We start from the raw sequence: 64,830 nt of genomic DNA, 5'->3' as shown, positions 1-64,830 counted from the left end.
ATCATAGATCCGTCTAAACTCTTTGGACAGGGGTACTTCTTCAATTTTAAACGTGACCCCATGGAAACTTAGTTGACGGGCAATGTACATGCCTCTTAGCTTCATGTCCATGGCCACGATTTCCATGGCACCGACACCTCTGAAAAAAAAAGAAAATTATAACCTCAAACATTTTTTAATTTAAATTCCCTCTCCTACCTCTTCTCCACAGCGGCAATGAAATCATTGAATGTTGGAAATGCTGTACCCTGACCCCACAAACCCAAACGCACCATATATGCCATATTTTTGGGTTCCGAGGCACCAGTAGCCGAGGCATATACCACACGGGCTTTTGGTAATTTATTTTGTAATTCCAATACCGTTTGACCGGTCTTTGTGGGTTTACCCGAACCCACAGGACACAAATTTTTCGCCTTGTGACATTCATCAAAAATTATCAGGCCATCGAAATCTTCACCACACCACTGCAGCAATTGTTTAAGTCTTGATTTATATTTACCAGTCTTGTTATTCGATTCACCAATCAGAGCGGAATACGTACTGAAGATGACACCCTTTTTCACATTGTTATTTATTTCCGAATTGATTTTGGCATATTTGAACTGGGGAAACAAAAAATACCAATTTCAATAAGAATAAAGAACGGAATTTAATATAAATCCGCCTTACCTTATTCAAAGCATAGACCTCAATTTTGGTGGCCCCAATATCACTGAGATCTCTCTCCGCATCATATTTCAAATCATTGGAGACGGAAATCCACAGGGCCTTTTTCCGACCCTTCATATAGTTTTCATAAATGATGCCGGCAATGGTGCGACCCTTACCCACACCAGCACCATCACCAATTAGAAAACCGGCACGACTACCATCGGGCAAGAGATGATCATGGGCCTGTGAGGCATAGGTTATGGACTCCAATTGCAATGCACTCAGCTGGCCACTTTGTATGGTATCCAGGGGTATGGATAATTTATAATACACATCACAGGGTTCCACAGAGGACAAAGAGGCAGTTTCAACCACCGGATCGGGATGTTTTTTACCCAGTTTTACTAAAAAAATCAAAATTAGAATAATTTAAAAAAAAAAAAATCAATTAAAATCCTTACACTTTGCTGGCCAATATTCCGCATAGGTTTCGGCCACACCCATTTCTTCATAGTCCGCCTCATCTTCTTCAGGTTGGGTCATAACTGGGGCAGGTGTGACTTGCTGGAAATGCAAAAAAAAAAAAAAAAATAAAAATTTAAATCCAAGATCATTTTATAACCTGTAAGCCACCACCTACCTTCATGGGCTGCATCAGTAACTGCTGCAGCACATGATTGGGTATACCACTGGTCAAAAATTGTGGATTAGCTGCCACCAAGGCCTTAATTTTTTCCAATACCATATTATTATTCATTTTGGATTGTGGCGATAGGCCTGTACTGGCAGCAGGTGTGGGGGCAGGTTGCAAACTTCCAAGGCCCATGGTCACTAAAGGGGAAGAAGGATAAGACAAACAAAGAACATTAGAAGAAATCAAAAAAGGAATTTGAAAAAAAAAAATAATTATAAAAATTTTACAAATTAAAAATAAATTAAAAAAAAAAAATAATTTTAAATTAAAACATTAATTTAATTCCATCTCAATCCTTTTTCATTTATTTTAATTATAAAAAATTAAAAATAGCCCCATTTTTATTAATTTCCCTATAAAAAAGGTCAGTTTAAACAGCTGTTTAACGGCAATGTCATTCACAGTAATGTGATAACACCAAAGCCCACATTGATTTAACAACACGGCGGGAATGTCAATCAAACGTTAAGAGAAGCTTGGAATACCGTCAAAACAGAACATACCGCCGCCTCAAAATATTAAAAATAAAAAAAAAATAATAATTATAAAAACAAACATTAATTTTATTCTATCACAATCCGTTTTTTTATTTATTTTATTTATAAAAAATCAAAAAATTTCCGATTTTAATTAATTTATACATAAAAAATTCTGTTTAAACAGCTGTAACGGCAATGTCATTCACAGTTGTGTGATAACACCAAAGCCCTGATTGATTTGACACGGCGGCAATGTTAATCAAACGTTAAGTGAAGCTTAATATACCGCAAAAATGAACCGCCAAGAATTTATTAATTAAAAAAATTAAATTAATTAAAAAAATTAAATTAATTAAAAAAATTAGAGACAGGAAAAAATAAATAAAATCTAAATAGTACTTCATATCATACAACCAAGTATTATACGTCTACGACCATTTGTTTTCAAAACCCCATCTCTGTTGATGAATTTTTGAAAAATTGATTTTGACAAATGATCATTGTTTTGGACGGATTCGAAAGAAGGAATACGACAAACATAAATAAAATAAAAATATGAACAAATGCCAAAAATTATATCACCCAAAAATAGATTTTTTTCTGTGGAAAACTAAAGAACAACTAAGAAAATCATCTAACAAAAAAAAAAAAAAAAAAGAGGAGGGGGATTATTTCTAAATAACACAAAAAACTTAAAATTCCATAACAAAAATTTTTCAATTTCAAAAAAATCAAGAGAATCTGCAGCATCAGAAAAAATCTCTATGGTTACCAACATTATACTACACTTACTCTGGGCCAATAAAGAGGCGGCTTTATTAAGGCCCGCTGCTTGATTGGCTTGATAACTAACAGAATTTGTGGATGGAATTTGTCTTGAGGCCGCAGAGGTTGTGGCTGCCTGTAGGCCAGCCAAAACACTTAGGCCACCAGATGCAGTGCCTAAGTTGTTATTATTTTGATTTGAACCTGGTTTGGTTTCACTTGTGGCATTAAACATGGCCGCTGCCAGGGCAGCCATACCCATTAATTGTGAGGTATTTAAGGTGGGCATGCTGCTGCCGGCACCACCACCACCAGCACCAAACAGTGATTCATTATTTTGGCTGGCATTTGAACCACTTGGGGCAGGCATGCCAACTATTTTTTTTTTCAAAAAAATTCCATTCGGAAGCATGTTTTTTGGTTAAATAGATTAAAGTTTTTTATGGAAATTATGATTAGTAATCTATATAAAAATATATATATTTCTTAGTGTTAAAATCCTTACCAGCCGGACTTTGTGTCTTTTTGGGCATTATGCTGCGATTAAATGCTGTCGTCGATCCAGCTCCCGTTTGATTTGATATTAACAATGAATTATTATTAACTGTGCCTTGTTTTTTAATTGTACTCTTTTTGGCATAGGTAACAGCTGTGATTAAATCTTTACCGCCACCTGGAAAATAAGAAAAGAATAAAAATTAATAAATTAATAAAAATTTTATATAAAAATATAAAATACAATATACTTTCTCACGATCGTTGATGATTTTTCAATTTAAAAAATATTTGAAGGCCTTTTCAATACTACTTAATCCCATTATCTATCTCTGCTTTATAAAGAATTTTTTCTATATTTTTTCTCTCTTAAAAATGTATATTTTCACAAAAAATACCTGCAATAATATTAATATTACATTTAAATCATTGTATTTATTTATTTTATTAAGGAAAATTCAAAATTTTCGGCCATGGCAATCAAACGTAAAGAGAAGCTTAAAATATCGCCAAATTAAATTGTAGACGGCAATAAAATTTTAAATGTCCCAGTTTAATCCTTTTTTGCTTATTTTATTTATAAAAAATCAACAATATTCCCATTTTTGTTCATTTTTATATCAGAAGATCAGTTTGAACAACTCTTCTACGACAATATCATTCACAATAGTGTGATGACACCAAAGCCCGCATTGGATTTGACTTGGCCATGGCAATCAAACGTAAAGAGAAGCTTAATATATCGCCAAAATAAATCGTATAAACCTGCAATATTTTTAATATTCAAAAAATTTCTATTTCTTTATTTTATTATTAAAAATCAAAAATTTACCCATTTTTGTCATTTCCATATAAAAAAGACCAGTTTAAACAACTCCTCTACGGCAATATCATTCACAATAGTGCAATGACACTAAAGCCCTCACTAATTTGGCGCGGAAATGGCAACCCCATGTAAAGAGAAGCTTGATATATCGCTAAAATAAATCGTATAAGACTGCAATTTTTATAATATTAATTCTAAATAATTCTATTTCTTTATTTTATTTATAAAAAATCAAAAATTTGCCCATTTTAATCCATTTCCATACAAAAAGACCACTTTAAACGGCTTTTCTACGGCAATATCATTCACAATAGTTCAATGACACTAAAGTCCACATTGATTTGATAACGGCGGCAATGTCAACCAAACGTAAAGAGAAGCTTGATATAACGCCAATATAAATTGTAAAAAGCTTACAAATATTTTTAATATTCCATTTTAATCCTTTTTTGATTATTTTAAGTGGCCCACACACGTCAAACATGTGCGTTCGATCGGTGTGAATCGAAGCAATGTTTGACGTGTGTGGTACGGTGTTCACACCGATTTGCCGGTGCGCACACCGATCGAAAGAAATTAAAAATTTTTAATTTTTCGTTGTGCGACGCGCACATGTTTGACGTCTGTGGGCTGGTGTGTGGATATTTTCTCATTTGTTGCGAAATTTCGTGGAGTGCACATCAGCGGACAATATCAAACATATGCAAAAAAACGTTTTGGAAGATTTTTTGATATTTTTTTACGCATATTCTACAGTCTGGCAAATAAAAATGTTTTTCCCGGAATGAAATAAAAGTATTTAATACATTTAAATTAAATAAAAATGTTTGGCCTTTTTTCCGTCATCGCTATCGCTGTCCATCTTAACGCTTCAAAAATAAATTCGAAATGAAGTTTTGTGGATCCGTTTGACGTGTGTGGGCTAGGAGCTTCACACCGATCGAACGCACATGTTTGACGTGTGTGGCCCACTTTATTTATAAAAAACAAAAAATTGGTCATTTTTATTCATTTCCATATAAAAAGATCAGTTTAAACAATTCTTCTACGGCAATATCATTCACAATAGTGTGATGACACTAAAGCGCCCACATTGATTTGACAACGGCGGCAATGTAAATCAAACGTTAAGAGAAGCTTAATATATCGCTAAAACAGATCGTATAAGACTGCAATATTTTCATTATTCCATTTCAATACTTTTTTATTAATTTTATTTATAAAAAATAAAAAATTCCCATTTTTATTTATTTGCATACAAAAAGACCGCTTTAAACAGCTGTTTAACGGCAATGTCATTCACAGTAGTGTGATGACACTAAAGCCCACATTGATTTGACAACGGCGGCAATGTCAAACGTTAAGTGAAGCTTAATATACCGCAACATTCGTTCGAGAGAAGCCGATGCGCTAACACGTTTAACTGCGTTTAATTTTCTTGAGTGATACGCTTTTGACAGTGGCATTTTTACCGTTACTTCAATTTGGAAAAAACCACTTCTAAATATTAGTTTTTCTGTTAAATTAGTTTAACAAAACAACTTTTTTTCTTGATTTTAAACAACAAAGTGTATTTTGTGCTAGGGGTTTGATATCCCCAAAATGGATGAGCCAGTGGAGCTCCCACCGGCGCAGCCTCCTGATAAAAGGCCAAATAAACCACCTCTAAGGACGTCTAGCAAACGAATTCCTACGGAAAGATCTGACCGGTCAAGGTCTCGATCAAGATCAACATCAAAGGAAAAGAATAGTGATCATATCTTTGCAACACCACCAGCCAAACCTGACCAGCAACATAGCTCTCTGCTTTCATCTACAGTAAAGCTCAACGAAGCCCCCACCGAAGTAACCACCGGAGATGCCATTTTTGCCCCTCGAGTTCCAGCAACCAGTGAGTACTATTATGACAATAATCACCCAGGACCATACATGGTGTACATTGACCAATTATCGGCCAGTGTACAAAGACAACCCATCAGTATTTTTGCATTAGCAAGATACGTGAACTCATTAAATAATGGTGATATTCTAGCTGTAACCAAAATAGGCTATGGTCGTGGAAAAATAACTTTTAAGAATGCCAAAGCAGCCAATGAATTTGTCAAAGACCAGCGCCATGTTGATGCTGGCTATCAACCGCGCATTTTTTCCCATTTTGTATCAAGAATGGGTATAATCTCACCAGTTGATAAGGATATTTCAATTGAAGAGCTGTATAAAAATATTTACTCAGAAATTCCAATTAAAAAAATTTTTAGAGTTTTGCGCAAGGAAAAAGATGAATTTGTACCCACTATGCGAGTAAAAATTCTATTTGAAGGACTAACTGTACCTACGTTTATTAAAATTTATGGTTATGCTGATCTTCGTGTGCGTAACTACATTCCATTCGCACAATGCTATAGTTGTTACAGATTCAACCATGTTAATAAACATTGCAAGCAGAAACAACCGAATTGTAAAAAATGCTACCATGTTCATGAAGATACCGCACCATGCCAGACTCCAATACGTTGCCCTAATTGTAATGGAGACCATGTCCCCACTGATAGGGCATGCAAGGCAAGAACTAAAGCTTTCAACATAAAGAGGGTCACCACCTTAGAAAATTTATCGGTGTCAGAAGCCAAAATAAAATATCCCACAATCTTTTCAAATCGTTATTATTTGCTGGATGATGACACCACCACGAATTTCCCCTCACTACCAATTAAGCCCACGAATAATAAATTGCAGAATTTAAATCAAGCGAGAAATATCCAAGAATCTGCAAGGTGTGTACACGCAAATCAATCTTACTCGAGTGTAACGAAAAATTTTAAAAATCGTGAACGTGAAGCTGAGAACGCTAGGAAGCTGGAAGAACAACGTCGTCTGGCATTAGAGGAAGATGCCGTATACCAGGCCCCTAATGGTAGTGCGCTGCTTCTAGCTGAAAAAAATAAAGTTACTGAACTAGAAAAATTACTAGAAGAAACTTCAAAAACAGTCACTGGTTTTTTATCCGAATCCAACAATCTGTCTGCAGATCATTTCAACTTCTTAAACAATGTACGTATTAACATTGAAAAAAAATTACTCCAAATGGATTACGATAAGATTTTTGATAGTACCTTGGACGCGACAAGGATCAACACATAATTTCAATTTCTTTTATTTTTTACTATGAAAATATTACAATTAAATATACAAAGTTTAAATAATATTCACAATAAAAATTTACTGGAGCTGTTTCTAAATCGCCATAATATTGACATAGCTATCCTTACCGAAACATGGATTAAAGATAACTCTTCTTGCAGCATTCTAAATTATAATTTCGCTTCCAAAAATAGAGCAGATGGTTACGGCGGAGTAGGAGTATACATTAAAAAACATATCAAGTTTTCTCTTCTGAACCTTACTACTGATGCTGAGATTCTGGGACTTACTACAATCAATCTACAACAGAATTATACTTTCATTGTCGCCTATTTTTCTCCTAGCACACCTTCAACATTCTTTGAATCATCTGTCAACAACCTACTTGCTGAAGTATCAAACTTGGCGCTTCCAACTATCATTGGTGGTGACTTTAACGCCAAGTCTACCTTATGGGGCAACCTCTCATCAGATGCTGCTGGAAGGCAACTTGAGGATAGCATGGAGATTCATAATTTTTCTTGTATTAACAATGGAGATCCAACTTTTCGACTTAATGATTATAACTCAGCAATTGATGTCACATTTTGTAAAAATTTTCTCCAAAATCCATCGTGGAAGGTTCTTAATACTAAATTGACCAACAGCAACCACCTTCCAATAATTATTGAACTACATCCGTCTGCCATCAAATTTAAGAAATCGTATCGTATACGTCACAAAAAAGTCTTGGAAGAACTCTCACAATTAAGGATTGGCAATTCAATCGAAAGTTTTAACTCTGATGTTGCATCAATAATTAAGAATAATACAATTCAAATTCAGCCGGAAAATAATTATGCTCCCAAGAAATGGTGGTCTGATGAAATTGAACGGCTTTTTAGGTTACGAAATGCAGCTCGTAGCAAATATTACAGAACACGTCTCCTCACGGATCTCACACTGTTCTATGAGGCAGAAGATAAACTTAAAAAAGCTACTGAGAAACAGAAAAAAGATAATTTCAGCAGTTTTATTGAACAGGTATCTACAGCGCCATCTTCTCGTCAATTTTGGAAACTTACAAAAAATTTAAAAAATTATAAACTGGAAAAAAACATCAATCAATCATGGACCGAAGAAAATCAGGAAAAATACTTAAATATAATTGCCAGCCATACAAATAGTAACAATAACTCTGATAATGAACCTGAACCTTTTTTCTCCAACACGAGTAACAGCAACACCCCAATAAGATCGCCTTCAATTTCTGTACTTGATAGCAGATCAAACACCATTCGCAGCAGCGACCACACACAACATGTACCTAATCTTTCTAACACCAACTCTGACAATAACTCGCCGTCATCATCAGTCTATCTCAGCAATTCTTTAATTACAACATCACCAATCACTACGAATTTCAATAGTAGCTACACAATCATCACCAGCTCAGACAACATCCAATCAACCCCCATTTTTACTTATAGTGACTTCTTGAGATTCCTCAATTCACGAAACCCGGACTCGGCAGCAGGACCAGATAAAATTTCATATCGCCTGATAAACACTCTCTCTGAAGAAAGTAAAAGGAACTTGTTTTATGTTATCGCAGAGATTTTTTCCAAAGGTTCAATTCCCGATTGTTGGAGATATATTAAAATAGCACCAATTCCAAAGAAAGGCAAGGATCCAACTAAATTAGAGAATTATAGACCTATATCTTTGCTATGTGTTCCTCTGAAAATTTTAGAATCTGGAATCAAGACTCATATTCAGAATCATATAGACAGTATCAACTTTTTACCCAGCAGAACCTATGCATACAGGCCTGGCCATTCAACATCAATGTGCATCAACGATCTAATAAATTACGTTCAACTTTTGAAGTCTTCTGGTCATCATGTTCTTGGCTGCTGTCTTGATGTTGAAAAAGCATACGATTGCACAAATGTTAAAGTTTTGGCATGCAAATTGCTTGAGATTGATATCAATGAACATATTGTCGAATGGATTTTTAATTTTCTGAAAAGAAGATTTCTTTGCCTTGGAAGGAAGAAAATTACAATTGTGAATGGTCTGGCTCAGGGTAGTAGTCTTAGCCCTATTCTCTTTAATATATACACTGCAAATCTACACGGAATAAACTCGGAGAACTGCAAACTTTTCCAATTCGCAGATGATTTTTTCATTGTGTGTCATAATAAGGATTTTGAAACAGCTCGAGCAACTCTACAATCAAAAGTTGAGGAATTTCATCAGAAGTGTGCAACTATTCATCTACATTTTAATCCTGAAAAAACCAACGTCATTCATTTTAATAGAAAACCTCGCGATTTCACATTAAATTGTAATGGTACGCATGTAAACCAGGTTCGAAGAATCAAATACTTGGGTTTGTTCGTTGATGCGAACAATTCGGCCAAGCATCACTTCGAAAAAACCCTAGTCGATGTTAACCGTAAATGTCAATTTTTAAGAACGCTCAGTGGATGTAATTATGGCATCGATCCAGTCAAAGCACTGACTTTATACAAAAGTGTGGTAAGATCCAAAATTGAATATGGTTCAGCAGCTCTATCTAATTCAGGAAAAACTTGTTTGAATAAAGTGAAAAAATGCTATAACATTCACTTAAGAAAATCGTTGGGCCTTATTAGGTCAACACCTATACCAATTATTTATCATTTGGCTGCTGAGCTTCCTCCTAGATGGCGGTTTGAACTTTCTGCAGCAAAAGAACTTGTTAAATCTTTCGCATTGGAATTACCTATTAAAAGAATGCTCTTGTCAACCAAGCAGCCTCTATCCACCAGCCTTTACAAAGTTTTTGAAAAATACAAGGATATTTTTACTAATATTCAACCATCGCCCAAGATACTTGACATCAAGAATAACATCACAGTGCGCACGGATTTTTTTTGTGGAGCTGTCAACAAAAAAGCGTCTGCCAATCAAGAAATCATATCATCTTTATTCAACAAAAAACTTTCTGAAGTTGAAAAAAATAATTTTGACGTACTCTTCACTGACGGTTCGGTAATGGACAATTGGACTGGCGCTGCATTCATTCACAAAGGATCTGGAACCGTATTTGCGTTTTATGATGAAAAACCGCTTTCCTCTATGTCCGCGGAACTAATGGCAATTATTAAGGCACTCGAGTTTGCTATAAATAACAACTTTCTTCAAGTGGCTATATTTTCGGATAGTTTAAGTGCTTTACAATCAATATCATCTGGCAATCATCGGAATTATTTAGTACACAGAGTCTGGTCACTGGCTGCGGACTTCGGTGGGCTTGTTGAGCTTCATTATATTCCTGGGCACTCCAACATCAGGCTTAACGAAATGGTCGATCAAGCAGCTAAAAGGGCAAAGGAGATCGGTTCCCGCTGGAGTTTGGCCTGGCCCATAGCTGATGCGATTGCAATGATCAATTCTAATCTTTGGAAAGAATGGGACCGAGAATATCAACATGAAGCAGCCAACAGCAATTCGCTTTACTACAAAATGTTTCCACATGTATTAAGAAAAACTTGGTTTCACATCTTTACTGGCTCACCTACTAAATGCAAACAACTGAACAGAGTTTTAAGCGGCCACTGTTTTTGTCCTGACACATTGGCAAAAATGAATATCAGATCATCTTCACTGTGTGAATTCTGTAACATTGATGAAAATCCATCTCACATCTTATTTGTTTGTTCAAAATACAAAAATGAAAGAGATCAATTCAACGAACTTTCCAATATTACCACAGTTGACGAATTTATCCGTATTCACGGCCTTAACAAGCTATCCATCCTTGGTGAATTTCTTGATTCCATCAACTATCAGCTGTAAAACAAACTAGCATTTGTGTGGCGTTTTGTGGCCAAATAATTCTTCTATCTACAGCAACAAGATAGAAGTAACGAATAAACCGAGAAAAAAAAAAAAAAAAAAGTCTTTGCTCATTTGTTCGAAGAAAAACGCGGTGGAATTGCACATAGAGAATTTATGTTTTTTGAGTATTAGCGCATGTTTTTGTAAAAAACAACATAAGTAGATAGATTAAGAAGAACTCTATAAGCAACATGAAGTTTGTTATTGAAAACTTGAGTAAAAATTCTGGACGGTTGGGTCATTTGGTGCAACAAGAAACCGGTAAACAATTCAAGACACCACTTCTTCTGCAGACCACAAAAGTAAGTGGACTTTTTTGAATAACAAGCTTCCATAGATTCCTGTATTAACATTAAATATTTTATCACATTTTAGGGTGGCAGTATACCTTATCTATCGCGTGAAGTATTCGATCATGTTTCCAGTGATTGTCACGTTTTGCAAATGTCCCTGGCTACCATGGATCACATGAAAGAGGCATTGTCTGTATATAAAGGTGGTGTTAGTAGTTTTGTTGGTTTCAAAGATTATCCCACGGTGCTGACGATACGTGATCCATGTGAGAAAATGCCCAATGGCTCCAATGACAAAGATATTGTTCCACTGTTTACACGACGTGGTAAAGAGACATTAAGTCCAGAGAAATATATTGAATTAGTGGAAACATTTCGACCCGATATTTATCAAGGTCTTAATGATGCCGACACAAATATTGACAGTGCCAAAAAGAGAATACAAAAATCGGTGGATCGTACGGAAATATTTATGCGATTTTGTTATGAACAACATTCAAAATCGGAAATATTAAAAAAGTCTTGTCTCTTCGTTCCGATTGTTGGTGGTTATAATAAATTCAATCGGTCGCAGTCCATTAAAGATGCCAAGGCTAATGGTGCCGAAGTATGTGGTGGTTATATTTTTGAAGGCTTCCATAATTATGGTTTGAGTGCAACGGAGGTGACTTCTGAACAATTACTACCCATAATGACACATTGTCTCAATGAGCTGCAAGCGGATAGTAAACCTGTAATGCTGCCAGGAGCATATACACCGTTATTAGTATTGGAATTAATAAAAATGGGTGTTGATATCTTCGATTCGTCGTATGCTTATTGTGCTGCTGTAAACTTTAAGGCCTTATCGTTTAGCTGGGAAGAGGAGACGTTAAATCGTAGTGAAACACCATTTATTGATGTAACCGATGAGTGGTAAGTGAAGTTATTCGTTTGTACATAATTCATTCATTCTCTATTGTCTCATGCATCTCAGTTTTGGTAGACCGTCATCATCTCAGTGAAAAATGTAGATTTTTGATAAATCAGCAAGAATCTTATAAAATTAAAATTTTTTCGATTTCAAATTTCAAAAGTTTCCCTCTGCGCAATCCATTTATATTTGCGGAACAAGTCTAGTTTAGATGCTCCACTCTGATCGCAATGATATATATTTTATGTGGGAGAAATGCATACCTCCCGAGATATGGGCCTTGAAAGTTCGGAGCATATCTTGGTTAAAACGGCCGTTTTACTAATTTCACAAAGGCAATGTGGGTGGAGCCCCTAAACTTGCCTTAAGCCATATTTGCTATATTAGAGGTAGGAACAATGTGATAAACTTGCAGTCTTTGGAAAATTCGTTAGCGTACATAAACTTATCAAAATCTTATCTAGGATGCTATCGACTTCCCACAATCCAGAACTTATGGAGGAATATTCACAACCTGGAGAGAGAAGTGCGTTTAGATAGAAATATTCGAACATAACAAGATAAAATTTCAGACCTATATTAAATAAGTTCAGCGAATAAGTTTTTTTACCAACAAATAACCTGGAGTACCAAATTACAGAAATTGACTTTAGCCATAAGTCTATGCGAAGTAAATTTGTTGTTGTATGGACAATTAAATAGGTGATGTGTGTCTCGAGGGTTGTGCAATTTAGGATTCCGGGAACCATTCGATTGAGGATTGAGAATATTGCAAAATACGGCCCTTAATTGTTCCAAAATGGAACGGGTTTGCTAAGGAAGAAGGCTCTCACTGAGGATTTAATAAATCTTTAGCCATTTATGGCTTCGGAGACCCCCTATTGATGCATAGATTTCATAGTGTTCTCTATCGACGATCTGATGAAATTGTGTCTTGAATGCCTTTAAAATAGTACCTAAAGTCCTGATGCATGTGTCGTGGAGGTTGATCGGCCTTAACTGAGCGATGTTTGTGATGACACGGCTGATAGTAGGAACTGTCTAGTGAACAACACATTTTGTTTCTTGACCGACATCATTCTGGTCTCCTCATGACGAGGCGATCGATGCTCGTCATCTGCACATTATTTTGTGTTCTTTGCAAGGATATCCATTGTGTATCGCTAAGGAAATAAGTCCAGTCTGGGGCAGCATAATTAAATCGGGCGACCTATGACCTTCTATGTAGTTACTAACATTTCTTTGTGCTTGCCCCAGGAGGTGTCAACCAAAGCTTTCATAACATTATTCCTAGCTTTTACCTTCTAATTGAGGTTAAATAAAGGAGGTTATCGAAGACCATGCGCCTATCTTCAATGAAAATGTCAAGTTCTAAATTGACTTCTAGCGTCCAGTGAAAAGTGACACAGTAGCCTTTGCAGTGGATAATTTTGGATTGCTCTCCGGGAAGAAATTGGTGATGGTGGCTAAATAATTGGAAATGTGCCGTTGACAAGCCAACGCTTGATATCACTCGGAAGTGTGAAATTTGTTATGTCGGAAATCACCCGGGAGCTGATAATTTTTATTGGAGAGGTTTGCTATACATTGATAATCAAAAATACTAAATTGCATCTAATTCGGTTAAAAACCGTGTGCGATAACCCCAAAATACGGAATAATTAAGGGGCTATACCAAAACGTGAACCGATATATCTCATTTTCAATACCAAACATCATAAATGTGCTAGCAGTACCTGTGCAATATCAGGTTTCCATCTTAATTATTGCGATCTTTATCGTCATTCCAACAGGGCTAAATCGACATAGAATTTTATTCTGATCAACAATTTGTATATATTCTAAAGGGTCTGTGACTATTATTTCGGAATGCACTCTATCTTATGATTATGAGTCCAGCATACTCAAATAAAATCTGAAGATACTTTATATGGGGTTGTAGCAAAGCACTAGCTAAAATTTTGGAAGCTCTATTTTTATTTTAACAGACAGATTTATTTTGGTAAATCGATGTAGAATTTTATTCTGTCCAATAATATATACTCTATGGGATATTCGATAAATATTTCGTAGAATGCGTTTCTATAACAAGGGACACAAACTTTTCTAAACACAAGATCGATTTTTATCTCAAATATTTCATTCCATGTCTCATAACAATTCGCATTTTCATTTTCTAATTAACCATAAAAATAAATCATTATATACATATATATGGGTATATTAAACATTCTAAAAATAAAATTACAGCTTAAAAGAAGACTTTACACCTTTACTAAAGGATTGTTTATGTTTGGCTTGCCAAAAACATAATCGTGCCTATATTCATCATTTATATAAAACGTCGGAACTTTTGGGACCCATACTACTAATGATGTAAGTACAATAATTATCTATCATATTTTTTTCCTTTAAATTAATTTTCTTTATTTTTATTTTACAGCCACAATTTACATCATTTAATGCAATTCTTTAAGAAAATACACGAAACCATAGCCGCCGATAGTTTAGATAATTTAATAAAATTGCTGAAATATCAAGGTGGTGACAAGGTGATAGAATATCGTATAACTGCCAATACTAAAGTTATTAGTAAAGCTGGTCTGGGTAAAGGATTTGCCGAAAGTAAATCATAACCACAAGAATGACAAAAAACATCACTAATAATTTTACTATTTTTGTACTTATACTTAAAATAGTATGTATGAATAAATATAACTAATTGACATTTATAAAATAATTATATATTTTACTAAAAACACTGCCTGTTTCTTGATTAATTTTTTGGATTATTTCCTTTTCGTTCAATTGTTCATAGAATTGTTTTGCTAAAAAAAACAGAAAAAAAAAACAATTTATTTTATTTATTGAAATATTATGATTTTACACTTACCGCCCACTGGTACATATCCAGCCAGCTCACAAAATCCTATATTATAGGTATTGAGATTTTTAACAATACAATATTCTTGTCGTACAAAAACAAATATTTTTAAGGGTTTTTCCTTGTGCTGAGGATTTCTTTCCGGTGTTAAAAATAAATTATGTGGCATATTATTTGTACACAACCATTGTAGGAATTTATTTAATTTTTGTACTGTTTTAAGTTTTGCTGAATCGGAATCGCTGGGTTTTATTTGAAAACATATTGCCTCTGTGGGCATATTGGGTGCAAGACGGAATACATCTGGTTGGCTGAGAAGTTCTAGGTTCTGAAAATGAAAATTAAAACAAGCGTAGGTTTAGTATTTTTTCGTTAAATAATGGTGAATTTGACAAAATGGGATTTAACAACCGCTAAATTTGGATGGTTACAAATGTACCACGGTTTTTGAACTACATATCCTTTTTTTGTTATTGAAATTATAAATTCAAATTTCAACTTACCACCCGATCAATATACAAGTCCTTTTCAATGTACATTAAATGCAAGTGCAAATGATTGACCGATGCCAATGCTCCGGGACTATTGTAACCAATACGAAAATTCCTTTCATCGTTTTCCATAAGATCCTCAAGGAAGGCAACACAAAATCGTAGAGCTCTCTCACAAATACGTTGCGGTAAACCCATATGAACATCGGGGCAAATAAGTGTGTGATATAGTGTCAAGGGGCTATTGTTAATAATCATGGAAATCTTACTGCCCTCATACTCCACCTTCATTAGACATTCTTCGGGTTTAATTTTCTTAAAATTGAATTTCTCTTCGTTAAATACCGGATCCAAGGATATAATTGTTTGTGGTGCTCTACGCAAGGCCGTTCGTTCGGGATTAAACTATTATTGAAATTCATTGTTAATTTTTAATATTGGAAGTGTGGTTATTAAGTCCTTCTTACCTCAGAATAAAAACCATATTCTCCTGGGAGAATTTTACTCTCCGTCACATTTAGACGATAGGCAAAGATATTGGGAACCGTTTGTAATTGTTGCCATTTTTCTTTTAATTCATTTAACAAGGATTTTGGGGCAATTTTCCTGGTGGTCATTACTAAGAGGGGTCCTGGGTTTTGTTTTCTTGGTCACAATTCAAACAAATGTTTTTTGTTTATATCCAAGAGAGAAAATCATATGTTTTAGGGATTTATAGGTTGACTTTAGGAGATGTTTTTAACTCATTTAGCGCCACACAGTGGGAAAACACATGCACAGTGGGAAAAACACATGCTGATAACAAAAGTCGATGCTTTTTGTATGTCCATCCACAATTTCGTTTAAATATGTAGCTTCATTATCAAAATATTTAGTAGATTGACAACAGATTATATATCTTAAAAATTAACTGTCTGTTCCAACACTGCGAGAATCTTCTAGATTTTATTATTTTCTTTGACATCATAAAGGAAAATTCGTGTGAGAAAGTGTGCTTCCTTTATTGACTTTCCAGAAGTCTATGGGACGAGGATTAGTCGGTTAGGATGGAGAGCTTTGCTGGCAGGAAGGACATCTATTAAGGATTTTGGTTCAATAAGAATTAAGAAAATTTCTATATGCGGATCTTAGTCGTGTCAGAATGGAACGTGATTGTCTCGGAAGAAGCCTTTTAATAACCTCCTTCATTTCTCCTCGCAGACTAATTATATCAACCACATGCTGAAAAAACTCTGGTTGGTACCTCCTGTGGCAAAGATAATGAAACGTTCGTAACGACATCTAAGTCAATCGGTCGTCCCAATCTTCCTTCCTTTGCGATAAACAGTGGATATCCTTAAAAACACGACACAAAGTAATGGACTCCGAATTGCAGTGGGTTGTGTCCAGGTGAAGAGCATCGATCACCTCATGAGAGGCCAGGATGTTACCTGCAAGCAATATAATGTGTTGGTATCCGCACCGTTGGTCTATTTGACCTAAAAACACCTGAGGTCTTTGAGAAAACAGTGAACGAATTAACACTCTCTCCATTGCGATTTGTTAAGCCTTCGCTTAACTAACACGAGCTGCAATTATAAAAATAAAATTTTACAAAATTGCGATTTGTTAAGCCTTCGCTTAACTAACACGAGCTGCAATTATAAGAATGGACGAAATTCATCGTATATGAAATGACCTATCAAGTCTTAGTGGACCTACACAAAATATCAACTTATTGAAATTCATTTACGAAACAGTTTTTTGCTTCAAAACAATTGTTTGTATATTTGAATTTTTCGGGATTATGACCTATCAAGTCTTAGCCCCCAATGGAAATTTGCCTACACAAAATATAAATAAATTTGACAAGAACATTGCCATTGAAATTGCAGATAAATTCAGTTTGATTTTGTGCATTAACAAAACATAAAAATTTGAACTTTTTGAATTAAGAATTTTATCGTCTGTCTACTATTAGTCTACGTCATATATCTCCTATACTAACTGGACTAGTTGGAGGAGGAGCAAAGCGGTCGAGATGCAGTCGAGCGACAAAACTCAGCTGTCAAGTATTAATGTCACTTGATTTAGATTTTTTGGGCATGTCCGCCATGATAATTTCCCCTGGGCAACATTTTTCGATATTGCAGGAGCTTTTAATGATTAGCGGTTGGATTCTATCCATTCCGCACTCAAATTCACAGGCCCTCGTTAAGTAGCAAAATGTCTTCCTTCAATAGCAGATATACGTAAGGTGTTTTGGAAATTCTATAAAAATTCGTCCTAGAGAATGGTCTTGAGGTCAAATTCCCGAAATGGTATTCTTTACCAAAAAGCCTAAAATCTCAAAAATTTCCTTTGTTTTATCATAAAATACGTCTGATGTTCATATCGCATTAGACATCACTACAGAGTTGCTTTGGCTGACGCCTCCTGGGGCAAGGATAGAGAAACGATGGTAACGACATACAAGGTCATTGGTCGTTCCATCCTTAATTATGCTGTCCCAGTCTGCACTTCTTTCCTTAGCGACACACAATGGCGATCCTTGGAAACTACACAAAATAATTCACTTCGAATTGCAAGCGGCTTTGTCCCGATGACTATCTTCGATTACCACCATGAGGAGACCAGGATCCTATCAGTCAAACAACATGTGTTGCTGACTAGACAGTTCCTGCTGCCATGATATCATTCCAACAATCACACATTGATGGCAGAGCCACCGTGAAGGCATCCAAGACGTCATTCCATCGGACGTCAACAGATTGTCGATAGCGAATGCAATGAAATCTGTGCATCAATTGGCGATCTCCGAAGCCATAAATGGCCACAGATGTATTAAAGTCCTACTCCAACATCCTCCTGCAATTTCGAACAGCGAGCGGCTTCTTCTTAGGCAAACACGTTCGATTCTGGCAAAACTAAGATCCGGGTACAGTAATGTTCTCAATTCGTATCAAGAGATGATTGTCCCCGGAATCTCAATTCGTATCAAGAGATGATTGTCCCCGGAATCTTAAATAGGTGTCTTTCATGTCTGACCATTTATTCAATTGTGCGCCCGAACCTATAAGTCTATTGCCCATAGACTTATGGCTAAAGCCAATAAAAGTGGCACAATTTCTCCGGCTACCCTATTCAAATCCTAATTCCTAACTAATATATTTTCCATTTCCTTGTTCTATTTTTCTATCAATATGTTCAGGAAAGAATTTTCTGAACTTGTTGCAACAACAACAGAGTTGCATTCATCTAATTTTCCTCATCTAATTATATAGTTTATTGTGGGCACCGAACTATAGCCCATATATACATCTTGACACAGCATTTTATGGACGGTGGACTTTGCAGCCGTTTCTTCAAAATTCTGTTATAATGGATATTTGACACAATTTAATTGTTTTCTAATACTTCCTTTATTTTCCAAAAACTATTTACAATAAAATACTTGTATGAATGAAGTGAATTGATTTTCGAAAAAAAAAATATATTTACAGCAAAATGTAATGAATAAGTGAATTGAATTTTGACAATGACATGATGAAACAAAAAATAACAACAATGTAGAGTAGAACAAAATTCAAGAGGATATAGTATATTCCCTCATCTTCATTTCGATTACAGAATTTAAGCATGAATTAGAAAACCATGACCATGATGGGGATCAACGGGTGCCAAATGTTCCTCTTCAATGATTTTCTTTTTTGGTGTATACGGATTGTGTTCAGGATCAGCATTCAAACTGAAAAGAAAAATGACAACAACAAAATCAATTCCAATTCAAAATGATCCAATCCAATGCTTGCAGGCAGACTTACTGATAGTAATTAACAGCCTCTTCACATTTCACGTTGTACCACCAATCGCAGGCAAATTCTTTCTGATTAAAAATGGTACCGTTGGTACACAAAAACGATGCTCCCTGATGTCCTTCGCGACCATCGTGACAGACGTGATAAGCTTGACAGCCAGTCTCAACATTGGCATACATACCGGGTACGGCCGGAACATGGGCACAAGAGAACGAGGTATGGGGTACCTCGTGATAAACGGGATAGTCAACACCTGGCACTCCGGGAATTTTATTCAAATCTTGTTTCTCCTCCTTGTGGTGGGGGGCTTCAGCGGCTGGCGGGTGGAAGAGGTGGCCATAGGTCTACAAAAAAAAAAAAAAAACAAAAGAGGTGTAATACAATTTGTCACAATCATGATGCGGATCTGTGGTTTAAAACGAATTGATCTATTTGGCCTCTTGGTTTTTGTGTTGTTTACCAACAATTCAATTACAAGTCTTTTGATTGAATTGATTGTTGCGGTTTTCAATTTTTTTCGTTGTTGTTTGGGTTACAAACTTGTTGCTATTGTTGTGACTATGGTTGATTGAGTTTTGATTTTTTTTGTTGTTAGTTGATGAAATAATTGAATGTTTTCGAAAATAATAATTTTGTATAATGAAATGTATTTTGTGGCACACTTTTTATGTGAGCAAATATTAACAAATCCTATTTAATTTTTTTATTGGCAGATTTCTTTTTTCTTGAATAGACCTCAAGCAGGCATAGGTCGTTTTATAGAGGATATATTAATAAGGTTGTCATTCCGTTCGTAACACATCGAAACAATCATGTCCGATTCTATGAAATATATAAACGAATTGGATGCAATTTGATATTAGGTTGGGGAAAAATAAATCCATTATATTTTTTATGAAATATGCACCGTTCTGTTGTCATTTTAAAGGTAACTCCATAATGCCTCTCTCATAGAAGTCCTGCTCTCTATTTGTAAAAAAAAACTCTAGTGGTCGATTTTCACAATCCTCCCGAGATACCAATTTTTTTATCATTAAGGGGACCCCCCCATTCTCGGCGTAATTTTTTTTATTTAATTCGAATCTACAATAACCCAAGAATGTCCCTACAAAATTTTAAGTGAAAATCTCAAGAACTCTGACGGCTAAAGGGCTTCTCAAACTTTAAACGCGTTTTTCTCTTTTGCGAATGGCGGGCACGATAACTCAAAAACTAATAACCCAATCGATTCGAAATTTTTACACGTTTCTCTGTGAGTGTATAGCTATCGGATGAACTAGGATAAAGCCAATCGGTGATCTTCTTTATTTTTTAACTTGGTTTTTGGTAAAAAATCTGCGATTTTCCAAAAAAAAATCAAAGGTCCGCCATTTTGTTAATTTTGGAACGAAGTCAATAATCCTAGTTCATACGAGAGCCAGACATGTACTCTTTCTAACACCGTTGGAATTTTTGGATTCCGATGTTCCAGTGAGGAGTTATCATGCCCGCCATCAAAAATAAGGACTTTTCTTTAATTACAAAAAACAACAACAAAACAATAACAAAAAATTTTTGTAAATTATTTTTCTTCTTTTTTAAATCTTCAATTATGTATGTGCAAAGTTACAAACCTTAACAAGCATTGGTATTGATTTACCAGCCCATTGAAAATCTTGAAAAATTAAAATTGAGAATGGGAGGGGTTCCCTTAAAAAAATTTTACAATGCAAGAAAAAGATGAATTTCGTTTGGTGCCAAGTTCGGACTGTATGGCGGATGCATTAAAACTTCCCTACCAAGCTCCCGAAGTTTCTGGCGAGGCACTGTGGCCTAGCGTTGCCCTGGTGAAACACGAAACTTCTCTTGTTGACCAATTCTGGCCGTTTCTGGTCAATTGCTATCTTCAAGTAGAGTTAAGAATATAGCGTTTGGCCATATGGAAGCAAATCATAATAAATAATCCCCTTTCAGTCCCACCAAATGCATAGCAGAACCTTCCAGGCCTTTTGTCCTGGCCACGATCGTTTTCGCTCAGGGTTATCGTATGTGATCCATTTCTCATCTCCAGTCACCATGCGTTTAAGAAATTGGTCTATCTCATTCCGTTTGGCAAAGGTTTCGCAGACGGAAATTCGATTTTTTTTTCGCTCAGGGTTGTAGTATGTGATCCATTTCTCATCTCCAGTCGCCATCCGTTTAAGAAATGGGTCTATCTCATTCCGTTTGGCCAAGGATTCGAAGATGGAAATTCAATTTTTTTTTCGCTCACGGTTATCGTATTTTATATATATTCAATATTTTTCTATTAATTAGTGTGGCACATAAACATCGTGCTTCTTTTTTAATCCAGCTTTGTATAAATGGTTTAAAACAGTTTTATGGGTGATGTTACGACTGCTAACATGCCGGTCAACTTCGATCATTTCTCTGATTTTATCGATATTTTTGACGAAAAAATAATGAATTTCTTTTCCCCAACCAAATATTTCGCAATCACATTGGGTAACAAATATCCCTAACAAAAATTATCAATACTGATACACTTTTCAGGTTCGCCTCCACATACGAGATAGTTTTTTAAATAATCCCTCTCAGTGTATTTTCCAATCCTCATAAATATAAAAATATAAAAATTCCAGCTCTGTCTAATAAGAATTCCAAAAACCTAATTGTACCAGATTTGGTATTATCCTGTACTTTTCGTACCCATATTCCAAACTTATATCAATCCTGCAATTCCACATTGACCTAATTTGCAACTTTCAGGATTCGATTTGTTCCAGTTCACCAAAGTCCAAATTGTACCCAATTTTGTGATTTTCGTACCCATAAGTACGAATTTCCAAAACTACCATGCACTCCAATAATAACCTAAAGTCCACAGTTAAGGATTCCAGCTCTATCCGTTCACCAACATCCAAATTGTACCAAATTTAGTACCATTTATTACATTTTGTAGACGTAAGTAAATTTCTAAAACTTCAATTCCACACTCCAACAGTAATTTTAATAATAAATTTCAGGAAGCTGGTACCACTTAGTAAACATAATTACGTATTTTCAAACCTACCTCCATGTATCAATCCAACACTTCAACAATAATTTTAAATCCAAATTTTAGAATTCACCCTCTGCCCGCTCGAACAAAACAAATTGTACCATATTAGTACCATTTAGTGCTTTTCGTATCCATAAGTACGTAATTTTTAATTTTAATTTCAAATTAAAGTTTTCCATCTCTATCCGCGTTCACTCACATCTAAATTGTACCATATTTAGTACACATAATTACGAATTGTGAAAAGTATCTCAATATCTCAATTCTGCACTCCAACAGTAACTTTAATTCCACAGAAAGAAATTATATTACACTAAAACAAATTTTATAATAGTTAGTACAATTTAGTACCCATAAGTACAAATTTCCAAAATTAATAATTCTACACTCTAAGAGTAACCTAAAATCCAAATTTCAGGATTTTTAATCTGCCAAACGGAAATTGTACCAAATTAAGTTCCATTTCACATCTTTCGTTCCCAATATGTAAAAATTTTCCGTTCACACTAACTAAATCAAATTGTACCAAATTTAGAACCATTGAGTACACGTAAGTGCGATGCCTCCATATACCAGATATCTTCCTTCACACGAATCCATGTTTCGTAACAATAAGTACTAATTTCCTAAACTACCTCAATCCTACACTGTTGGCAGTTTAATTCCCTATTTCAAAGCTCCAGCTCTATCTGTCCACATAAATCCAACTTGCACCAAATTTAGTACCATTTAGCACTTTTCGTACACATAAATACGATTTTTTAAGACTACCTCAATCCTGTACCCCAATAGTAATCAAAAATCCTATTTTCTGGATTCCCTCTCTATACGCTCAATTAAATGCAAATAGTACTAAATTTAGTACCATTTAGTACTTTTCATACACATAAGTACGAATTTCTAAAACCATTTCGATACATCAACACCACTTTCCAACCTGTATTCCATATAAAATGTAAAGATTCTAGCCATATATAAAATTAGAACTAAATTTAGTAAAGTTTAGTACTTTTCGTACACTTATAGGTCGAATTTCCAAAAACCCAAAAACCCTTCTAACTTTCCATAAGTGACCCACATTCCAACTTTCGGAATTCCAGCTCTTCCCGTTTGCCTAATACAAAGGGTACCATATTTAGTACATTTTAGTACTTTTTGTACCCTTCTAGTTCGAATTTCCAATAACCCTTCTAGTTCGAATTTCCAAGTTTCTAGCTTCAGCCGTTTCGTCTTGGCGATGATCTTATCGCTAACTCTTTTATATATTAAGAAAACAAGGCGTGGATTTTTTAAAATATATTTTATAAGGGCTGGTTACCAAACCTAAAAACAAGATCGAAGACCGTTGAACCATCCCTTCTGGCACAGAGTGGAGTTGGTACCAGTAGGCGTAACTTTTTATACCCTACACAACTATGTTGTCAGGGTTTTATAGCTTTGTGCAGCCCCAAAAGTTTGTAACGTGGCGAAATATCGGTCCTAGACCCACCTTTAGGTATACCGATCGTCATATCTCGACTAGCTGAGTCGATCTAGACATGTGTGTCCGTCCGTCCATTATAATTTGTAAACACGATACAGGCCACAGTTATGGACAAATCTTCACGAAATTGTGCATGTAGAAGACCCCTATTATTTTTTGGTAAATATCGGTTAATATTTAGGGGATGAAATGGACCAAAAACTTTATTTTTGTCGGTTTTTCTGGTCGCTGCAGAGGCCGCATTTATGGCCCAAACACCGCGAATTTTTGCATGGAGAAGGGGATCGGGCCAGAGAATAAGTATACCTGTTTTGATTAATATCGGTCAATATTTAGCGGGTCAAATGGAACCTGACTTTTGTGTGAAAAATTTGCCAATTTGTATTCTATAGGGAATATATTTACTCCTGAAACACATAGACCCGAGAAGTTCATAGTATATCCAAGAGGAGTGCTTGACCTTTAAATTGATACCAATTATATGGTATTAAATATTAACAGGTGCTTACGTACTCTGATATTTTTTATTAACCCATTACCAATCTAGAGTGTGGAAATATAGCGCGGATAGCTTTTAGCTTTTTCATGAGGATCCAGTTATGGTCAAGGACAACGCCTATAACTTTCGGTGATGAGCAGATTATAATTATGGGATGAAGTGGACCGAATACATAATTTTTTGTGTTTTTTTCGAGTCGATGCCAATAATAGGCCGAACATCACAACACAACCCACGGTGAAGGGAATCTGGACAATTAATTAGAAAGGCTGTACTGAATATTAGTAATATTCGGAAAATATGTCAGTGCAAGGAAGAGGTCCTGTTGACCTCTAAACGGGCTAGAGGGAGCATATATCACGAAATTTGTCCAGGCTTGGAATAAACATCCGTAGAAAGTTAGAGTTCCATGGTAGTTGTGTAGGGTATCGTATGGTCGATCCCGTCCGACTATACTGCTCCGCTCTCTGGTTGTAAATACGATTTTCATATTTTGAATTTTGAGTAAATTAAAGCACTGCCGATATCTTTTGCATTTGTGTGCATAAAATCTGACATTCAAATCCATATATGGCCACCATACACTTGACAGTTATCGAGCCGAAGACAATCTATAACGGGAAACTAATGAAAATATCCAATTGGAGGCAATGATTAAAAAACTTGCAATTCTTGTAACAAATATGGAATGTCCGATATATGTGGACCAGCACTAGTACATACACATACACATCTATGCTGATATAATTACGCACCTTCAAAAATTGAAACTGTAACAAATGAACCGGTTTCAAAACATGGTTTGTCTGCACAAAACAAAAATTATCAAAGTGCTTAAAAAAACGACACAATAAACCTAACCAGCGATTGTAAATGAATAAAATAATTAAATGGATTGTTAAAAAAAAACATTAAAAAGAAAAAAAAACAACAACAACTACCATACAACACAAAACCAACCAAATTGTAACGAATCGGCAGTACCTTGGCTACGAAAAACTTTTATAGGTCAAAAGAGATTGTTGTGAATGGTAACAAAATCAAAATGTACAAAATCGAAAATATTGGAAAATTATGGGTTTCAAAATTGTTGTATTACAAAAACACATAATAATTTGCAATTTTTGATGAGGAAGTGATTGCAATCGGGTGTTTCAAATTAAATGTCAAAAAATATTTTTTTATAATCTCTTCTTCTTTGCCAACAAAAACCAGAAATATCTTTGAGCATCAAAACAGCAAATTCGCTTACCTGAACTTGAATGGCATAGACCGCATAGGCCGAGACTAAGCTGAGACAAATTGTGGCAAGAAAACGTTGAGATAGCATCTTGAAAACGATGAGAGCTGCAAAAATAGATTATAATTGATAATTATATTTTGAAAAAATTTAAAAAAAAAAACCTTTTTCAACCAACCTTGTTTTAAAAATCTAATTTTAAAATTTTAATTAATTTTTCTCTTATTTGCGTTCACTTTTATTTAACTTCTTTTCCGTTAGACTTGAAAACTTCAACTGATTGGCCTAACTATTAACTAACTATCCGCCAGAGACTTTTTCGTCGAATGCAACCGATGTTGGTGTGTTGAGATGTGTTTTGGATTTTTTCTTCATTTTTTTCATTATTATTCGAAAACAATGCAAAAGCTTTAAATGTTTGTAAATTGTTGTTGTTGTTGTTGTTTTTGTTGACGTTACAGCTCATGTTGTCCAGTGCGGTATGTTGTGTGTGTTTGTAGTACATGGTTCGTGTACCATGCCGTTAATGGTATTATAAACTATGCTGCATTATGGCTGAGTACTTCCCGAGCAAAAATCATGTGTATGCTTTTTTGATCAAGCTTCATTATGCTTTTTGCGGGGCGAGTGCACAGTGTTCGGTAACTTGTTGAAAATTGATAAAATATTGACTCCCACGAATAAGAGAGAAAATAAAACAAGTAAAAATATCCCTAGGTTTTGGTGGGACGAATTTTTTATACTCTCTACCATGTGGTGTGCCCTCAAAAATCCTTAATTTGGTTGAGAGTTTTATAAGTTCCAAGTTACAGACACTCAGGTTGGAAAACTGTGAAAGGAACTTTAGCATATCGACAATTTAACCGGATATTGATATGGGGAATCCGATATTCCAAATTATGGCCACTTCGATGAGAAAATTCTATTTATACCTTTAAAATTCCACGACTGATATCAAAAGTTGTTTTCTCACACTTAATGCGAGGGAGAATTATCGGGTGAAAAGGAGGAAGGGAAACGTGTTTTTAGAAGAATGCTGGGCAACCATGGGAGCTGGTGCCCTCGCTTACATTGTATCAATAAGCTTGGTCTCTGCGTTCTCTTTTTGTAAGACATTTCATAGGGCGGTTTCTCTTTTACTCTCTTCTCTTTTTTACTCCCCTCTCTTTTTGCACACCTCTATTTTAGAAAAAAGAAGAAAAACAAGAAAAACATGAGCGTGAGTAAATCGAGCTGTAAAGTCAGAATAAAGTCCGGAAATTTTATCAACGAGTAAAACACTAAACCGAAGGCACATCCTCCTGTAGAGATAAAAATGGAAACATGGTGACAGATACAGATAGCATGTTGAGGATTTGGAAGGGACATTTTGCAAAGCTTCTGGTATCAAATAGTGGCGGCGAAGAAGAAACCCCCGAACCAGTAAGAAATGACGGTATAGATTGTATACCACCCAGCCAAGATGAGGTCAGAATATCAATTAACCGGCTGAAGAATAATAAAGCAGCAGGAGCCGATGGATTACCAGTCGAACAATTCAAGACAGATGGTCAGATGCTGGTCAGGAGCATGAACCAGCTGATTAGAACAATTTGGCTGGAGGGTTCCCAATGATGGGATCCTAAGCATTCTGAGTTCCATGTAGAGGAATAAGTCTCCTTCTCATCGCATATAAAGTGCTATGCAGCGTGCTGTGTGAACGCTGAATGCAATGGCCAATGATAAAATTGAACCATACCAATACGGATTCAGGCCTGGAAAATCCACCATGCACAAGATTTCCAAATCCTGGAAAAGACCTATGAAAAACACAACGACACATTCTACCGTCGGATATAAAGCCAGTCGAATGTGGCCCTATCCGTTCAGTGGTGTTTAAAGCCATGTCTGTGTTCGGCATTCCTGCAAAAATAATACGTCTATGTACTTTAACTGGCTCAAGGCTAGCAGTTAAAGTCGGAAAGGACCTATCGGAGCTCTTCAATAACGAACGTGGATCCGGACAAGGTGACAGTTTGTCGTGTGACCTGTTTAACATATTGCTGGTTAAGGCCATACGAGAGGCAAAGATGAACAGAAATGGCACCCTGTACACCAAATAACATATGTTACTCGCCTACGCGGATGACATCGATATCGGACATTGAGAGCGGTAATATACACCTTTGAACGAATTCAGAAGAAGTCTGCCAAAGTGGGTCTGGCGAGAAGAGCAAGCTGATGGTATCAACGCGCAAGATGTCCAGTAGCAAGAACTTGAGAACTACAGCTTGGAGGTAGTTAAGGAATTTTTATATCTTGGGACCGCTATAAATAAAACTAATGACATCAGTTTTTAAATTCGGAGGAGTATAGTGTTGGCCAACAGATGGTACTATGGTCTATGTAAGCAATTCAGGAACAAGGTCATCTTTAGCCAGATCAAACTCACACTCTACAATATGCTGATACTAACCGTCCTGTTGTATGGATCAGAAGTATGGGTACTTGCACTAGCAGATGTGGCAGCTCTTGGAGTGTTTGAGAGAAAAATTCTCCGAAAGATCTATAGGCCGATTTGCGTCGACGGTGAATATCTCCGTCGTGAATATCGCCGTGAGTTGTACACTGAGAGAAATTTCTGCATCAATATAATGAATTTCTGCATTGGCCCAATGAAATGTTTCATTAAAAAAAGACCAAAGAAACATTTCATTGGATGAATGATTCGAAAACATTTATTTAATGAAACGTTTCCATCATTGGATGGATGAAATATTGCATTAGATTAATGACAACCATTCATAGATGTATTGAAACAAGTTCATAGAATATATGAAATATCTTCACATATTTAATGTATAGTTGCATTCGTCGAATGAATCATATTCACACATATATTGAAAAAGTTTCATTGGACTAACGACAAAGTCATTAACCCAATGAAACATGTTCATTGATGTAATGAAATAAATCCATTGATTTAATGAAGCTTTCATTTATTCTATGAAACATAATCGTTAAATCAATGCAACATCTTCATAGATATAATGAAATTTATTCATGAATAGAATAAAATGTCTTCATAAATCCAATGAAATGTGTTCATAGATTGAATGAAACATATTCATACAGCAAATGAAACATTAATACAACAAATGAAACCCCTTCATATGCTAAATGAATGATGTACATTTAAATAATGAAAGGGTTTCTTTGATTTTATGAAATTGTTAATTTTTTATGAACGGGTTTCATTTGTTGTGTGAATATGTTCAGGCATTATTTACCATTTAGACAAGAATATATTCACATACTTATTTTTTATTTTTCTTTATTTTGTAAAAACGTATCTTTGTTAATTCATTTACAAACAAAAGAGGTCTTAGATATCTATGTTAAACTCAAAAATAATAAATTCATATTGTGACTTGTTTTGCAAGCGGTTTTTAAAAATTAATTTTGTAAATATTATTTAATCAGTGTTACAAAAGTTCATGTTTCTTCTTACATATCATATTTTGTAAACAATTCTACTTAGTTATAATTCATTTTTCAGTCCATTTTGATTTGTTTTTAACAGTAATATATTTAATATATTTTTAGCATACAAGTTCTTATAAAATACTATAACTTTTTTTACTTATATAGTCTATAAGTCTTTATTTGTAATTACTTGAGGTAATTCAAATACACAGTCAGTTTTTAATCTGCGGAATTTAGGAACGTTTGTTATTTGCATAAATCTAATTTTCGAACTTATTTTTAATTGATATGAAGATATCAATATAAAAATAGCTTAATTATTATTTAATTTAGTGTTTTAAATATCTGAGAATTTATAACTTATTAAATTGAAACCAATTACTCAGATTGTTTCTCTAAATCATCCAAGAGGATGCTTACCTTTGACTTTTTCTTTGAGCATGAACTTATTTCAAAAAAGTAGTTTTCCAAAAAGATCCAAAATGTTTCAGATGCTGTGGGATATTGTAAATTAAATAAATGGAACATTTTAAAACAAATATCCAAAGAGCGAAGAAAATTAGGAAACCGTATGAGGTCACCATCAAAATAAACAAAAATTTCATGTATATCGTCCAGACTTCCGATTCCCAATATAAAAGGCTGAATATGTTCTTTCATCTTTAACAAAAAATCAATATGGTCGTGTAATTCTTGCAAAGTCTTTCCCAAAAACAAAAACGTCTTCTGGGAGTCCTTTATTGTATAGCGAGATATTTCTTTCTTTCCGAGAATTGTTTTTCGAACTTGCCGCCCAGTCGGGAAAAGAACATAATGTAAAATCCACAGGGTTTTCACTGCAAATGTGCCTCGATCTGCAAATAATAACGTTAAATTAGGTTTGATCGATTTGTTGAGCTTGACTTGAAGACTCTTACCCTTTTCCAAATCTTCGTCCTGGAGAGTTTCTAACATTTTTGACTCACCATGACATTTAAGTTGCTTAGATTTTTTCAAAAAGTTAAACAACTTTAGGATTTTTTGGTCCCAGTTGAGCATTTTGTTGTGCGATTTATGCATTATTGAGAAGTCAATATCAATCTGAATTTAAAACAGTTTTTGTAGAATTACGCTAAAATTATCAAATGTTTACAATTTGATATATATATATACTCACCAACTTATAATGTGATTTATATTCAGGCCACTTTTTAAGAATCTCTCGTAGGCTACTGCATTCGTTAAGTACTTGATTAAGTCTATAGTTGGCACAAGAAATCCACTTTGTTTCAAACTCTTCAGCTGAAAGCTTGTCATATTTAAGAACTTGCACCAAATCCTCTCCATTCTCCTCAGGTACTGAAAATACAAATTAATTAAAAACCATTACTAAACCACAAATTCCACATTTCCTACCAAAAGTAATTTTAGCCTTTTTTGACGCCGTAGGTGATTCGTTTTCCAGCATAAAAATCTGCTTGCTTTGTTTTTTAAGATTTTGGGATTTTACATAAATTTTTCCTCTACGTTCTGTTCGATACTCCGTTTTAAGCTTTTCTAAAATTGCAGAATATTTTGATAGTAATATTGATAATTTTGTGGACAAATTATTATCTAAGTCTTTTGCAAAGGCATTTATTACTTCCAAAAACGGGTTAACGACTGCATCAATGACATTACCATAAATAAAAGTAACATCTTTTCTTGAAAAATTATAGTTTGAATGCATACTTGTTAGGAATTTAATAACGTTCTCGCTAACCCTTTCAAATTTCTTTTCTTCCGATTCAGGCTGCAAATAGTTTGAAGGAGTTGGAGAAACGTCAATATTTTGTTCGCATTGATTGTCAAGAATAACCGGAATGTCTGCTTCTATTTCCTCAATTTGTTTCACACTTGTTAAAACCCGCGTCTCTTTTATTTGATTTTTTTGTTCTTGGGGAGAAAAACTGCTGTTATGCCGTTTTGCTATATGTCTTTGAAAAGACCTATATTCATAATTTTGACCACAACACTTGTATAAATCAGTAGATTTCAGAAAATGATCACCCCGAAGGTGTTTGAAGAAATGTTTTTTGTCACAAAACTTTTTTTTACACATAAAGCAAATCATTTTATTTTGTGTTATTTACCACTGTTTTTTATTTTGTTTGAAGAATGTATTTCTTTTATTTTTATTTAATTCACAAACTCACTTTTAAATGTTCTCCGATTGAAAACCACAATGAAATGAATAAGCAATTTTCTATTTCACTTCGCTGAACCAAAAATATGTGACAAACAAAAATATACCGTTATAATTGATCGTTACTCTATTTTGTTAGTGGAGTTGTTCAGACGAAAGAGATATGTGTGTGTGTAGTTGTTGCTTCCATAGTTTGCCAACAAGTTCATGAGTACACATTAAATGTGATGCAAACTTTTCAGAATAAAAAACGCGTCAAAATATAAACTTTTTTTATATAGAACGAGTACCAATCCGCTTTTTCGAAACAAATATAGACGACATTTGTTATTATAAACCAGTAAGGAAAGTAGTAAAGTCGGACGGGGCCGACTCTAAGATACCCTTCACCACTATGGGTACATTAAACAGGACTATTAACATGAAATTGGATGAAATAAAATATGTGATATTTATCTAAATGTGAATCTACCTAGATTTGTCCATAAAGTGTGTAAATCGACTTCAAACAAATATAAATAGGTCATCCGGTTGACTATGTCTGTACTTCTAGAAAACGCAACTACGTAATTCTATGCTCAATTTTGTATGTTGTGCAAAATTTGATGTCAATCTGACTAACATGAGGAGTATGATGCCCAATTTGCTTGATATCGGGCGAAAAAATATATGTAAGCTATATCCACATATTAAGCGATTTCAAACAAACTTGTCACAGGTTAGGTTATACGAACTTTAGAACGTTTTGTTCCTATTGGTTCCTTGGTGCGTCAATTACATAAAATCAATCTATAATAAAATGGAGCTATATCTAAATCTGGACCGATTTTCACGAAACAAGGCAGACATCACTCTAGGCTCAAGTCAGTACGTTATGCCAAATTTCGTGCAAATCGAAAGATATATAGCGACTTTGGTGAACCATTTACATGAAATCGGACGAAACTATATGTGGGAGCTATATAGAAATATGGACCGATTTTATCGAAACTTGGCAGACATAACTCTAGGCTCAATTCAGTACGTTGTGCAAAATTTCGGGCAAATCGAAAGATATATATGGATGTTGGTGCACAATTTACATGAAATCGGACGAAACTATTTATGGGAGCTATATCTAAATCTGGACTGATTTTCACGAAACTTGGCAGACATAACTCTAGGCTCAATTCAGTACGTTATGCCAAATTTCGTGCAAATCGAAAGATATATATGGATTTTGGTCACAATTTACATGAAATCGGACGAAACTATATATGGTAGCTATATCTAAATCTTGACCGATTTTCACGGAGCTTGGCAGACATCATTCTAGACCTAAATGATTAGGCTGTACCAAATTTCGTGCTAATCGAAAGATATATAGGGACTTTGGGGCCCCATTTACATTAAATCGGACGAAACTATATATGTGAGCTATATCTAAATCGGGACCGATTTTCATGAAACTTGGCAGACATCATTCTAGGCTCAATTCAGTACGTTATGCCAAATTTCGTGCAAATCGAAGGATATATAGGGACTTTGGGGCACCATTTACATGAAATCGGACGAAACTATATATGGGAACTATATCTAAATCTGGACCGATTTTCTTGAAACTGGGCAGACACCATTCTAGACTCAATTCAGTACGTTATGCCAAATTTCGTGCAAATCGAAAGATATATAGAGACTTTGGGGCACCATTTACATGAAATCGGACGAAACTATATATGGGAGCTATATCTAAATCTGGACCGATTTTCACGAAACTTGGCAGACATCACTCTAGGCTTAATTCAGTACGTTATGCCAAATTTCGTGCAAATCAAAAGATATATAGGGACTTTGGGGCACCATTTACATGAAATCGGACGAAACTATATATGGGAGCTATATCTAAATCTGGACCGATTTTCACGAAACTTGGCAGACATCATTCTAGACCTAAATGATTAGGCTGTACTAAATTTCGTGCAAATCGAAAGTTATATAGGGACTGTTTACATTAAATCGGTTAAATATATATATGGGAGCTATATCTAAATCTGAACCGATTTTTCCCAATTTCAATAGGGTTCGTCCTTGGGCCAAATAAGTGACCTATGCCAAATTTCATCCAATTCGGATCATAAATGCGACCTGTACTTTGTTTACAATTTAACATGGACAGACGGACGGACGGACGGACGGACGGACGGACGGACGGACGGACAGACGGACATGCATAAATCGACTCAGAAAGTGATTCTATGCATATTCTCAAAAGGAACCATGGGTCTATCTCGATTATTTTTGCCTGTTACAAACATATGCACAAAGACATAATACCCTGTACCACAGTGTGGTGAAGGGTATAAAAATGTTTTGTGTTCTATTAAAAACTAATGGAGTGAAGCTTTATTTAAAACACAAGTATACAATACAATATAGTATACAATTTTTAAGAAACCAGATATAGGTCTGTACACTTAAGTAAACTGTTTGTTTATTTATACTATATTAAAAATAAAATAAAAGCAAATTAAATAAACGAAAAAAAGGACTTCTGCCTAAAGGCAAAATCCGTTGAAAATGTTATTGTTTTGCAAGTTTCGAGGTACGATTCCACAAATATAGTCTCAAACGGCTCAAACGGAAAATGTCAAATGATTTCAATTTATTGATAATTATTTGACATAAAATTGAAAGATTAATTGTTTGGTGAGAAAAGGCCTGTACGATTTGGCTTCAAAACGATAAAACATACGATAAACGATATATCGTGTCCCGTGAAAAAGCCTTAACGCAATATAAAATTCTTAAAATTTCTTTAAATTCTTTACATCAATGTCTCAGAAGTTTGATAAATACAGAACGGAGCAATACATAAATATTAAAAAAACATAAAAAATGGTTAAAGATGCAAACATGTTTATTACTTCGTCTGTAGCTGTCACAAGTTCCGGATCACTTTTCGATTTTATTGCGATTATATTTTTTCTTTTTCAAGTGTACACAAAATATATCAGAGCAACAATAAATATAATTGCTTTACTGAATAACACGCTTTACTGAATAACCAAACTACAGTTGACACTCGAGTATGCGATATTTACAAAATTATATTAAATATAAAATTGTTTGTCTAATACATAAAACATACCCGCCAATATTATTTTGTAAATTAAATAAAATATATTTTTATAAACTGAAAAATTTCATCCATGAAAGGCTTTCCATTATTCATTATAAATCAAACAGGAACTATTTCAGATAATCGAGGTTCAACTGTATTTTCTTCTTAGTGCAGTTTCAGTCACGTTCAGTCTTGTGTATTTTGTTTCTCGTAACAAGGATGTTTTTGTATATTTAGGCTTCTAACGAACATTATTAAGGAAAAAGCTAGAAATAATGTTTAGAGAGATTTGACCAAACGTAAAAAGCAAAGCACAGCATGTCCATTTATTTATGAAGCCATCTCATTAACAATGTGAAACGGTTCATTCAGCCTATGAACATTCTCTATGTATAAACATTGTGGACGAAAAATTTCAATGTAGTTTCATAAGAAATAATGCAATTTAATGAAGATATTTCAAAACATGTATGCAACTTTTCATTCGACCAATGAACATCTTTTATGAAAATGGGTTATGAAAACCTTCATTAAAGTTTCATAAAAATGAAAGCAATTTTATGAAGCAATTTCATTTAACCTATGGAATATTGCATTCAACCAATGAAATTATTTTTATGATTTTTTTTTATGAAGCCTTCATAACACCTTCATTGGATCAATGCAACTTTTGCATTGGATCTATGAAGTTTCATTCTATTAATGAAAATTTTCATTGGATGAATGAAAAAATTCTTATGAAAATGTTTCATTGATCCAATGAAGCATTTTTCTCTCAGTGTACCACCTATCCTCGGACATCGACATAGTCAGACGTATCGAGCTGCTGCGACTACGTTGTCTAGGCCATATCGTGAGAATGGATGAGGATGTCGCAGCTAAAAAGGCATATAAAAGCCAGCCAACTGATGGATCACTTAGAAGGGGATGATCACGAATTCGATAATTAATATTTAGTAAAATTTTGACCATTTTGCGAGGGAGGTACCAGAATGAATCGATGGGATAGTCCGTTTACATTATATTATAAAATTTATTTTCAGTAAAATTTTAATTATTTTGTGGGAGAGAATGAGTGGACCGATAGTCCCAATCTTTGAACATAAAATAAATTTAGAAGAAATATTACGATGTGCAAAGTTTGGATGAAACCGGTTACTACCTTGGAGAGTTATCTTGCGCACCAACTATCCAGACAGACAAACGCAAATTTCTAAATCGACTCCAAATTGTCTGAAACAGGTTTGGCCAAAAGAAACATGGAGCCAAAAACCAATATTTCGATGAGACACATTTTTGCCTCAGTCACAAGGTAGAGGGTATAAAAATACCAAGAATAGGTCGGAACCTTTTATGTGAGGTTGACATAGCCCATTGGAAACACATAGACAATTTTGATATTTTGAGGATTTCAGACACGTATTGGCTGTAAGGTACCAATATTGGCCCATTATCAGGTGTAGTCCCCAAACGGTATTTCCCAAACGGTACTCCCAATTTTCAGTATTTTGAGGATTTGAATGTCCATCTAATGGGCGCTCGGACAAAATTAACGAATTTTGAACATGTTTTAAAATTTATTTGCTCAAAACTACACTTGTTTTTTTGGTCGACTTTCAAATTTTGCGGGATCCAACGAATGTTTGCTGGCGGAAGAAAAAATAAGTATGCATCTTTTGAGCATATGCGGTCGTATTTTCCATTAAGTCCATTTTTATACCCTACACAACTATTTTGTCAGGGTATTATAGCTTTGTGCAGCCCCAAATGTTTGTAACGTCGCGAAATATTGGTCCTTGACCCACCTTTAAGTATACCAATCGTCATATCTCTACTAGCTGAGTCGATCTATACATGTGTGTCCGTCCGTCCGTCCGTCTGTCCATTATAATTTGTAAACACGATACAGGCCGCAGTTATGGACCAATCTACACGTAGTATGGGTTCTGGCCATTGAAGACCCCTATTGTTTTTGGGAAAGATCGGTTAATATTTAGGCGATCAAATGGACCAAATACTAAATTTTTGTCGGATTTTCTGGTCGCTCCAGAGGCCGAAATATTGGCCCGAACATCGTAATTAGAAAGGCTGTTCTGAATATTAGTAATATTTGGAAAATATTTCAGTGTAAGGAAGAGGTGCGGTTGACCTCTAATCGGACAAGAGGGTTAAAATATCACGAAATATTGCCCACGCTCGTAATAAATATCCGCAGAAAGTTTGAGTTCCGTGGTACTTGTGTAGGGTCGGCCCCGTCCGATTATACTGCTCCGCTCACTGGTTTGGCTTGTAGGTAAAATCGTACTGAGCACATTTTTTGCTCACAAATGGAAAATGTTGTGTGGATGCTTTATCTAAAAATTGATTTATACTGGATCTACTCTAACAGCCTTACCTAAAATTACACTAGCTCGTTCGACGTTTTTCATCACAAAAGTAGAACATATGTATTTATACGAATGTTACCGAAATACGTCGACGTACGAATTTTCAAAGTTGAAAAAATTCAACTATGACAGAACTTAGTACTGTTTTTTTCTTTTGTTGAAAAAAGAAACAAAACATAAAGATTTTTTTTTCAGTAAGAATATGAAATATTTGAACACATTTCATAATTTCTTAATTTTATTTAGTTCGCTAAGAGAAATGGATTCGACGTATTTAGGCAATACGGCCGTACAAAACATTTTGCCATAGTGGGGAAGTTGAATATTTTTGTACGCTTCGTTAAATTTTAGGTAACGTTGTAAAATATGGAAAATCGAAAGGTATTGTTATATCGATGCGATGGATTTATACCTATTGTTTGAAATGATATTTGTTCCCTTTGAAAGCCCTAAACAATAAATTTTGATAAAATAGGCTGATAAACGTGGACCTATAAAGACTACTCCTATTTTTTTATAATAACGAATGAAAAACTTTAATGGAAAAGCTTTTTTGATTGCAGATTATGTTGGTTAACCGCCAATGATAAACTATTGCAAAGCTACCACTCCCCCATTAACATAACCACTTCTTTCTGTGGGCCCAAATGATTTGTAGTAACACACACACACATATACTCACATTGGGCAATTGGTGGTATTATTGACTTTTACTTTCATTGATTTGTATTTTTTTGGTAGTTTGTTTTTTTTTTATTTTTTTATTCAAACTTTATTGCATCTGTGCCATTAGACCATTGTGTTTTTGTTTGTTTGTGTATTTATTTTACTCTACAGGCATGACGAATGTAATCCATTTACCGAATTACGTGATTATCATTGAATGCAATAGATAGGTAAGCTTCCCATTCAAAAATTAGTTTGTTGGTATGGGGAATCTTCAGTGGATTCAACAAAATTAAATGCTCAAGAAAAAAATGAAGAAGATCTTGTAGCTGGCGGCGATAAATCATATCGCTGGCTTAACATGTAAAGGTAATAAGTCCATATTTTACAGGAGAGACAAAAACATACATTATTTTACTTATCACTACAAAACAACAACAAATGATATAATAGTAAATTTTTTTCTAGAAAAAAAATGGACTTATTGCCTTTACATGTTGAACGATATATTAATTATCCATAACTATTTTAGTTACTTGGCAGGTTGTGATGTCGTGCCAATTGAAGGTACTTCGAATACCTTCTTGCTGAAAATATTTAGCATAAATTAGGTTTAAAAATATTACATTTAATAATATGTGAGAAACATTTTTATTTTAAAAAAATTTTACTTAAAATACAAATTTTATATATTAATTCCATTATTTTTAGAGTATTTTAATAATTAATTAACCTAAGTACAAATATAAAAAAGAAATAGAATTTAACAAAAGCGTCTCTAATAAGTTATAACATGATGATGTGGTCGTTGTTGTCCACTGGAGGATGTTCTTACAAATGAATGCGATTTCTTAGCGTTCGGGTCGTTGACATCGAATTGATTAAATAATTCATCAAAATCATTGAATAGCTGTAAGAAGAAAAACAAAACAACACATTTTTGTTAGTAGAAAAAAATGATTTGATTGCATTTTATAGATTAGAACCTCATTAAACATGGATCTGTACCTATAAAAACATGGACCTATACTGAACCATTACAAGGTTTTCGAAATAGGATCGAAGGAGTTTTTTATTAGAGAGGTCTGCTTCACACATAAGGTTATCGCCTAGTCCCGGAATGAACATACTTCTCACAAAATATCAGACTCGAAAAATAATAATAATAATGAATTTTCGTTCCAGGACATACTAAAATTTTTTCCTATAGCAAAGAGGTTATTCTAAATCAAAATACCCGAGGCAAAGAAGACCGAAAGCAATAATAATTATCGATTTTCAGATATGGCAATATACTAGAAGTTCTCATTTTTATACCCTTCACCACACTGTGGTACAGGGTATTATATCTTGGTGCATATTTTTGTAACAGGCAAAAATAATAGAGATAGACCCATGGTTCCTTTCGAGAATATGCATAAAATCACTTTCTGAGTCGATTTATGCAAGTCCTTCTGTCCATGTTGAATTGTAAACAAAGTACACCTCGCACTTTATGATTGGAATTTTATGAAATTTGGCACAGCTAATTAATTTGGCCCAAGGACTAACCCTATTGAAATTGGGAAAAATCGGTTCAGATTTAGATATAGTTCCCATCAGGGACGTACATGGGGGCCCGGGCCCCCCATTTATGTTTGCAACAGTTTCATTTTGTACTACCGGCCCACCCCCCCGAAATTAAATTCTGTGTACGTTGCTGGTTCCCATATATATTGATTGATTCTAAATGCTTCACCAAATTCCCTATATATTTTTCGATTTGCACGAAATTAGGCATAGTGTACTGAATTAAGTCTAGCATGATGTGTGTTAAGTTTCTTGAAAATCGGTTTAGCTCCCATATATATATTTTCGTCCGATTTATTGTGAATGGTGCACCATAGTCCATATATATCCTTCGATTTGCACGAAATTTGGCATAGCGTACTGGATTAAGTCCAAAATAATGTATGCTAAGTTTCATGAAAATCGATTCCTTTTTAGATATAGCTCCCACACATATATTTTCGTCTGATTTTAGGTAAATGATGCATCAAACTCATAATGTTTATCCGATTGACTCGAAATTTTGCAAAACGTATCAAATTGAGACTAGAATGACGTTATGGTGTTCTGTTGAAGTGGTAAAGGGTACCATATAGTCGTTCAGGACCTTAATATGGGGCTACATTGTTTGATAATCGGTTGTAAAACTGGGCTAGGAATTTCAAGATATGGCAAACTGAGCTAGGAACTTCAATATATGACAAAAGTAAGCGGTACCTTTGTAAAGGAGCTATAACAACATGAACCTATAGTGGAGATTTTCTTGAAAAAATAGGTCTTCTAATGGTAGAATATTACAAGGTTCTCGAAATAGAAGTGAATAAGTTTTTTTTTTGTCATAGAAAGGACTGCTGCGCACAGAAGCTTATCACCTAGTCCCGGAATGAACATTATTCTTACAAAATATTAGACTAAAAAATAAAAGTTTTTTCCTCGTAGAAAAATACAAGTTTTACGAAGTAGAGGATTTTTATTATATAAGTTCAGACAGCTTTAGTATCATTAAATATCAGAAAGTAGTGATTTACATTGAAGAATACGCCCCACTACAATTTTTTTCGTATGGCAAAGGCATTCTTTTAATTGAATACCCGAACCAAAGAAGACCGAAAGCAATAATTATTATCCAATTTCAGATTTGGCAGGATAATAGAAGTTCTCCTTTTTCTCATTGAAAAAAAATAGAAGGAACTTATTTTTTTTTTCATTTTTTTCTTTGAGGACCAACAGATCTTCCTCCCTTTGTAGATCAGACAGTTTCAGATCAGAAAGTAGTAGACAAGCATTTTGGTGACTACATAGGTGAACATATCAAAAGCGTCTGCGTAGAAGAATTTCAGAAAGTATTCTTTCCATAGAGTATCAACAGGGATTCCCAAAGAAGTTTAGAAGGTTTTCTAAAATAATTATTTTTATTGAATACGAGCATATATTTAAACATGTCTAAAGCTAATCAACATACACACCGATAATGGCCATGTCTCAACACAACACCAATTCTCATCGCAACACAAATATAGTTCTATACTAATTTTGGTACAATTTATTATCTTTCGTACTCTTGTAGTAGCATTAGGGATTCTTAAAAGCCAAAACATTGATATAGGTAATTTTTGATAGAGATCTATAAATGTTTTGACATGTCCATCCTATAAAAAGGTTATTTTCCATTTTCGATATTTTGGAGGTTTAGGCTCATTGTTCGATAGAGATCTATAACTGTTTTGACATGTCTACCTGTATAAAGGTTCTGTTTCATTTTCGATATTTTGGAGGTTTTAGCCTCATTTAGGTCCATATTTTTATTAAGCCTCCGGGCAAAGATCCGCCTTAATTTTTGTTATTTTCAAGTTCCTAGTACAGTTTTCCCATACTGAGTGTCTGTAATTTAATATTAAAATTGAATGGAGCATAAACAACATATGGACATATAAATGACAATGACATAGTTCTCATATAAATGTCCAGGTCGATATAAGGAATTGAATACAAAAATATGTATAAAAGGGAGGGTATACAAATTTAGACCCTTGTACATGTTCGTTTTTTTAATCCAAAATTAATTCAACTTTACATAACCCAATAACCCCTTTCAATATTTGGAAAAATTGGCAGTATATAAATATTGCTCTAAAAATGTTACAATATCGAAATATTATCGTTCTATTTATAAGGAAACGAAAAAAATTTCTTCTCATATACCTACTTCATTCGTAAATACTATTTGCACAATTTCTAGCTTACATGACTCTGGCTTGACAACGTATAATCGGGTAAGTAATTTTTGGGGCCACCACCGCTGACACCATGCTGTACCACCGAACCTTTTCCAGTTATCGGTGACAATGGCGAATTCAAAATATTCACATTTTGATAGGATTTTGCTTTACCCAAAGATTTGTTGCCACCGAACGGAGAGACATTTTGGAATTGTGCTGCAAATAGAGTAATATTAAAAATTAAAATAAAAAAAAAAAACAAATCCAACTCCAGCTTACATTTATCCTTGGGCTGAAATTTAACTTGATTCAGTAGTGGGTTGTGAATGCGAAATGGACTGTAGACGGGAAGAGTTACACTATCGGGTGACAATGTGTTCTTTTGTCCGTGAATCTGGGGATACAAATAGGTCGTGTCTATCGATGGTAGTTCTTGATAATGATAACGCCCTTCTTGTGGTATATAGCGGCCGTCAGAACTCAATGCAATGCGAAACACTTTGCGTGAGGGGCGATTGAAGAAGGGATATACCTTGAGGATGGAAGAGAGAAATATAGAAATGAAAGAAAAAAATATCAAATGTATTTTTACTTGTTGGTTGCGTTGTTCTGGCAGTATGCCATCCGGTACTGCGATACCATCCTTTTGTAGTTGATTTAGAAATAGTCGATCCGTTTCAAATGCTGTATCTGGTATCCTTCCACCGGCATGTGGTAAGACCTGTTCACGATAGATTTGTCGTTTCTGGAAGGAAACAAAAAACACACACCATTAAAAAATATCGCATTAAATTAATCTTGTAATAAAAATGTATTTGCAGAATTGTTATTAGACTAAATAAAGAGTCTGTTGTATTGTTCCCTAAAATAAAAATAATTGAATGAAAGAAAGAAGAAATGAAATAATAGCCGAATGACAGCCGATAGACACGAGCCACGCCATTTTGTCATACAACAATCCGAAGCAACTATCTCCTACATATTTGGTTGTCTTGGAACTGCTTCTGCTACACTGCCATAAAGAAAGCGAGATTAACCCGACAGAACCCGAGAAAGATGACTCACATACAAAGAAGATGACCGCTGATACGGATCACGAACACGAGGAAGAAATCAGCAAACGGTCCAACTGGCAAGATGAAGAAAGAGTTCAATAAAGAGAAAGATATAATAAAATGATTCTGGATCTCTTGCTGCAGAGTGAGCAGCGTAACATCTGAGAATTCGATGAAGAACGTCTGGGAAATATGAAAAAAGGAGATGGCAGTAGAACCGCCATCTTAGAAAAATATGCAAGAAAGCTCTACTGAGACCAGCTCTGCAAACAATCCATCCGGCAAAAGGAAGAAAGAGCTCCACAAAAAGAGATCAAAGATCAGGTTAAAAATATGTTGATTCCCTATGTATCGTCAACCTACACCGAAGTCGTCAAGAAGGAAATCCAGGTATAGTTGGCGAGGAAAACAGACATTTTTCAACTACAAACTTGTAAGGAAGTAGTAAAGTCGGAACCTTCGCCATGTTGGGTATATTCAATAGATGCATCCTAACAGACGTCACACTTTTGAAATACCATTAACATGACAATTAGCATGAAGTCGGTCTAAAATATAATACATATGGACTATGTATGCATTTCAACTACACCCAATTACGCCCTTCTATGCTCAATTTTGTACGTTTTGGGTCTTTGAAGCATAATTTAATAAAATCGGACGAAAATATATATGGATGCTATATCTAAATCTGAACCGATTTTAACGAAACTTGCGACACGTTATCTATACTAACTTCAGTACGTTTTGCAAAATTTTGTGCCAATCGGCTTAGCGTTGCGTTTTTGGTGCACGCTTAACTTAAAATCGGATCGGAATCGGAAATATATATGGGAGCTATATCTAACACTGAACCGATAACAACAAAACACGACACACACTAGGCTATACGGCAATCGGCCTAACATTGGTTGTTTGGTGCACCATATATATATATATATATATATATGGGCGCTATATCTAAATCTGAACCGATTTTATCCAAATGCAATAGGGTTCGTCCTTGTTCCAAACATTTGGGTTGTACCAAATTTTATCCAATTCGAATCATAAATGCGTACAGGTCGAATTTGATTTACTATTTAAAATGGACTGACAGAGCTACGGACATGAATACATCGATTCAGAAAGTGATTCTATGCATATTCTCAAAATGAATCATTTGTCTATCTCATTTCCTTTTGCCTGTTACAAACCCTGTACCTCAGGGTGATGAAGGGTGTAATTACGACTATACTAAAACCAGTGAGCGGAGCAGTATAGTCGGACGGGTCCGACCATACGATACCCTACACAACTACCACAGAACTCTTACTTTCGGACGGGTCCGACCATACGATACCCTACATAACTACCACAGAACTCTTACTTTCTGCGGATGTGTATTTCTAGCCTCGGTAATATTTCGTGATATTTGCACCCTTTTGACCGATAAGAGATCAACAGCACCTCTTCCTTACACTGACATATTTTCCGAATTTTACTAATATCCGGTAAAGCCCTTCTAATTCTCCCTCATCGTGGGTACTGTTGTGAAGTTCGGCTTATAATTGTGTCCTATATATCGACTCGAAAATATACAAAAAATTTAAGTTTTCGGTCTTCATCCAAAAATTATTATCTGAGCATCACCGAAAATTATAGGGGTTGTCCATATTTATGTGGCCATAACTGGAACCTAATGGAACACTTCAAAGCGATCAGCGTTATATTTCCACCCACTAGTGTTATATTTCCACCCACTATCAACTTCTCGGGTCTATATCCGTCAGGGGTTAATATATACGCTATAGAATACAAATTTTATAATTTTTCACACAAAAGTCAGGGTCCTTTTGACCCGCTAAATATTGACCGATCTTTATCAAAACATGCATGTTTATTCTTTGGCCCGATCCCCTTGTCCATGTAAAATTTGGCGGTGTTTGGTCCATAATTGCGGCCTCTAGAGCGACCAGAAAATCAGACAAAAATTAAGTATTTGGTCCATTTCATCCCCTAAACATCAACCGATCAATAGGGGTCTTCATTGGCCAGAACCCATCTTACATGCAAAATTTCGTGAAGATTGGTCCATAACTGTGGCTAGTCGAGATATGACGATCGGTATACTTAGGTGGGTCTAGGACCAATATTTCGCGGCGTTACAAACTCTTGGGGCTGCACAAAGCTATAATACCCTGACAACACAGTTGTGTAGGGTATAAATATTCTGGTGAGAAGTTTTTTTATTCGTCTGGTATATCGAACGTCAAATTACAGCCACATCGGTGAAGCTATTCCCCTATATAAATGACATAGACGTGTGTTTATAGTAAATATTTCAGATGTAAACTCTACAATATATACGAAATCTATTAGTGCACAAATACAGAAGGTTTCATATGCAAGGATCAAATTAAAGAGGAAAAGGATGATGAAAACAATCGAATTTTGATTTCTTGTCTTTGAGGACTCTATGAAAAATATTATAAGAGACATTTCTGTTGAATGCTTAGAGGTCTGTTCATATAAATATGAACATGCTCGGCATCATTCTGTATTTATTTAGGACCACTTCACATTTATACATTTCATAAATGATGTTCAAGTTGTTTTATGCTAAAGGGCTAAGCAGAATGCTCGCGTTGACCCATCCGTTGCGTTATGTGTTATCGAAAATACAACAACCACAAGGAAACGATAACACAAACGCTCGAATTTGTTGTGCGCTGCGCTTCGGAGTTAAATATATTTTAACTTTTTGCCTGCGTTAACGCGATAACAAAAAACGCTCAACGCGAACATTCTGTTTACTGTGAGATCGGTTGAAGTGCTACATAAATTGAAATTAAAATAAATAAATTTTAACTGATAAATTTTAACTGTAACTGATAATTTATTTATTGGCCGGAGTGGACTTTTTATGTTTCAAAGCCCTTGTTAAGAAATTAAATTGTTAATTTATTTGTTTAAATAGCAAAGTGAAATGTCACAACATGAAAAATCAAGAAGTGAAGACAGTAAAATGATCGCCTATGAAACTAAAAAGTCACATGAAGTCTGTGTAGCATCGTCTGTAACTTCTAGTGTTAACTGAGTAACTTCTAGTGTTAACGAAGAGGATCCTTCCAAGTAGTATCGCGGACGTGGTACAACTCTTCCCGTGAACTTTATAATTTTCGATAAGAAAGCGATTGTCGCAGGCGATGCTATTACCGAATTCGTGTGACTTTTTAGTTACTTTGACGATTGAAAATGCTTGCAGGGTAATAAAGAATAAATAGAAGTCCACACACAAAGATATTGGTGCGCACATTTGATGTAAAATAATGAACGCAAGCCCCATGTGCAGTCTGAGAATTGATAGATGTTATGTGTAAAAGATTAAGTCAAAATATTTCATAAATAATTTAGAAATGAAACTACAATCGAACAATAAGTTTAGTTTCAATATCTCATTCTAACAAGGTCAATAAATCACAATATATATATATATATATTATACAAACTTAAGCACAAACTCACGCTACCTGTTCCACAATGTATGAAGGGTATAACAAAAATTACAGGGAAAGGTGAAACTGTTTAGCCTCCAGATTAATTTAATTGATGATTTGTATGAGGAATTAAAATGTTCTCATAAAATTATTTACCTTGATCTTGATTTTAATTAAATTTTAAACAGCAAATAAATTTATTTTGTAGACGTCTTGCTGCGATTTTAATCGATGTTTCAAACTTTTTAATCATACACATTAATTTGTTTATTGATGTTATTAATGAAGTGAATGAATTATTATTTGATTAATTTTTATTACGTTTAGAAATGTCAATGTCAACGACTATTAAAAAATGTCCCAAATTACAGACATTCAGTTTGAAAAAGTGGGGTAGGAGCTTCATATTTGTGTGTTTTACTCTGCAATACCCCGGAAGGGATAACAAGGTATGTGGGCAACGCTAAAAATTGGAACAATATTGATCATTTTTAATCGGAACATTTTCTACCCAGTGTGAACCCAAAATGACAAATTACAAGCAATTAGGTTGAAACCAGTGATACGATACCCTACACAACTACCACGGAACTCTAACTTTTTGCGGATGTTTATTCCGAGCCTGGCCAATATTTCGTGATATTGTCATTTTTCAAGTCAGGGATCATTTGACCCGCTAAATATTAACCGACTTCTCCAAGTAAAAATTCGCGATGTTTGGGCCATAATTGCGGCCTCAGAAGCTACCAGAAAAATTAAGTATTTGGTCCATTTCATCCCTGAAATATTAACCGATCTTTACCAAAAAATAGGGGTCTTCATTAGCCAGAACCCATCCTACATGCAAAATTTCGTGAATATTGGTCCATAACTGTATCGTGTTTACAGCTAGTCGATATATGGCTAGTCGATATATGGCGACAATATAGTTGTGTGGGTATAAAAACATGCCCAAATGTTTCAAAATATCGAATATTAGGAGGCTACCGTTCCATTTTCAATACCAATCATCCTAGAAGTAGTACCAATGTATGTGAAAAATGTTCAAGTTCAGATTTAGATATAGTTCTTGTATATATCTTCGTCCCATTTCAAGTAAGTGGTGTACAAAATGCTCAACGTTTGTTCGATTGATACGGAATGTAAAATGTTAACTTGTTATGTTAACCTTGCGAATTATTGGCCTATTTATTGGTATATACAATACTAAATATTGTATTCAGGCTATCACCTGTAGTAATAGCCATAGCTGTGCAAATGTTAGCCTCAGTGACAGGTATAAAAACTAAACGATTTATACATATTTAAGTTTTTATTATATTATTTTTTAATTCCATTCTTTATATAGAAATTATTTATAAAGGAGAAGGTACACTTTTGTAATGCTGATAAAAACCACACTTTAAATTTATTGAAAAAAAAAACATTTTTGTAATCTTTGAAATGTTTTTGATGTGGTTCTTAGACCACAAAATCTATTGATTTCATTCAACAAAGAAATATCTTGTATTAATACAAGAAGATGACTTGAAAACCACAATTGGTTCAGCTAAAATATTAAGAATATAGAAGACATGCATAGGTGCATGAGAACAAAATAATTTGGTAAGATATGTCTTAATGACAAAAGAATCAATTTCATAGTATTTTGACATGAAAAATAGTCCGATACTTGCAAGTTATTTAAAATTATAACTTATTTTTATTTTTTTGATTTAATTCGAATCTACGCTAATTCAAGAATGTCCCTACAAAATTTCAAGTGAAAATCTCAAGAACCCTTGAAGCTATAGCCGCTTTATTGTATCCGCATCAAGTGACGGCTAAAGGGTTTCTCAAACTTTAAACGCGTTTTTCTCTTTTGCGATTGGCGGGCACGATAACTCAAAAACTAATAATCCAATCGGTTCCAAATTTTCGCCCATGTGCTGCATTTCGAGTTTGCTTGAATGTGAAACATTTTCCCATATTTGGTGTGCTCCATTCCAAATTCCCAAAAAAATATTGGGAATATAATTCGAGCACATATAGCCTTGCGGATTGAAAACGAAAATAGATCGTACGTGTTTTTCTGAGCACGTACAAGTTGAAAAAGAACGCTGAAGTAATATGTAACGTGTTTTTACAATATTTATTTAAAAAATACAGTATTTACATTAGTTTTTATAGTAAAATTAAAGAAAATAAAAAGAGCTCCTTTTATCAAAAACAGCGCGTAACATTTTTGAGATCAATCTGGCAACTCAACCACCATATGATCAAAATAAAAATAGAATCTATAAAAAAATCTACTTTTACTTTTTTAATAATGTTTCTTGCAGATGTGTGCACTTAATTATATCGATATTGACAAGATCCATGCTCCACTTGTTTATGGGGCGTCATCAAAAATGTTTCTAAAGCGTAACCTCTGTCTCCTAGAAGCCAACTATTTTGCATACCATTTCCTCTTTTGTTAATGCTGCCTAGCTGCACTCATATCTGGATCATGGCTGGATCCTGGTTTGCAGCTGTCCACAGCTTGCACACACTTTGTCTTCCAGGACTTTCATTACTCTCCACAATATTTTACATATTGTTGTGCGATCAACACTTATATTTAAATCATTTGCCACTACCCTCTGAAACCCACCAACAGCCAGAAATCTTAAGGTATCTGCTAACTGCAGGCTTTCGGGAATGGTACCCTTGTGTATGAAAGGACCATCTTCTCTCAAAATATCCATAAATGCTTATTTTAACACGTTCCAGTATCATTAGACTTTTTCTGGTAGAAACCAGGGCAATTAATAAGCCAGCAGGCATATTTTTTCTTTATTTTCCTTTTAACAAAGTGCAAATTCCAATGAAACATATGTTTTTTTATTGAACACATTTCGTAACATATTGAACACAGCTATTCTTTCGAGCCGCAATTTCGCTCGAAATTGAGCACACCATTTTGCACAACATGGGAATTTAAAAAAGTATGGGAATTCAAAAACTCTCGGAACATGTCACATGGGCGTTTGACACGTTTCTCTGGGAGTGTATAGTTCTCGTATGAACTAGGATAAAGCCAATCGGAGAAGAACTTCCTTATTTTTTAACTTAGTTTGTGGTAAAAAATATGCGATTTTCCCAAAAAAAAAAAAAAAAAATTTTCAAAGTTCCGACATTTTGTTAATTGTTGTGCGAAGTCAATAATCCTAGTTCATACCAGAGCCAGACATGTACTCTTTCTAACACCGTTGGAATTTTCGGATTCCGATGTTCCAGTGAGGAGTTATCATGCCCGCCATCAAAAATAAGGACTTTTCTTTGATCATTATAACAAATGCCACATAATCGAAAGACTTAAGCAACATACTTTATAAACACAAGTATAATAAAACAATAAAATGCAATTTTTTGAAACTGAGAATGGGGGATCCACTTAATGCATTTTATACAGTGATGACAAGTCAAGTCATAGCACAGTTATTATGAATATTTTCATAGACATTTCTTTTCTTCCATTTCTTCATATATTTATATCCTGTTTACAGTTAATTGTTTTATAACATGTTGTTGTTAATTTGTAATGTTTGAATTGTCCAAAAAAAAAAAAAAAAAACTAAGTATATTTTAATAGAATGAATGATAATGAATATCTGTCGCTATATTCGCGGATACTTTAAATAGCACACGCCATAAGATATTTAAAAAACAACATATTTTGATTAAAACATACACTTTTATTAGGAAAACCAGTAAGGAAAGTAGTAAAGTCGGACGAGGCCGACTATATGATACCCTTCACCACTTTGGGTATATTCAACAGATGAATCCGAACAGACATCGTATTTTTGAAGGACCATTAACATGAAAATGCATACATAAAAATGTCATTCTGCAACCTATACTAAATTTCTCATTTGGTCAGATATAGAGGTGCTTCTTACAATGGGACAAAATTATGTAAATCAATTTAAACAAATATCAATCCGGGTGTCCGATTGCATAAACATGAGTAGTTTGGTGCACCATTTACTACAAATCGGACCAAAATACATATAAAAGCTATATCGACTTCTAAACCGATTTCATCGAAACTTGTCACAGGTTAAGTTATACTAATTTCGGTATGTTTTGTGCATATCGGTTACATTTTAAGTTCTTTGTACATCATGTACTAAAAATCGGACCCACCTTGGTGCAGCATTTATATCCAAATTCTACGTTATAATAACTTCAGTACATTGTGTACAATTTGTGTCAATTTTGTGTAAAATCGGACGAAAATATATATATGTAGATGTTCATGGTATGATGTATATTCATAGTATGTGTATGTTCATGATACAAAATTGTGTGGCTATCGGACAATATTTGGGTCTTTAGTGCACAATTTACATAAAATCGGAAGAAAACATTTATAGGAGCTACATCAAAATCTGAAGAGATTTTCACGGAACTAAGCACACATCATTCTACACTTAATTCATTATGCTATGCCAAATTTCGTGCAAATTGAATGATATATATTGACTTTGGTGCTCCATTTACTTTATGGGCGCTATATCTAAATCTGAACCGATTTTCAGGAAACTTAACACACAAAGATATATAGGGACTTTGGTACACCATTTACATTAAATCGTACGAAAATATATATGAGAGCTATATCTAAATCTGGACCGATTTTCAGGAAACTTAACACACATCATTCAAGACCTAATTCATTACGCTGTGAAAAATTTCGTGCAAATCGAAAGATATATAAGGACTTTGGTACACCATTTACATTAAATCGGAGGAAAATATATGTGGGAGCTATATCTAAATCTGAACCAATTTTCAGGAAACCTCACATACATTAGTCTAGACCCAATTCAGTATCCTATGCCGAATTTCGCGCAAATCGAAAGATATATATATTGACTTTGGTGCTCCATTTACATTATGAGCGCTATATCTAAATCTGAAACTTAACACACATTATTCTTGACCAGACATTGCTATTACATCTGGATTGATGTTTGGTAATGCCGATGGGATATATCAGTTCACATTTAGCTATAGCCCCCATATCATATTTTCAATGCATTGGGCACGTTTTTCATCCAAATTGTCTGAAATTTCGTATTTAGGGTTTTTATTGTCTACCACGTATCCGTATCAAGTTGCGAGATAGCCCTGTATCCCCCTATATTCGGAATATTTGAGATTTTGGGCATGTTTTTTAACTGACTTGGGGTGTATTTTTTAACTTGTACCAAAAATTATCAATATCGACCCGTGTTTTGGTAGCCTTCATATAACTGCAACCCATTCATAGATATTTTGTTCTTACATCTTTTTCAAGCAGATTTTTATTGGCTCATTAAAAACCTAATAATCTTGTCTTTACCAAAACACAAAAAATGCACCCCCAGTTTTCGGTTTTAAAAACGCGAGAGCGTTTTTCTGCACTTTAATGTGTTTATAATTTTGGCGGGTACGATGACTCAAAAACTTTTAATTCAATCGGTTACAAAGGTCTATTCAAGACGTAGGTTTTTATAAAATATTTTTTATAAAGGGGGGGGGGGGGGGGGGGGGGTGGTGGTATTCCCCTTAAGGCTGATTTTGATTTGAAAGAGAAGAAAGATTTTTTTCCGATTTCGACTGAAATCCTCAAAAGTATTACAAATTATTTTCCCTAGTCTACCCTATATTTTAGATTAATTGAAATTTAATTGATTGGTGAAATTATTGTTTTAATTCGCTCTGAGGTGTTAAAAAATTAAATACCTAAATTTGTAAAACAATTTCCAAATAGTAATTAAAACAAAACAAAAGAGTTGAAAAAAATGAAACAAATCACTTACTTTGGGATTGTGTTCGAGTGCGGCGCCATGTGTCGATGTTGCTGCTGCCAACGAAGTGCTGATGGCCAACAATTTAAAAAGATAAAACAACATTTTCAAAATAGTTTCTTGTTGTGGTTGTTGTCGTCGTCGCGGCTGCGATATATGGTTAACGAGTAAATGATTGAATAAAAAAAGAATACCAACTATTTATTTTTTTATGTTTCAATTGCACGTCTATTTTTTTGGGATGTTGTTTACAATTCACACAAAAATGACATTTGTTCAATACGATCCGATCCGATCAGTAATTAACAATGGCAATAATTCCAATTTCAATTAATAATGACGGCAAAGTGTGGTGGTGGAGTTGATAACAATGATGTTGCTGCCACTGCAGCTGTTGCTTTGGTGGCTGGTATTGGAGGTAATCTTCTTTAATGAAGTGACCGCGCGTGTGATCGGAGTTGTTGTTTTTTTTTCAATAATTCAGTACCTTTTTTTTGATGGGGCAGCGGGTGGTAGTAAGCCTCAATATTGTAGTTGTTGTTATAATCTTGTTTATCACTGATTAATTGTTAGCCCACTAACGATGTTTATTTGTATGTATGTTTGTGTTAATCCCAAAGCAATTAGTGTTTGCTAATGTTTCACTTTTGTATATATTTTTTTTCGAATATTACCAAATGATGTGAATGTTTTGAGTGAATACAGCCTTATTCGGCAGATGTATATTTTTGAAACAAATCTTGAAGTGTTTCTTTCGTTACGCTTTTTGTCTTCTATTGCAACATGTGGAGTTTTACAAAGTCATGATATACTCCGAAAGTTTTTTTTTTTTTTTTTTGAAAAAAAAAAATGGCAAAAAAACTTATGTCTGTACCAAGATGACACACGACGATGATTTGTTTTGTTACGACGACGAAGAAGAACATAAATTTAAATTTTCATTTCAAATTGCCAATCGTTTAAAATGTAACCCCAACTACAACAATAACACTGCGATTTGTTCAACGATTTGCAATAATCATTGGTTGTTGTTGTTGTTGTCTTTAAATGCAAACATTAGCTCGTGATGTTTGTCATTTAGTGTGCTGTCAGCATCATTTGTTTCATCTTTTTTTTTGAGACTGCAGCATAGATTTTGAAACTATGGGACACAATTAATGTTTCGAAATATTCTTTCTGTCGAGAAAGAAACAAAAATGATGGTCACGTTTTTTCTTTTATTTTTTTGGTTAACAAATTATAGTTTCCACTAAAAGTTTCCAAAAAAATAAATTTTTATTTTGCCAATTTCCGTTTCAATTTTTTATTGATTTTTAATTTTGTAATGTTTATCAATTGATTCCCAAAATAACATCTATCACTTTATCACTGAGTTTGTTTCTTCGACTATCGCTTGTGAATTATGCGCTATCTAGCTATGAACGATGTGTTCGGCACGACAGAAGTTCGCTTAGTAAAGTATTCACGGTGATGCTGATGAGCTCTGTGGAGTCTTCGCGGTATCGTTGTTGAGCACTCATTGTTAATGTTTTTGTGTTGTTGTTGTTGTTCATCGCAACCACTCAAGCAACCCCCAAAAAGCAGCAGCAACAGCCTTAATGCTACGCCAACGCCAACATTTGACGTTTGTGGATCTGCTCGCAAGTTAATGCCGATGATAATGACGATAAAGTGTGGTGAGTTTGATTTGTTTGTAGGTTTATAATCAAGCTTAACATATTATACCCTACACCACACTGTGATACAAGGTATTATGCCTATGTGCATTTGTATGTAACATACATGCGCATGTCCGGGCAATATTTTGCGATATTTGCACTGTCTTAATTGATTAGCGGTCAACAGGTTATATGCGGTATCTTTTCCCGGAATTAAAAATTACTCCATAAAACTTCATATACATTAGAACTTTTTACCGGGTTAACCTACTTTATAAAGATTTATTTGAGATACATATATGCAAAGGAATTGACAATTGAAATCCCTTGGGTTAACGAAATCCGGTTAAATGTAAACGTACCATAAGATTCAAATTTTGTTATTTTACACAAAAATGTGTTGCTTCATTTGACCCGCTAAATATTGACCATTCATTATCATGACAGCCATTCAAATTTGTTGGCACGTATCATTAATGATTTGAAGGAAGAAATGCACATTATTGTTGACACACCTAAGGCGATCAGGGCGATCAGATAACCGGACAAAAATTAAATTGTCGGTCCATTTCATCCCGAAATATCATCTCATCATCATCGAAAATTATAGGCGTCGTTCTTGGCCACAACCGGAACCACATGTTAAATTTTTCAGCCATCAGCGTGAAATTTACTCTCTTAATGTGGTAACTATCAACTTCTCGGGTCTATGGCCTTCAGAAGTCAATATATACGTCATAGAATAGAGATTTAGTATTTTTGGGTCCATATTGGCCGATCGTCATCAAAACATTCTTGTTTATTCTATGGCCGGATCCCTTTCTCTGCCTAAAATTTCGTGATGTTCGGGACACAATTTTGGCCTCTACAGCCACCTGAAAAACAAAAAAAAAATTAATTTTTTTTCGTTTATTTCATCACCTAAATATTAATCGGTCATTACGAACCCGTCCTACATACAAAATTTCGTGACGATTGATCCATAACTGTGGCCTGCGAGGCGGATGGACACACATGCCTAAATCGACTTTGCTAGTCGAATATGATCGGTATACTAAAAGATGGGTCCAGGTTCAATATGTCGCGGTCATACATAGCTAGTATACTCTGACAACATAGTTGTGTAGGGTATAAATAGAGCTTTAAAAATTTTTCCAATTATTCCTAGGTTCTTTGACATTGCAAATGGGTTATATGAGTCTACGTTTTGCTATAGGACCCATAAAACTCAATATTCGGTATTTTGAAGGTATCTTGAACTTCGGGGGTTTGGAAATATGTATGCCAACATATAATAGATCTTTTGTTTTAATACAGGACCCATATAAAGGTCCATCCAGTTTTCCTATCACTCCTAGGTTCTTTGGCATTGCAAATGGGTTATATGAGTCTACGTTTTGCTATAGGACCCATAAAACTCAATATTCGGTATTTTGAAGGTATCTTGAACTTCGGGGATCCAATTTTTTTATGAATATATATTCTTGATCGCATCAATAGAGCTGGCATTATTTAAGATATAGTTTTGTTGGTTAATATGGAATATATCGGTCCATGTTTTGACAGAGCCTCATGTAACGGTACACCTGCCCCTTTTTGATATTTTATTTTATAGGATGTAATTTAATATGTTGGGTTCTCGTTAGGTTCTCCACAAGGAAAGGAGTAGCGACAGACACTTACCCGAAGCCTATGGTTTTGCGGAGGTCTCCGAAAATTTGTTATTCGCTTTATACTCGTATAAAAAAGGTTTACATTTACAAGTTAATAAAATCTTGACCCTTTGTGGGGGATGTACCAGAAGTAGTGGACCCATGGCTCCCATTTTCGATATTCGATATTGGCTTGGTAACGAAAATAGGTTGTGTAATATTAGGTTAAAATCGGACACTCCATTAGGCTAATATTAGATTTATAAATATGGAAAATGTTCAGCCTTGGTGTGGAAGGTACCAGAAGTAGTCGATCAATGGGTCCCAACATCGGACTTGTCCAAGGCTTGGTATCGATAACATGATTTGCAAAGTTTTGGTAGAAATCGGAAATTCCATTAGCCTAATATTTGATTTATAAATATTGAAAATGTTCAGTCTTGGTGTGGGATGTACCAGAAGTAGTGGACCAATGGGTCCCAATATCGGACTCGTCTAGGCTAGGTAAATCGGATAGTCCGTTCACATGATATTGTAAAATAAATTTTCAGCACAATTTTGACCATTTTGTAGAGGAGATTCCAGAAGAAGTTTAAAAGAAAAATTATGATGTGCAAAGAAATCGCATCCTTCCTTCGAGAGTTATCGTGCGCACCAGCCAGATAGATAGACGGATATTTGTAAATCGACTCCAAATTATTTAAAATGGATTGGGACCAAAAATAACCTAGGGTCTAAAAGCAATATTTCGACGAGGCACATTTTTGGTAATGTGTATATACCCTCATTAGCCATAAGGCTGACGGTGTAAAATAATGTTTCTGATGTTGTATGTTATCTAGGGACGTCAACGTCCGCCATATATAGCCTGAAACAAAATATATAACGTTAAATGAATATAAATTCTAACCATATAATTATAATCATGATAATTATGTGGGTATGCTTATGAGTGATGGTTGTGCTCCATCAAATGCCGAAGCTTACCCGGTTAGGTACACCTTCGACAAATATGACTTTTTTTGACGAAATTGTAAAAATATTTAACTAATACTGATTTACCATATATTTTTGGTACGAGTTTTTACAATTATGTATCAAAGAACAATAACCAGCCACAAGCAAAAAGTGCCGAAACTACTCTAGTCTCCGTTAAAACCTTGACCTCTATTAAACAATTTCTGTCAAGAATATTTATATCCTCTGAAAATCCTAAAAGCATTCCAATAGCTATAACGCTTGGAAAATATGTCCTGAAGCACGAAAATATGGAAAATAAAGCGGGCCGTTTATATGGGCCTTTAATGAACATTGTACGCTCCACCATACCTATAACCTCAAAGTATAGTCACTTCGGTAGTAAAATATGCCTAGCATTATGAAAATACTTTAAATATTCCTCAACTCAATATACGAAATTTCAGGCTGAATTGGACCCATTGTAAAAAATTTGGAATAATTTGAAAAACAGTGAATTTATGATTACAAATATTTTCATCTTCAATATTTGGTACGAAATGGAGTATAATCGTTTATCAGTCTTCTTATTAATTTGTCTAACTTTACTTTTTGAATTCTATATGGGTCATATCAATGTTGTTGGTGGGTTAATATGATTATTACGATACTAATTATCTTACGATAATTCACAAGATTCCAACATTTTGTTAATCTACCTACCGCAATACACCATGACTACCGTAAGAAAAGTAAAACACCACTTCAAACTTTACCCACTAACATATAAAATCTGTGAAAACAGTTGTTGCCTGGTGTTATTTGATGAGCAGACATGTCTCGTTCACTCTTTTTCATTTTTTCTGTTTTTTCTTTTCTCGGGTTTTTTTTTTGCGGTAAGTTTATGCATCACTCACATCATACTACACACAGGTTACATACCCATATATGTTATGTATGTATATACAATCTTTTTCTATAAGATTATGGGTGAATCTGTTCATGTTTTTTGTTGTTGTCTTTGATAAACTGTGGCACTAGAAGAAGATGCTCTTAAGACAGTGGGCATTCACAGGCCCACATTGTTCATTTAACTCAATTCTAAAGACAGGCAGCCCTGTTAACTACATTGATCCATATTTTGCTTAAAATTTACTTTCAGTTCAAAGTGTTCAAGGACGAGTTTTAGTTTTTTCTTTTTAATTTTAATTTATTGTTGTTATGAACACTTTAATCAATCAACAAGCAATTTTAAAGACCTTGCATGGTTAATTCCGTATGAAGTTTTAATTTTTTTTTGGAATTGCTAGTTATGGAATTGCTTTATTTTTATTGGTTTAATAATTAATTGAAATGAATGGTCATAAATCGAAATCTAGTATAATTATGATGAATAATAGCAAAAATATTATTGGAATATGAAGGAAATTTCTAAATTATGATAGTTCAAATTAACTTATATATTCATGATATAGAAATTAATACTTTAAAATTGTAAGTTGTTTCAAATTTCCATATAATGGTCCACCATAGCAGGGACGTACGCAAGGGGTCCTGACCCGCCTCTCCTCACTTTTTTTTGGAGCAATAATTCACTAAGGAAATAATTCGCTTCAGAAAATATAAATGTGGGAGGGTTTGTTTAAAAATAAGAGACTTCAGAAGACTCTTGGATTCGTCTCTAGACAAACGACTATTTACTGGGGCCTTCAAATTCAGAACCTTGGAAGCTTAGTTTTGCAACAGAAATTTTTTATACAAGTCGCATTTATGATCTGAATTGGATGAAACTTGGCACAGCTCATTTGTTTGGCCCAAGGACGAATCCTATTGAAATTGGGAAAAATCGGTCCAGATTTAGATATAGCTCCCATATATATTTTTGTTCCATTTAAGGTAAATGGGGTACCAAGGTCCCTAAATATCTTTCGATATGCACGAAATTTGGCATAGCCTACTGAATTAGGTCTAGAATGGTGTGTGCTAAGTTTCGTGAAAATCGTTTCAGATTTAGGTATAGCTTCCATATATATTTTCGTCCGATTTAAGGTAATTGGGGTACCAAAGTCCCTAAAAATTATTTGATTTACACGGATTTTGGCATAGCGTATTGAATTAAGTCTAGAATGATGTGTGCCAAGTTTCGTAAAAATCGGTTCAGATTTAGATATAGCTTCCATACATAGTTTCGTTCGATTTTAGGTAAATGGTGCACCAAAGTCCCTGACAATAATTAGATTTGCACGAATTTTGGCATAGCGGAATTAAGTCTGGAATGATGTGTACACCTCCTATATATATATTTTCGTCCGATTTTAAGTAAATTGTGCACTAAAGATACACAGCTAGGCTGATTGACACAATGTATTGAAACTAATATAAATTAATCTCTGGCAAGTTTGCTTCAAATCGGTTTAGATATAGATATCTCGTAGCTTCCATATATAATTTCGACTTATTTATTGAGATTAAATTTTAAACAATTTTTTCTGAAGTGACAGCAATTTGGCATTCCGGGTCTTCTATAAGAAGAGCTTTAGTCAACCGATAGAGCGGGAACAATAACATTTGGAGTCAGGATCACTGTAGAGGTGCAAGATTGGGGTCAGGATTCAGTTTAAGAAATATTAGGATTCCAACTCTATTTGTTCTCCCACAATTTAAATTGTACCAATTTTAGTACACAATAGTACGAATTTCTAAAACCTCCTTCTTAACACAAACCTACACCCCCATAGTGATCCTAAATCCAAGTTTCAGGATTCCAACTCTATCGGTTCACACACAATTCAAATTGTATCAAATTTAGTACACAGCAGTACGAATTTCCAAAACTTCCTATATACCCCAATTCTACACCTCCACAGTCATCCTAAATCAAAATTTCAGGATTCCAACTCTATCGGTTTACCCACAATTCAAATTGTACCAAATTTAGTACACAGTAGTACCAAATTCCAAAACTTCCTACATACCCCAATCCTATACCCCCACACTGATCCTAAATTCAAGTTTTAGGATTCCAACTCTATCGGTTAACCCACAATTCAAATTGTACTAAATTTAGTACATAGTAGTACCAATTTCCAAATCTTCCTACATACCCCAATTCTACACCTCACAGTGTGCCTAAATCAAAATTTCAGGATTCCAACTCTTTCGGTTCACCCACAATGCAAAATGTGGAGGTGTCTTCGGTAAAAATATCTCCAGGGCTTAGATAAGAAGAGCATCAGGTCTTTGGTAAGAAGACCTTAGATTTATCAGGAAAAACTTGTGTATAGATCCATGTTATTACATAATCTCCATTTCAGTATTTTATGAAAGTTTTAGTCGTAGTCGATTAATATAGGTATTTACATCCACCTTCAAGGAGGAGAAATGAATGAAATATATATAATACTACGAACATGTAGAAAATTAGTTAAGTTCGTCCGGGCCGAACAATTTATGAGGTGGACATTTGAAATATCTTTTATGTGGAGTGGTAATGTACCGTAGGAAGATTTAACAATCAACTAGAATACAAAAAATCAAATTAGAGCGAATTCGGTTGAAAACATGCCCAACACCCCTAAAATTTCGAATAATGGCGGATAACGTTATATGGAACCTGCTCCGAAACTTGATTCAATATGGTATGTAAATGTTTTACCCAATGAAAACGTGCCCAAAATTCCGAATATGCCCAGAATGCCCAGAATATCCAAACGAGGACCACTATATCGTGATATATCAATGTACAGACATTGTTAAATCTACATGGAATTTTATTCCCACTCAGAATATATATGCTTTTAAATAGTTCGGAAATTAGCTACAAAAAGTTTCATTCGACTTATAAACTGATTTCAATTTTTGTATGACTACTGTTTTTGGCAGCCTCAAGAAAATCCTAAAAAACGTTTTATTTTTTTCAAAGTTGTTTTTGTGCAATTTAAATTTCATTTCATTTAAATTGGGTGAACGTGGGTACACAATCCCCGCAAAAAATCGCAAAAACAAACTGCCAGGCGACACAAAAAAGTCGTTAAAGCCAAACAAGTCAACAAACCTCCATTCTACATCTGAAAACTGAAGACTATAATCAATGTAATGCCTCCAAATTGTAAAAAACAAACATTAAACTCTTCTATGGAGGAGACTAACACAACAACAACAAAATTATAACTTGAACAAAATCACCATTTTTTTAAAGACGATCCTTAGCATTTCAACATCATCATCATCATCTCCATCCGGTATTATTTGGCAATGCAGATCGTTTAAGTAGAGTTTACAACTAAAACAAAAACAAAAAATGCAATACAGACGATGATGATGTTGTTGACTGCCCTCCTACTTCGTCGTCGACTCTCTATTTCGGATAGTAAAATTTTTATTACTTACATTGATTTGTTTTACGGCTGCCATAATTTTAGACAACTCTAAGCTTAGGTAATGAAATGATTGGTAGTCGATCATTATATCACTTTCAAAAAATGACAGGCCATAATAAAATTAAAGAATATATTACGAAAACTACTTTAACAAACAACAACAACAGCAACAAAAATAGTTCAATGTTGGAAAGAGAGTGGTGGCTGCCGAGGTTACATACAGATTCGAAAAAAATCAAAAATAAACTTCAATAATGCAAAACAATTTGAAGGTATATAGTTAATGATTTTGAATTAATTTTGAAATGTACATGCAGTTTAGTATAGGTTCGTGGAAGTGGAATAAAGCAACGAGTTTTTTATTGGTATAAAAAAGGTATTGAATATTGCACCTCGCAGAAATGTAATATGTCCTGTTGGGTATAAAAGTTGGTGAACCGTAGTGAGTATATGAAAACACCCGAGGGAAAAAATAGTCATAGATCAATAGTCAAAAACCAGTGAGCGGAGCAGTATAGTCGGGCGGGACCGACCATAGGATACCCTACACAACTACCACGGAACTCTAACTTTCTGCGGATGTGGTTTGTTGCGATCATCTTGGGCTTTTAATTGTGGCTTATAGATAAACTCGAAAAAACACAAAAAATTAAGTTTTCGGTCCACTTCATCCCAAAATTATTATCTGATAATCACCAAAAACTATAGGCGTTATCCTTGACCATAACTGGAACTTCACAGAAAATTTGAGAGCGATCAGTGTTATATTTCCGCCCTCTAGTGTGGTAATGGGTTACTAAATAATATTTGAATACGTAGACACCTGTAAATATTTAAGTGTATCTCCCACATCCGAGTACATACGACAATATAATTGGCATCAATTTAATAGTCAACCACTTCTCTTGGATATACTATCAATTTCTCGGGTCTATGTCCTTCAGGAGTAAACATAAACCCCATAGAATACAAATTTTGTCATTTTTTACACAAAAGTTGGGGTCCATTTAAGCCGCTATATATTGACCGATCTTTATGAAATCAGGCATGCTCATTCTTTGGCCCGATTCCCTTCTCCACGTCGCTCGCGATGTTCGGACCATAATTGTGGCTATGGTCCGAACATCGCGGGCGACCAGAAAAAGCGACAAAAATTTAGTATTTGGTCCATTTCATCCCCTAAATATTTACCGATCTTTACCAAAAACAATAGGGGCCTTCATTGGGCAGAACCCATCCTAGATGCAAAATTTCGTGAAGATTAGTCCATAACTGTGGTCTGTATCGTGTTTACAAATTATAATGGACATACGGACGGACACACATGTCTAGATCGACTCAGCTAGTTGAGATATGACGATCGGTATACTTAAAGGTGGGTCTAGGACCAATATTTCGCGGCGTTACAAACTTTTGGGGCTGCATAAAGCTATAATACCCTGACAACATAGTTGTGTAGGGTATAAATACATACAATAGCTACAAATCCAGATATGAAGCTATCACTTCATGTATACGAAGGTCGCCAGCAGGGTGCGAAGAATGATTAAAATACGCTCTTTCTCACGAATGCTCTCGGTGAGAATTCGAATGTTTTCAGTTTTTGATAAAGTTACAATAAATGAACAAGCATTTGCAATCTCTCGTCAACGTTAGCATTCTTCGAAAAATTCACGAAAGATAAAAATTCTCTGCAAGCGTCGTCGATTCATTCTTTAGCGAGCATTTGTTGGTGAAGAACATTTGTTTTTTGAAAAACTCAAAAAACAAATGTTCGCGAATGCTCGCGAGCACCGTTAAAAATTGTTTTCATTCGTGAGAGAATGTCAGAAAAATTTCAACCACCAAACGAAACGAACGATCGTTTTTGTGTGCTCTCCCTCGTTTGTTATGTGTGTGCGAACATTCTTTGGCGAATGCTCGTTTGGATCCTAAAATGAGCATAAAACGAAAATAATGTTTTTTGAATCAATCGCGAGCGAATTTTTGCGCAACCTGGGAAAATTCCTATTGGGTATGAAAGTTGGTGAACCTTGGTGAGTATATGAATACCCCAGAAGGGAAAAATTGCCATAGGTCAATGTTCGTAAATATGGGATGTAGTGACAAGAAACGGGTAAAATTGATAATCTATACTAATAAAAGTGTAAAGAGATTGACTGACTGACTGATTTAACGATTCATCAACGCCCAGGCGAACCGGCTGAAGCTAGAATCTTGAAATTTTGGGTGAGGGTCACTCTTGGTGCAGATAAGGCTGGGTTTTTGGAAATTCGTTCTAGAACGGTACAATAAGTACTAAATGTGACACCATTCGTATTTGGCGAACCGGTGGAGCTAGAACTCTGAAATTTGGTTTGGTGGTCGTTGATGGAGTGTAGGATAGATGTACCAAATGGTTTTTGGAAATTCGTACTATAACTATCCGAAAAGTAGAAAAATGTACTAAATTTGGTACAATTCTGTAGCATGTGAACGGATAGAGCTAAAAACTTGAAATTTGGATAGCGAATAGGGTTGGGAAGTAGGGTCGATATAAGGAGATGGTTTTGTAACCGGGTACTCATGTGTACGAAAAGTACTATATGGTACTATATTTGGTACAAATTTAATTTAGAGGTACAAATCGAGCTGGAATCCTGAAAATAGATATTAATTATTACCGTCGGAGTATAGGATTGTGATATGTACGTAGTTTTGGAAATTTGTTACTTATGTGTACGAAAAGTACTAAATCGTACTATAATTGGTACAATTTGGATTTAACTTACACTAGGTCAGCAGTTAAAGTCGGATAGTAACTATCCCTTCAATGCCAAACGAGGATTCAGACAAGGTGACTGTATGTCATGGAAAAGGTCATACGAGAGGCAAAGGTGAACAGAAATGACACTCTGTACACCAGACAACACATGTTACTCGCCTACGCCGATGTCTTCGATATAATTGGTCGAACATTGAGAGCTGTAACAGGCACCTTTGAACATATTGAGAAGGAGTCTGTCAAAGTGGGTCTGGCAGTAAATGGCGAGAACGCCAAGCTGACGGTAGCAGCGCACAAGCCGTTCAGAAGACTCGGTCCAACTGTGGAACTTGAGAACTACAGTTTCGAGGTTTTCAAAGATTGGTGCCGATATAAATAAAACTAATGACATCAGTTTAGAAATTCGGAGAAGGATAAGTAAGCAATTCAGAAACAAGGCCACCTTTCGCCAGACCCAACTCACACTCTACAAGACGCTGATACTACCCGTGCTGTTATATGAATCTGAAGGATGGGTACTTGCGCAAGCACTTGAGGCAGCTCTTGGAGTGTTTGAAAGAAAAATTCTCCGAAAGATCCATGGGCCGATATCGCATCGAATGATCCATTAGTTCTACCATCTATTCTCGGACATCGGCATCGTCAGAGTTATCGAGCTGCAGCGTTAGGTGATATTGTGAGAATGGATGAGGATGCCCCAGCACAACAGGCATATAACAGCGAGCCAGAAGGGGAAGGCCACGAATTTAATTGAAAGATCAAGTCGAAAATATATTTTCGAAACATGGTCTTTCAAATTGGAAGTGCTGCTTACTAGACCGACGCACCAGGAAATCTTTTTTAAGCTCAGCGAATGGAAAAAATGTTCTGCCACAAGCCAGCTAATTAAGTAATATGTTTTTCATCCTCTAAGAACCCATTACAACAACTTCGGTGGGGAAATTTGGATAAGAATCTTGGAATATAATCTTGAAATATATCTACCATCTCCTAAAACAAGTAAAAAAGTGTCTGTCGGTGTTGCCGACAGATATATACCCTCACCCTATGATTTGCGGGGTCTTCGGAGTTACACACAGGTTTTATTGTTCGATTTAACCCTTTCAGTGTTTTTGTCGAATATATTCGACATTTAAAATTACTCTCTTCCTTTGCAATTTTTCCGTTATCCTATGTACCGTTACAATTGATGTCTTTGTTTTTGCTGAAAGACAGACAAAACCGTCCGTGGGTTAAAATAAGAATTGCTTTTTTTTCTAAACTCTGTGCCTTCATATGATTTTAAGTACAAAATTTTAGAATTTTATTCCGACAAAAAAAATTTTTGACACTGAAAGGGTTAAGGTTGATCAAATTGGTTATTCAATTCGCTTCAAGTTAAATTTACAAGTTTATTAAATATTGAACCTATGTGGTACCAGAAGGAGAGCACCAACAGGTCCTTCAGACTTAATCTGGATTTGGTAAAGATAAAAGGTTGTGCAAAGTTTTGTTCAAATCGGATGGTCCGTTCGTCTGATATTGGCTTTATGAATATTTAAAACGTTGACCATTTGTGGGGGAGGTATCAGAAGGAGTGGACCAATGGGTCCTATCTTCAGGTTAGGTCAAGCTTGGTAAAAGCTTGTGCAAAGTTTGATTCAAATCAGACATTCCATTCGCCTGATATTGGACTTGTAAATATTGACCCTTTGCGGGTTTGACCCCTTGGTAAAGATAAAAGGTTGGCAAAATATTGTTCAAATCGGATAGTCCGTTCGCATGATATTATAATATTGATAATTCGCACAATTTTTACCATTTTGTGGGGGAGGTACCAGAAGGAGGGGACCGATATTCCCCATCTTCGAACTTGAACTAGGTTTGGTAGAAATATTACGATGTGCAAAGTTTGAAAGAAATCAGCCAGATAGATTGACCGACATTTGTAATTCGACTCCAAATTGTTTCAGAAAAA

General features: G+C 34.8%; 4 protein-coding genes across 4 annotated transcripts; 1 reads left to right on the top strand and 3 right to left on the bottom strand.

Moving 5' to 3' along the window:
* The first annotated feature begins 11,112 nt into the window (after positions 1 to 11,112).
* LOC133331210 (queuine tRNA-ribosyltransferase accessory subunit 2) lies at positions 11,113 to 14,811 on the top strand. Its single transcript, XM_061539612.1, has 4 exons — positions 11,113 to 11,223; positions 11,297 to 12,129; positions 14,378 to 14,503; positions 14,571 to 14,811. The coding sequence occupies exons 1-4, from the start codon at positions 11,113 to 11,115 to the stop codon at positions 14,761 to 14,763; spliced, it is 1,263 nt and encodes a 420-aa protein (XP_061395596.1). The 3' UTR covers positions 14,764 to 14,811.
* Positions 14,812 to 14,845: 34 nt separating this feature from the next.
* On the bottom strand, positions 14,846 to 16,119 carry LOC133331213 (GDP-D-glucose phosphorylase 1). Its single transcript, XM_061539614.1, has 4 exons — positions 15,970 to 16,119; positions 15,515 to 15,907; positions 15,021 to 15,339; positions 14,846 to 14,955 (listed from the first exon to the last, which is right to left on the bottom strand). Exons 1-4 carry the CDS (start codon positions 16,117 to 16,119, stop codon positions 14,846 to 14,848), a joined length of 972 nt encoding a protein of 323 aa, XP_061395598.1.
* Positions 16,120 to 19,114: 2,995 nt separating this feature from the next.
* Positions 19,115 to 51,602, bottom strand: LOC133331211 (uncharacterized). The gene is made up of 11 exons (XM_061539613.1): positions 51,476 to 51,602; positions 41,703 to 41,855; positions 41,390 to 41,642; positions 41,136 to 41,326; positions 38,179 to 38,253; positions 30,737 to 30,797; positions 30,183 to 30,364; positions 29,944 to 30,106; positions 25,574 to 25,668; positions 19,306 to 19,643; positions 19,115 to 19,229 (listed from the first exon to the last, which is right to left on the bottom strand). Exons 1-11 carry the CDS (start codon positions 51,566 to 51,568, stop codon positions 19,115 to 19,117), a joined length of 1,719 nt encoding a protein of 572 aa, XP_061395597.1. The 5' UTR covers positions 51,569 to 51,602.
* LOC133331214 (uncharacterized) lies at positions 28,889 to 30,542 on the bottom strand. Its single transcript, XM_061539615.1, has 4 exons — positions 30,422 to 30,542; positions 30,183 to 30,364; positions 29,944 to 30,106; positions 28,889 to 29,880 (listed from the first exon to the last, which is right to left on the bottom strand). Exons 1-4 carry the CDS (start codon positions 30,471 to 30,473, stop codon positions 29,405 to 29,407), a joined length of 873 nt encoding a protein of 290 aa, XP_061395599.1. The 5' UTR covers positions 30,474 to 30,542; the 3' UTR covers positions 28,889 to 29,404.
* Positions 51,603 to 64,830: the final 13,228 nt, after the last annotated feature.

This window comes from Musca vetustissima, unplaced genomic scaffold (genome assembly GCF_032173495.1).
Source record: "Musca vetustissima isolate MV318-11 ecotype Yass unplaced genomic scaffold, APGP_CSIRO_Mvet_v1 utg42988, whole genome shotgun sequence".
Taxonomy (NCBI): Eukaryota; Metazoa; Arthropoda; class Insecta; order Diptera; family Muscidae; genus Musca; species Musca vetustissima.
Note: the sequence above shows the minus strand (reverse complement) of the source record. Positions and strands in the feature narration are given on the sequence as shown.

Excerpts from the sequence above, each read along its gene's own strand:
- LOC133331210 (XM_061539612.1), top strand. The coding sequence starts at position 11,113 with ATGAAGTTTGTTATTGAAAACTTGAGTAAAAATTCTGGACGGTTGGGT. Across the intron at positions 11,224-11,296 it reads TTCTTCTGCAGACCACAAAA|GGTGGCAGTATACCTTATCT; the intron begins GTAAGTGGACTT and ends ATCACATTTTAG. Across the intron at positions 12,130-14,377 it reads ATTGATGTAACCGATGAGTG|CTTAAAAGAAGACTTTACAC; the intron begins GTAAGTGAAGTT and ends ATAAAATTACAG.
- LOC133331213 (XM_061539614.1), bottom strand. The coding sequence starts at position 16,119 with ATGACCACCAGGAAAATTGCCCCAAAATCCTTGTTAAATGAATTAAAA. Across the intron at positions 15,908-15,969 it reads AATATGGTTTTTATTCTGAG|TTTAATCCCGAACGAACGGC; the intron begins GTAAGAAGGACT and ends TTTCAATAATAG. Across the intron at positions 14,956-15,020 it reads TGGATATGTACCAGTGGGCG|CAAAACAATTCTATGAACAA; the intron begins GTAAGTGTAAAA and ends TGTTTTTTTTAG.
- LOC133331214 (XM_061539615.1), bottom strand. The coding sequence starts at position 30,473 with ATGCTGGAAAACGAATCACCTACGGCGTCAAAAAAGGCTAAAATTACT. Across the intron at positions 30,107-30,182 it reads ATAAATCACATTATAAGTTG|ATTGATATTGACTTCTCAAT; the intron begins GTGAGTATATAT and ends TTTTAAATTCAG. Across the intron at positions 29,881-29,943 it reads GGACGAAGATTTGGAAAAGG|ATCGAGGCACATTTGCAGTG; the intron begins GTAAGAGTCTTC and ends TATTATTTGCAG.
- LOC133331211 (XM_061539613.1), bottom strand. The coding sequence starts at position 51,568 with ATGTTGTTTTATCTTTTTAAATTGTTGGCCATCAGCACTTCGTTGGCA. Across the intron at positions 41,643-41,702 it reads CAGAACAACGCAACCAACAA|GTATATCCCTTCTTCAATCG; the intron begins GTAAAAATACAT and ends TCCATCCTCAAG. Across the intron at positions 38,254-41,135 it reads CGTTGTCAAGCCAGAGTCAT|CTATTCAATGATTTTGATGA; the intron begins GTAAGCTAGAAA and ends TTCTTCTTACAG.